Source organism: Brassica napus, chromosome C1 (genome assembly GCF_020379485.1).
Source record: "Brassica napus cultivar Da-Ae chromosome C1, Da-Ae, whole genome shotgun sequence".
Taxonomy (NCBI): domain Eukaryota; kingdom Viridiplantae; phylum Streptophyta; class Magnoliopsida; order Brassicales; family Brassicaceae; genus Brassica; species Brassica napus.
The window spans coordinates 35021606-35088051 of NC_063444.1; the positions used below are offsets into that span (position 1 = coordinate 35021606).

The 66446-nt window shown below is 31.8% G+C and overlaps 4 protein-coding genes and 4 long non-coding RNA genes across 12 annotated transcripts in view; 4 read left to right on the top strand and 4 right to left on the bottom strand.

The window, feature by feature from the left end:
* LOC106451505 (dihydroxy-acid dehydratase, chloroplastic) overlaps nt 1-307 on the top strand; it is a 3516-nt gene extending 3209 nt beyond the window's left edge. Inside the window, exon 13 of the mRNA XM_013893435.3 lies at nt 78-307. Coding sequence (XP_013748889.1) covers nt 78-128 — 51 coding nt within the window. The 3' untranslated portion in view covers nt 129-307. The remainder of the gene's footprint in view (nt 1-77) is intronic.
* A 3255-nt stretch (nt 308-3562) lies between these two features.
* On the bottom strand, nt 3563-5365 carry LOC125580453. Its single transcript, XR_007318171.1, has 2 exons — nt 5038-5365; nt 3563-4764 (listed from the first exon to the last, which is right to left on the bottom strand). It is a non-coding gene; the product is annotated as an uncharacterized LOC125580453 (long non-coding RNA).
* Nucleotides 5366-11227: 5862 nt separating this feature from the next.
* LOC106454926 (dirigent protein 16-like) lies at nt 11228-12568 on the top strand. Its single transcript, XM_013897003.3, has one exon. The coding sequence runs from the start codon at nt 11688-11690 to the stop codon at nt 12423-12425; it is 738 nt and encodes a 245-aa protein (XP_013752457.2). The 5' UTR covers nt 11228-11687; the 3' UTR covers nt 12426-12568.
* Nucleotides 12569-13265: 697 nt separating this feature from the next.
* BNAC01G30240D (beta-glucuronosyltransferase GlcAT14B) lies at nt 13266-16005 on the bottom strand. The gene is made up of 4 exons (XM_013893434.2): nt 15226-16005; nt 15075-15150; nt 14890-15005; nt 13266-13997 (listed from the first exon to the last, which is right to left on the bottom strand). The coding sequence occupies exons 1-4, from the start codon at nt 15773-15775 to the stop codon at nt 13477-13479; spliced, it is 1263 nt and encodes a 420-aa protein (XP_013748888.1). The 5' UTR covers nt 15776-16005; the 3' UTR covers nt 13266-13476.
* Nucleotides 16006-28365: 12360 nt separating this feature from the next.
* LOC106432428 (BOI-related E3 ubiquitin-protein ligase 1-like) lies at nt 28366-32462 on the bottom strand. Of its 4 annotated transcripts, XM_048745874.1 has the most exons (7): nt 32347-32462; nt 32117-32204; nt 31876-31961; nt 31665-31794; nt 31411-31561; nt 31296-31329; nt 28366-31199 (listed from the first exon to the last, which is right to left on the bottom strand). In XM_048745874.1, the coding sequence occupies exon 7, from the start codon at nt 29264-29266 to the stop codon at nt 28418-28420; it is 849 nt and encodes a 282-aa protein (XP_048601831.1). In that variant the 5' UTR covers nt 29267-31199; nt 31296-31329; nt 31411-31561; nt 31665-31794; nt 31876-31961; nt 32117-32204; nt 32347-32462; the 3' UTR covers nt 28366-28417. The 4 variants fall into 4 exon arrangements, with proteins under 4 accessions (XP_048601831.1, XP_048601829.1, XP_048601830.1 ...); XM_048745872.1 differs by having other exon boundaries at nt 28366-31329; nt 32347-32460; XM_048745873.1 differs by having other exon boundaries at nt 31285-31329; nt 32117-32416.
* Nucleotides 32463-34769: 2307 nt separating this feature from the next.
* LOC125580759 lies at nt 34770-39711 on the bottom strand. The gene is made up of 3 exons (XR_007318518.1): nt 37207-39711; nt 36521-37128; nt 34770-36424 (listed from the first exon to the last, which is right to left on the bottom strand). It is a non-coding gene; the product is annotated as an uncharacterized LOC125580759 (long non-coding RNA).
* A 7900-nt stretch (nt 39712-47611) lies between these two features.
* LOC125580904 lies at nt 47612-51143 on the top strand. Its single transcript, XR_007318632.1, has 2 exons — nt 47612-50527; nt 50627-51143. It is a non-coding gene; the product is annotated as an uncharacterized LOC125580904 (long non-coding RNA).
* Nucleotides 51144-57254: 6111 nt separating this feature from the next.
* On the top strand, nt 57255-59344 carry LOC106451501. Of its 2 annotated transcripts, none has more exons than XR_001289589.3 (8): nt 57255-57453; nt 57675-57857; nt 57944-58134; nt 58208-58401; nt 58478-58705; nt 58799-58882; nt 58959-59047; nt 59124-59344. It is a non-coding gene; the product is annotated as an uncharacterized LOC106451501 (long non-coding RNA). The 2 variants fall into 2 exon arrangements; XR_001289591.3 differs by having other exon boundaries at nt 57979-58134.
* The last annotated feature ends 7102 nt before the right edge of the window (nt 59345-66446 follow it).

Genomic DNA, 66446 nt, shown 5'->3' on the forward strand with positions numbered 1-66446 from the left:
ATTAGTGAAAACCACCACTTTGTATTGTATGTCTCTTTTATCATTTTGCTAACTGGATGATACTATTCTGAAAACAGTACATCAAGAACGTGCAATCGGCTTCAGCTGGATGCGTGACTGATGAGTAAGCGAGAAAGTAGTGTTTTGTTCTCGAGGGGAAAAACTCTCAAGGCTTGCTATTGCATTCTTTAGTATCATTGTTAGCTTTTGGATTTATCTCAAGACTGATCATCATTAGCTGTTTAGAGAGTTTTTTATTCTGTAAGTTTTGATTGCGGTGTTGCAAATAAAAGCAGATTTGCTGAGACGAAACAGACCAAATTTCTAGTACCGGTTCGATCTGTATCAAACCGAATGACTTATTAATTTCGGTTATGAATAATTGATCAAAGTTATAACCAATTTGAGTATGGGTGGTATAAGAAACATGGATTTTACTGAAGGTTACCTGAAATAGATTTTGAAATAGACGGTCCATAACCGGTTTAGCCATTATCCAAGAGATCTAAATATTTCATATTTATTTATGGCTTTCACTTTGTGTGGGTATGTTTTAACACTTCCATTTTAATATGTGAACCGCTACTAACATCATATGGGGAAATATACACCATTCTATTACATTGCATGTTTCTAACACACCTTGGCTATATAATAAATAAATTACAAAAAAAAATCAAGTAAATATACAACAAAAATGGCACTCTCTTCTGTTCAAACTTTCGTGTTGGAATTATTCTTTTCAAGGCGTCTGGTATCACTCACTATATGCTGTCTTCTTGATTTTGCTCAAGCCTAATCAAGCCCTCAATTTTCTTTTGGGATCAAATAGCCAAACGAATTCTTCCAAGATGAAAGGAGACGAAACCACAATAGCGGTTCATGGCTGTGTCAGGATAGCAAGAAGGGCAAGAAAGGGCAAGCTGAGCAAGTCGTGCGCATTAGAGAAGCTTGCTTGTCCTTCTGCAATTGGTTGTCTCTCTTGAACAACATGAGAATCCGGCTGCTTTGTGGGTGAATCATTGTCTATTGCCATATTCTGAGCTCTAACCGTTGTGCCTGCACTTCAAGTTTTCTCAATAACTCTTTGTTCAGCTCCTATGGTTAACGACTCAGAGTCAGAGCTACCAACAACATGCTCATAGTGGACCTCATAACCCGACCTGGATCCAGATGGCAACACGCCCGCACCAACAGTCATCCACTCCAACTTCTTTAACATCACTCTCCTCTCCTCGTTGGCGCTCCTCCTCACAGCAAACCCTAATTTCCTCCCGTTGCAAAACATAGTCCAAACCGGTACAGATCTCAAGAGGCAAGACTTTAAATCGGGTCTTAAATGTGTACCATATTTTGATTGAATGAAGAATGGATTGTAATTGAAAAGTCTTAGGAGTGTTATTCAATCATGTATGTTAATGGAACTAAAATCTAAACATAAACCACTGTTATTCAAATTATGATTCTAAATTCTATTTTGAGCAATTTTTGAGTAATTTTTGAGTAATTTCATTGAGTTTGAAAATATCTATACCTCCAAACTTTCATTGTTTTCAGCTATGATTTCATCTTCTATCGTGATTGTTAATATATGATATAGTTAAAAATTTATGTCTTTAGCAAGATTAAAACAATCGACAAGACATGTTGAAATAAAATACACACAATTAGAAACAATTGAATTAATTTTAAAATCATGAGAGAACTGAGTTGAGTAACGTAGCTTTGAAATCATAAAATGTTGTTGAGATTTGAACATAAAGAATAGAAGATACAATTACCACACAAATTGGTGAATACGAAGGAAGAAAAAATATGATACATAAAAATGGAGAAATCAAAAAATGCGAGTAAGAAGAAAAAGAAAAACTAAAAGAAGTAGAAGACCATAAGAAGCATTTTTTAAAACTTTGAATATTATTCAAAAAGGGAATAGAAGACTCTTCTGGTTGAATTTGTTAGTTTATATATAAAATATTGCAAATTATTAATATTTAACTTGGATAATTTAGTCATTTTACTTATATAAAAAGTGTAGTTTTTAAAATTTTAAAATATTTTTTTCTGAAAAAAAATCTTATATAGGAATATATCCAAATTTTCTCTTAAATAGCTCCATATCTTTTGTTTAATGAAAGCATAAACATAACTAGTCGTCCACAAAAAATATACAATAACAGTAGGTGTAATTTTTCGAGTAATTTAAAAACATTTAATAAGAAATGTGTGAAAATATGTGGTGTATAGACACCTCAACATAATAATCAAGTTATCATTTAATAAATGTTTCTCAATTAATAATTATAATCAGTGTTTTAAAAACTGGACCGGACAGGCCAGTCATACCGGTCCAGCCGTGACTCCAAAGTTGATTAGCTCACAGTTTTTGTTACTTTAAACTTAAAGACACCTCTCTTAATACATGTTTTACAGGCAAGTGGGCTCAATACGACGTTGATAACATGAGCCTTCAACGCAAAAAGGATATCACTAAACTTTGTCGAGGAGGTATTGGATAGAACCTCTTTTTTTTTTGATAAAATGTTAAATCTATATTAATGAAAAATGAAGGTTTATGTACAAAGAATCATAAGAATGAAGCTATGCTTCTAAGCCTATACCAATGAGCTAGTATTCTCTGAACCATCTTTGAAGCAGTCCTAGAAGCATGGGTTTCTCAAAGTACCAAGTTGATATAATCCTATTTCTAACAGTTTTCTCAATAAGGGTAGTCAACTGGAGACCAGTTTCAACTTCCCAGTATGCCTCCTATCATTTCTCTCATTCCAAAGATAGTATATAGAGGTTTGAAACACCAACCTCAGTAATATGAATGTCAGTTTATCATAATTGTGCTCCACCAGCCGGTTTAGTGTCATCTCCCAATCTGGATCAGCATTTACTCCCAGCAAGTCTACCACAACTGCCAACCATACAGTGAAGGTGTATGGACATGCAAAAAAGAGATGGTCTCTGGACTCATTTGGCTCTCCACAAAACACACAGCCTTGTACTACTCCCCACTGTGTCATTTTAACTCCAGTTGCAAGCATATCCCAAATTGCTAACCAAGTATTGAAGGCAAAACAAAGCACCCCTTGGATAGAACTTTTTACCGAGATAGTGCTTTTTCAACTCATATAACTGGATGTCTGGATCTAATATATATGATTTGGTGATCGGAATCTTTATAGATTGAATTTATAACGGAGTTTTGGAAAAATAAGTAATTTCTACTAGGCTTTTACCCTATATTTATGTTCATTAGGATTCTTATTAGTTGGAACTTCGAGATGCCATACATCAAATATTTAGATAGTTTAGGCTTTTATAATGGCGACCACCCTTCATGTTCCTCATTTTTCATTCTGGAAAATTTTCACATTATATCAGGTACAAAAAAAAAAAAGTTTTCACATTATTGGTTTTTATTTTATCATTTGATCATATGACTAACAAACACGTGTATCGTGAATCCACCAATAAATATCTTATATTAAGGGTTTGAATGTAATGCAGAATACAATGCATAATAAATGCAGTTAACTATAAATCCAGATTGTACTGCATTTATCTTTCCATTCACTTATTTATTTGCAGATCAAAAAACAATCATAGAATAATAAATGTGTTGCATGCAATAAACAACATACATTTTTTGATCTGCAATGAAGAGGAAAAAGGGAGGGGTCAACATACAGAACACCAATAAGGTAAGTGCTTTTAATTCTATTAATCTTTCTATATAAAAAAGAGTTTTTCCTCTCCTGGCGAAGCCACCTCAGCATCCAGGTCACAAATTAGAAGATTCTTGTGCTGACACGTGTCGGCTGCTTGAAAATCATTAACTCATCGATGAATGGGCTCATTTTGCTACGCGGGTTTTTGAAGTTTTCGGGCATACTCAATTAAAAATCGATTGCTTTTCTGTTTTGTTAATGGGCTTGCCCGAATATAAAATTATAGATACTGATAGTAACTTATTTCTGAGCCCAAATCCATACAAAAGAGAGGTCCATATCGGCATTATCTTCTTTCGACCTCACAATTTTAGGGTTCATCAGTTCTACGACTATCGGCTTCTGTCAACGGTGGTTCTAAGATTGCATGTGACCTGACGATTTGTCAACAATCTTCCCATCGGACTCATGACGTTTTAGACTTGATGCTTCACTTCCGAAACGTTACAAGTCGCATTGATTGGGCATCATTAACCCAAACTTAACTCTTCCTCACAACTACGACCACAATCTCTAATTCAATGAATATTATCTATCATCCAATCGGTGATTCTCACCTATAAAAAGGTTAGTATTCATCCCTTGAACATCGTTCTTCTATTTTCTAATATCGAGAGAAATCTTACTTTCAGTATTCGAGACCAGCAAATTTTTTCGCGACCGGCGATTTGAAATGAAAGGTGCAGCCATGGACCTCCGGGAATATATGGGCGCATGGGCAACAAGTCGTCCCAGATTGGCATTTCAACCCGTCTACGGCTGTTTTGTCGTCTGAGGGCACGTTCTTCGTCGTTTATCTCAATTCAGCGGATGTGAGGGGGGGGGGGAACTGCAGAGATAGAGGATTTCAAGGTGGATTTCACGCAAGTTTGTTTCTTGAGGCAGAGATGGCCGTGGCAGTTGGAGCAAATATTCTTGGTGGTGGGGCAGTCGAGGAAGCCGCAGATGATAGAACACGGACGGTGGCCTTCCGGCGTCTGACGTTGATGCTCTTCCGCCATAGATCTTGAGAGAAAGTTCGATGCTTTAAATCAAAATCAAGAAAAGACAATTGATTTAAAGAGATAATGAGTTTGCAGAATCTAAAAAAACATGACACGAACCAGAATCTGGTCACCAAGAGAAACACACATAAAAACAAACAGAATATCGGTAATAAAAGCAAAGAAAAATTTCCTCCCCTTTCTCAGCAATGAAACAGAGAAGAAAATAAAAAAATAAGATGGAAAGTTATAAAAAAGCGAGAAGTCAGAGATGAGATCAGAAATCAGGAACGGAGGAGAGATAATTTGTTTACCGGTTCTTGAGATAAGAAGAAGAGGACTTAGACACAGGCCTTAAAATGTCTACAAGCATTCAGTAGTTTAAATGGACTTTAAAAATATCTTTCGTGGAGGATATTTAAGAAATCAGAGTTAAGGAAAAGAAAATAGTAAAGGAGGTGAGCCCACCACGTAAGCATCGCCTTTGATTCCAAAACATCATGTAGTCCAAATATTTAAAATTTCAAGAATTCGTTCTTTTTTTTTACGGACATTAACCGCCCAAAACTTGGAAACACTTTTTACATAAAAAAATGAAGTCCACACCCACAACATTAAAACACGGATAGTTAAGTCAATATAACGATTAATAATGTAGAGAAACCCCAATAAAAGATACTTATTTGTTTCAAGTTTTTCAATTTCAATATTAATACCCTTCAGCACAAGTAGCCTGCGTACCTTAGCTTTTAAAAGCTTAAACATGCAAGCCTCATCAGATATACCTTATTAAATAGGTATTATAACTACTAGATGAGCTTATAAATCTATAGGTGGAAGACCCTACATACCGGAGAGCTGAGAAAATTTAAAGATATGGTGTCTATAATCTTATGTTCGGGCAACACGCGCTTTCACCTCTCTGGGTGCTCATATTTTTCTTTGACAAATCCATACAAAAAATACAAATAGTAGTTTTCCTCTTGCACATTTTTGTAAGCTCAGTAGAAATGGAGTATTTTTGTTGTTGGTATTTAATGAGTTTATTTTGTTGATGAGTAGATATGTGTATAATGTTCTTAAAGTTTTTCCAGAATCCAAATTAGATTTTTTTCCTGTTTATCGTGGAATCTGTAATTGCACTTTGCGCCAAAATCATAAAGGTTGGGTTTCAGGTGACTGACCCGTTCACCGAAAAGTGTGGTAGGATCATCTTATCTACCATAGTAAATTGGTCAGGATAGTCAAAAAAGAAAACAATCAAATTTTTCTGGACAGACTTGAATCTTGCATGAGAACAAAGTTTGTTTCTTTTTTCTCACTCATATTCTTATGATGCAGTCTGTTCATGCTTGGAGAAAAAAAATTTACGTGCTAAGGTTGGTTCAGTTCCATAATCCAAAGTTGTAGAAGAAGAGTGGTATATGATGCTATACGTAGAGTGGTCCAGTGAGACGATTCAGAGTGAAAAATGCATTCAAAAACGCTAAAATCGATGTATTGCGCAGAAATAAATAGAACTTCATATGACTTATGTTTTCCTGATCTTGGTGCCTACGTCAATGATGTTAATTGGTTCTGTGTTGAATTTCAACAGTAATTCTGAATAATTTTATTTTACTTATTATTATAACAGACAAAACCAGTATTGAAAAATGTGAAATCATTACATAATTAATTTTTTTCTTATTAGTTAGATTAACATATAATTATAAATACGTATAGTTAAAACAAATGGTGAACATATATTAAAATCACTTTCAATTAAGAATGATCTAAACATTATTTTAGTTTTATTTATCTTTTGCTTCTTCCTTCTAACTTCTTCGAATGAATTATTTGATATGAAATGGTACGTTAAAAGGTAAAAAATCTGCTATAAAAGTATATTATTTTATTAACTTATGGAATACTAATTAAAACAGTATTTTAAAATAGCAAGAGAAAAAATCATAACAATTAATTTTTTTATTAAACAAAGTTCAACAAAATCAATAATAAGTTACAAAAACATACCTAGTAAAACACTAAAATTTAATTATATTAAAATACAGATATAATATGATCTGAAATAAATATTTTCTAAAACATAGTTTCCTGTTTAGAAAATATAAATAATTATTTATATTATTATTTAAACTATATATATAGTATTCAAAAATTGAGATTTAATTATTTTATCAAATTCTGTTATATTTTAACTGATTTAGCTTGGTGGTAGACTAATTATTATCATGAAATAGTTTGTGTAAATGTTTTCTAAAACTTGAATCTTCATGAAATAAATATAGTATTATTTATTTAAACTTTATATTTTTTTATTATGTCAAATTGAAGTAAAAATAATAAGAGTATATATGTAATTACATTTTCTGAATTATTTTTCCTAATTTTTATAATATTCTAGAAAACAGAAAATAATGAATATTTCTATCATTTTAGTTAAAACTAAAAATATTTATTAAAGCTAACAGTATATATTTATTATTAATTGATTTATAATATCGTTTTCAATCTATAATGATTTTTAAATACTTCCTAAAATTAATATATATTTATATAAAATAGTTTTTATTGTAACTTCCCGCTCGTAAGGCGGGTCAGCCCTAGTTGCTTATAAACAATTTCATTTTACTGATTTCATTTACTTTTATACCAAACACAAAAGGTTTTCCAAAATATAATTTAATATTTCTCATTTCTGTGTAACAATTTATTTTAGATGAGTTTATAAATAATTATATGTAAAATAAACATTCCTTTTTAATATTATCTTCTATAAATACGCTTATAGAACATTATATATAGTTTATATATTTATCTATTTTATAATATTATTTCAGTATGTAGTTATAGATGTTATTTTTTGTATCCTATTAACATATATGGCCAGTAAAATTATGTATAATATTTTCAAAAAGTAATTAATATTTTTATTTAAATAATTTCAATGAATTCATGGACAATGAAAAATATTAAACATTTTTTTGTTCTGGCATATTCTCTTTGTTCCATAAAGATATATTTTTTAATAATTCACACATATCAAAAAACACATTAAATCAATATAATAAATATGATATATAAAATAATATATATTTAGTTTGTGTATTTATATTTTTTTATAATTTAGTTGCAGTCTGTTATACTTGTTATTTTGCATCATAGTAAAATATATGATCAATAAAAAGCATGTATTATATATTCAAAAAGTAATTAATTTTTTATATAAATTAGTTTAATAAATTTATGCATATACTTTCATATTTGATAATTCATATTTAACTGTATATAATTATAAATTTTATTTATAATTACTTAATATCAATGAAATAACATATTTTTTTTTACATATACATTTAAGCATTTTTATATTTTTGAAATTTTAAATGAACATTTTGTTGATACAATAACATATATAAAACCTAAGAAATGTCAGTTCTATAGTTGAACCAAATGGTAAGAAAAAAACAAAAAATTAAATAAAGATACAAAAAATAAGAACAAAATAAGAATACTCTTTATAATTTTAGTATGATGATTTTTCATATAATTTTAAATTTCACTATATTTATTAAAATGATGATATTTATTATTATTTTTTTCAACATGATATTTATTGCTTATATATAATAAGTTTTATTTTTATTTAGATATTTAATTTTCATGAAAAAATCAAATATTTAATTAAATACAATAATTTATTATATTAGATTGATCTGCATTTGTTCTACTTGATCTGCATGATCTGAATTTGTTCTGCTTGATCTTCGTTTCTGTTTGATCTGCGTTATCCATTTGAAGCCTAAGGGTCTGATCGTAGAGCAGGAGAGAATCAGGAGAAATGGAGAACAAATAAAAATGCAGGAAAGATTGCAATTAGTCCCAATTCATCAATTAAAAGTAGAACAAAAACAGAATTAATAAAATAAAGAAGTACTGCATGCACTTAATTAATGAGTTACTTTTTCGTCCAGCAGGTAAGAGGAGCAGGAGGGAGTGAGCGATACCCAGGTGGCCAATGGGTTTGTAGCTTTTTCTTTTTTGTCTTTTCCTTTTTAGTCAATTATCTATAAGTGATATACTAATTTATTTCTTTTGATTAAAATAAGTTAAATCTATATTTGGTAATACTAAGTAAAAAATTCACTTGTTCTCTAAAAATATATTATAAAATATGCATGTATTTTCATATTTTATTTAATTAATTTTATATTTTAATAAAAGCAGTATTTTTATATTATGTTTAATTAATTATTTTATATTTTTAATTGATTCATATATCTACATTAACTAAAAACAATTCAAAAAATTAAATTACGCTTTTAGTTAGTTTTTCAGCATGTTTTTAGTGAGGTTCTCAATGAATTGTAAAAAAAAAAATTAATTTAGACTTTATATTTAATAATACTTAGTAAATCGGATAATTTGGAAAAAATTTAATATTTTGGATAAAAACTCGAAATATTCTAGTAATTCGGTTCTTTTGGATAATTTAGGTAATTTAAAATACTTTAAATTAAAAAAATATTCGAGTATTTCGATTTTTTTATAGTTCGGTGTATAAGTAGTATGTTTAGAATATTTGATATTTCTAATACTAAATATAATTAATATTTTTAGATATAAATTGTATTTTGAATATTCGGGTACCATTTGGTTTTCGGTTCGGTTTCGTTTTTTGGCTAAACAAATATAGGAACCATTTGGTTATTTTTGAACTTTGGTTTCGAGTTCGGTTTTTTTGGTTTGATTCCGGTTCGGTTTTCTATTCTCGGTTTTTATGCCCATGCTTAATTAATTATATAGTTGAACCAAATAGTAAAAAAGAACTGAAAGTCAAATAAAAATACAAAAAATAAGAGCAAAACAAGAATACTCTTTATAATTTTTGTAATTGTGATAAATTTTCATATAATTTACAATTTTACTATATTTATTAGAATGATGATATTTATTGTTATTTTTGTCAATATTATATTTATCTTGTATTTTGTTGAGATATTTAATTTTTATTAAAAAATTTAACATGCATTTAATTATGATAATTTATTAAATTAATTTGATCTGCATTTGTTCTGCTTGATCTGCATGATTTGCATTTGTTCTGCTTGATCTGCGTTTTTTGATCTACGTTACCCATTCGAAGTAAGAATAAATTGATGAAATGATAGGGATGTCATTTCATCAAAAAAAAAAAAGATAGGGATGTCACATTTAGAACATTGGGATTATTAGCAGTTGTTATTATCAGTAGCAAACATTCAACTTATTTTTTTACGTCATTCAAATAAATATAAAACTAATGGTGTAAAAATTTACAATAATTCACTAGAAGTTTATATGCATCAAACTATTTATATAATTTCAAAATAGAAATCGTCTATAAATAAAATAACTTATAAATACAAAAGAACAGCAAAATGGTAATCAATTTGGAAAATACAATTTCATAAACGTGTTCGTTATATTTTAATAAATTTAAATTAATAGAAAGTTTACGCTAAAATGATTTCAGTTTACCTATTTTAAGCACAATCTATGTTATTAAAAGAGAAGTACAAAAATAAAATATATTTCAATTTTTCAACTTATTTACAATGGCATGTCATTGAAATTATTAATTAACTTACTTTTTATGATTCTTTGTTTTTTCCTGTTTAATTAATGTATTCCTAAAATCAAATTCTAACTAAAAATTCATGGCAAAAATAATTAAATAAACAAAGACTTTAGTATTATTTGTTTCTTTTTCCTATTTTATTATATATATGTGTGTTTGGAAATAATTAATAAACCTAGATTTAAATCTTTAATTAACAATATTGTTCTAAAAGCTATATAATTTCATTTTTATTATTTATTAGTAGTAAATAATTAAAATAAAAGTCACATACAAAGAATCATTTCTATAATATATAAATTAATATATAAATATATTATGTCACGTATACTTTCATATAAATAATAGTCCAGCGTATGGCACCATATATTTTAAATAGTATATACAACAATTTTATTATACATCATCATAAACTTTTGATCCATAAAAAATAAAAATACATTTGTGCAGATATACAAGTCATATTCTAAAAATATGGTTGATATAATTGATGGTTTACAAGATAAAATAAAATTATTCAATATAAACTATAAAATTATTGTGTTCGAAAATGTGATATTAAACAATTATTTAACGGATAAATTTAAAAATATATATCAGTACTTATATAAATAAATATTTGTTTATAAAAAGTAAAAACAAACATAAGCTCTAGTATTTATTATATCCAAACAAAATTTTCCAAACAAAATATTAAAATTGCAAACAGGAACCGCGGACAATGATATATGGTTAGTGTCTTATAACACTGTAGATTTTTAATTTATGTTACATATGTATATTGTATTTTCTTGGTAATAGTAACAGTTTGTTTTCAAATGTTAAGTAAAAATAAATAACAGCTAGCTTTGTTTGAGGTAAAATTGTTGGGTTAAAATATAGAATAGGTTCATTTTAGTTGAATTTTTATAACGTATTATAATAGTCAATTGTTAGAAGTTAATTAAGCAATTGTTGAATGTAAAATATATTTTATTTATGTATTTGATTATTTAATTATTATTTAATGTTTTTTTAAACAGAATATTATAGGACGATGTTTGATATTATTAGTCAGAGATCAATTTAGTAATGTTTGTTTCTCATTTTATTGCACTCAACGATGACTAAATATCCTAATCATTCAACCTAAACCACCAAAATTAAGCTACAACTAGCTTATGACGCTCGAGATATAACACAGCTATAAAGAAGCCAATTCAACAACTACACAAAGATCATAAACACAACAACTTCACAATCACCACCTCTCTATTTAAACACCATTGCCCACATCTCACATACTCATCAAACATAATTAAATCTGTTCAAAATCTTCTTCCAACACACCTGCAGCGCTCCATGATGATGATTAAGCAATCACCATTCTTGCTTTTAACAGCAATCTTCTTGTTCACAGTTTTTGTTTTCGCAGAAGCACTTGATCCTGCACCTGAAGACCCCGTTTTCGAACTCTACATGCACGACATACTTGGAGGAGGCAGCCCCACAGCGAGGCCCATCACGGGTTTGCTCGGCAACATATACAACGGTCAAGTTCCTTTCGCAAAGCAGATTGGTTTCACTCCTCCAGAAAACGGTATAGCCATACCCAATGCAAACGGTGCACTCCCAACGGTTAACGGTATCAACGGTGTACCTCTCGGGACAGGCTTGTCTGGTACAGCTTACTCTGGTCAGAACCTGAACGGGATCCAGACTCAGCTAGGTCCTGATGGTCTGAGTCTCGGGTTTGGTACCATAACCGTGATCGATGACATACTCACATCTGGTCCTGACTTGGGTTCTCAGCCGCTTGGTAAGGCCCAAGGAGTTTATGTTGCAAGCTCTGGAGATGGAAGCACACAGATGATGGCTTTCACAGCTATGCTTGAAGGTGGAGAGTACAATGACAACCTCAACTTCTACGGAATTTACAGGATAGGAAGCGCCATGTCGCATCTGTCAGTGACTGGAGGAACAGGTAGGTTCAAGAATGTTTGTGGGTTTGCAGAGGTCAGGCCATTGATTCCATCTGGTCAACATTTTGTGGACGGAGCAGAGTCTTTGCTGAGGATCATTGTCCATCTTAAGTACTAAACAAAACATTAAAGGAGCCTTACATAAAGACTTTAAGAAAATTGTGCATGTCTGTATGTGTCTGAATGTTCTTGTTTTGTTGTTGTACGTAAATCACAGAAATCTCTGAAATTTATAATATAAGAATTCCTGTTTGGCTTTAATTTAATACTTTCTCTTCGTTCCATTAAAATAGAAGTTTAAAAAAAAATTGTTTCACGTAGATAAATTTATGGGCAAATCTCCAAAATAGCGCATTTCTAAGTTTATATCACAAAAATAGCATTCAAAAACTAAAATGATCAAAATAGCACCTTTCTAAGTTTATCCTTTGAAAATTTTAATTTTTTTATTTTTCAAAATTTGAAATTTTATCCCCAAAACCTCATTTCTCAACTCTAAACCCTAAACCCTAAACCCTAAACCCTAAACCCTAAACCCTAAACTCTAAACCCTAAACCCTAAATCCTAAACCCCACCATTTAACTCTAAACCCTAAGTTTGTGACTTTTGATAAAATATTAAGTGCTATTTTTGTGACTTTTACCCTAAGTTTGTGACTTTTGATAAAACATTAAATGCTATTTTTGTGACTTTTGACCTTGAGTGCTAGTTTGAGAACAAAAACTTGATTTAGTGATATTTTTGTCTTTTTCTCTAAATTTATTGTGTTTTAAAAAAAAATTATAAACTTCAAAAAAATTAATTAATTTTATTAAATTACTATTATTTAAAAATTATTGAAAATATATAAGAAAATAAATTTATTATAGTAATTTAATATGTTTTTTTAGTACGTCCAAAAATACTAAAAAAATATCTTTGTGAAAAGGAAGCGGTAAAACCCAAGATTTTACACAGTTTAGGACTTAACCAAACACTCAATTGAACTGAGTCCTTACATTTCCCAGCTTAGATGACAGACAACAAAAAGGCTGAGAGAGGTTGAGATGTTCTCCGATGAATCAACAAACTCAGACTCAAAAGATTACATGTGAAAGATACATAAAACGCTAAACACCATTGTTTTCGTGGCCAACTATATACTCTATTAAAGGTATGGCAAAGATGATCACTCAGATATGCATTGGTGCAATCTGAACCAATCATTTGACAATAACTCAACAATCCGTCTCTCGAGCCTCTCCGAACCAGAACCGGGCCTAAGAATTCCTGAGTCGCCCCAGACAGAACACAAGCTCCTGTTGTCTTCAGAATCTCCCAAACACCAGCCACCAGGCACAACTTCACCATGTGCGCGTCCCAGAAGCTCATGATCTATGCGATCAAGGACAGCGTCGTCGTACGTTGACACTCTTGCAAATGCTGCTCCTGATTCAACCATTTCCGTGAACTCTTTGGGATCAAGCTGGTGGCGTCTTTCTTTGGAAGTGTCGTTAGACGCTTGGTAGAGTAAGTTGTTGTTGATGATGGTCTTTTTGAAGAGATTGGAGTTGCAGAGGATAGTTGGGAAGTAGTTGGAGAGGGAAGCAGGTGTGTTGGCCAAGTACATGAGTAGAGTCCGAGGGAAGTTGTCAGTGCCCAAGACACAGTGCTCGATGAAACTGCGGCTTAAGATGGAGAAAGATGGACCTGCCATAAAGAGATTATCGCAGTTGATTTAAATATCAAAGACTTAACGGTATCTCAGACTCCCTTTTTCAGCTATATCAATTCGTTCAACTAGTTGTAACTGCCCACACAAGTTTCTTGGTTCAAGCAATGACCTTTTACATGTCATCCAAAATTTGATTCACATTCATAAGTCTACAGATCAATGAGAACCATTTTAAGCGTTTCCTAGACGTTGGAAGTACTTCCCCCTTCTCTACTTAAGCAGCCAATAGTGTAGTCTCAGCGGTTAATTGTTGCAAAAGTTTCCACCTAAAGTTATCAACGGTTTACACCATTTTCTTTCACAAATCTACGAACAGGATTATCAAATGTTTCTAGAAAAGAGAAGGGATATAGCTCCTATTTTCGAGATTCATCTATGACTCTGATCTTTCAGATAGTCTTTCAGCTGGTCATAATAGCCATCAAAGAGATTACATACTAAAAGATAATAGTAATGAGGACAATTGCAGCAATTCCTAGACTTTGGCTTCCCAAACCTCACTTATCTGCTTTTAAGCACAGCTAATAGCACTACTAATAGAGACGTCTTGTAGTCTTTTATTTTTACCAATCAACAATAGTCTCATCTACTGTTACCCTTAACAAATAGTGAAATGTTGCGAACAAGCTGAGCCAGAGCAAAAAATTGCTAACCTTGAGAAAAAAGGGAATTAGTTCCTACTGGACAGAACAATCAGCAAAAAAACACTATTGCAGGACATAATTCAATTGAAGTTTGAGTTTCAGAAAAACATGTCAATATTGTGGAATTCAACTTATTGTACCAACGGAGACAAATTTGGAAGGAACAACAAGAAATGAAGAAAACAGAGAGTAAGAGACTGTGGCTTGGTAAAGATGAGCATACCTGAGAATAGCTTGAAAGCCTTGGGCAGCTCTCGTTTCTGCGAAGCAAAGAACATATCTGTTTTCTCCACGAGATAGAGCCCTGGGTCCACAATCACTGGCTTCAACCTCCTCGATCTACCACAAACCATCACAAAATTCTCACTTTACACACTATAGAAGCATATTTAAAAGCAAAAGTCTTACTCTTTCCAGCCAATGTAGCTTGTGTGGTTCACAAAGTTCAAGTCCTTAGGCAAATACGACAAAATGTGAAGAAGCTCTGCACAAACAAACTCACAATAATCAAACACAACAAAACCAAAAGAGACTGCAATAAGCAAACCAAAGATCTGACCATCTTGAGTAACGAGAGGGTACTCGTCCACACTGAGATCAACAAACCAATCCCAAGCCCCCGACAATCTAAGCAGAATCGAAGCGCCGTGAAGCGTCGACGCCATCGGAGACGACCCCCTCCGGTACGCGAAATCAGGCCTCCCCACAACATCAACGTTCCGTGCGGCTCGGAAGATAGGCACATCTCCCACCGTCAAGGCGAGCCGATCTCGCTCGGACTGCGTCGCCAAGCTGTCCAGATGGAGAAGGTACCGGTTCCTCGGGTGGTAAGCGGCGAAGAGGAGACGGAGGATCCGACGCGAGTCGCCGGAAGATCCGGAGATGAGGTAGGCGATGGAAGGGGGAGATGTGTCGGCGGCGATCTTGGAGGACGAGGGGAAGAGTCTCGGGTCGGGTCGGATGCCGTTGGATCCGGTGTAGGGAGGTGAGGAGTGGTAGGAGGATGAGAGAGAGAGGAGGAAGCAGAGTGAGAGGAAGGCTGTGGTGAGGATTATGTAAAGAGTGACTCTTGGTTGCTCCTTCGCAACTCCGTGTGCTCCGTTCTGCATTTTTTTTCCTCTCACGGCGGCGCGTTTGCCTGAATGTGTGGAGTAGAAGAAAGCTAACTAAAGCATGTAATGGTCACAGTAGCATCAGACACGATGGATAGTTTTTTTATTTATTTTGTTTTTACTTTTATTTATTACTAATTGTAGATATTGTTTAATCCTGAAAGCAAAGTCTATTGCTTAAAAGATGGAAAATTGGACTGTATAACTTTTAAACAAATTTTAATTCATTATATATCTAAATACTCTAATACACTAATACATCGTGCATTTTTTTGTAATAATACTAATCTTCCCTTTTACATAACTGGTAAAATCTGTAAACAAAAAAAAAACTAAATTAATAATACTTACCTAACACACGTATATCGTTGCATTTGGAGAATCATATATCTTGTAGAACATGAGTGGTTTCTTCTCCATTATTGATCTACTATGTAACCACCAAGACCATTTCTGGAGTAGCTTTGCCTAGGAGATGCTCATTTGTAACGGCTCGCTTGGCTACTGACGGGAAGCTTCGCGTATCTGAAATGCATCTGAAATCTATGGAGCCGATAACGTAAACGGCGCCGCCGCCAGGTTCGTCAACCCTTCTTTCAATCGCCTTGATCTCTTCAGTTTACTAGGCGGTTACATGTACCATTCCCACAGATGTCGCCAGTTACACTTATCTTTGTCGCTGTGAATGACCTAGAATTGATCGAAGAAGATGAACAATTCTTATAACATTGTGTTCTATTCTATTATATTCGTATGGAATAGAAATGTAAAACAACATGTATTATGAATATTATATTCATGTTATGTAATAAAAATAGTATGTTATTATACTCTTTTATCATGTATTGTTCCATTTGACTATCGATAAAAAATGTATTATTTTGTTCACTAATATGTACTATACTATATACTTTGTTTCATTCTATTTGAGTTTATGGTTTATACTTGAGTTTAGGGTTTAGTGATTAAGATTTAGGGTTTAGTATTTAGAAAGTGGGAGTTGAGGTTTGGGTTTAATGACCCTATCATGTATCGTTCCATTTGACGATTAATAAAAAATGTTCTCTTTTTCATTAATATGTACTATACTATGTATTTTATTTCATTCTATTTAAGTTTAGGGTTTATACTTAGATTTAGGATTTAGTTATTAAGATTTAGTATTTAGAAGGTGGAGGTTGAGGTTTGGGTTTAGTGATAGCACTTAAGGGTTTAATATTCAAAAGTTAGGTCTGGGTTTAGCATTTAGGAGTTGTGTATTGGGTTACAGCCATATACTATTCAAAAGTTAGGTCTGAGTTTAGTTTAATATTACATAATATTATATACTATCTTCAGATTTTGATAATTGGGCTTATGGTTTATATTTGAGTTTAGGGTTCGGTAATTAGAATTTAGGGTTTAATATCTAGATGTAAGGGTAGCGTTTAAAGTTTAGGGTTTAGTATTTAGGGGGTGATGTTTGGAGTAAAGTTTATTATTTACGAGATGTGAGTGGATTTGGAGTCCTATTCTATTTCAATGATATGATCTAGAAAAATCTGATGCATATTTATGTGGTAAACAAATGTGTGGTGTTGGTGGCATTACGTTGTGTGATAATTAATTGTGGAGTGTCAAGTTGTCCATGTCATCAATTTTCTCTCTCTATTACTCGCAACTTGAACAATAAAAAGGTAGTACCGAATAAAACTTGACATAATTATTATGAATTGAATTATGTAAAATCAATGCTCTACACTTAATTTATTTTCCAAACTTGGTCATTTGGCAAATTCTCTCTTAACGGATTCCTTTTTAGTCTCTACAATACGATTATAAGTGGAAAGAAAAAATGAACAAATTTCTGTGTCGGCACCCGTGGTTTTTGGTTTATATTGGACTATTTGTTTCACCATATGTCATTTTTTAGGAATGTGATATTGGATTTCTAGCCAGTCCAGCCCTATAAAATATAAACTCAACCCTATTTTAACCATAATCTTACTTCAGCCTTAATAATATATATGCCTTAAGGGTTGGATCAGGATTAGTCCATTCTGTAATCTATACTATTAAAAGGAAAACGGTCTTAAAAATCTACTTATAAAAGGTTGTTGGACCTTTTCATTAGAATGCTATATTTTATATCACCTTAATTAATCAACTCCACATAATACGTTTAATATTTGTGACAAACTAAAAGATTTTGTGACCAGATTTTGTGCTTATTAACAGAAAATAATTATAGTAGCATTTATTTTCAAATACCAGAAAGATAGTGTTTAGATATAGTTTCTATTGTCAGCTATGATGATTATTTATCCGACCCACGTAAAGGCTGATTTACAACATTTATTAACATATTATATAAACCAAATTTTTTTATACACAGAATGTAAAACTTTTATGTAAAACATAATGTATAGAACAGGACAATACTTTAAATTTTTTTAATTATATTCAAAATTTTATGCGTATACACGAAATATGTTTCTAAAATCTAACATTTTATTTGAAATCTGAAACATTAACCAAAAACCGAACCTGAAACACAAAAGAATAATCGTGATACCGAAAACATATTCGAAACAGAAAAATATATTTAATATACACAAAACATTTTAGATACTTAGAGCACCGGTTCAGATCTCTGTAGAATCCAAACCTAAACCAACACTGCGGGTCTGAAATATACCCGATAGATACTTTGCCGTATACTTGGATCTGAACCGAACATGTATATTCGGATCAGTTTTTATTCCAACCAGACAAAATGTTTGGACCTAAGAGAGAGTTACATAACAATATACATACAAAATTTCAAATAAATTAATTCATAAATCATATAATTTTATAAAATTATATGCTTTGATATAATTCAATATTGTAACATAATAACATACAACAATCATTAACATTATTAAACTTTTTATTGTAAAAAAACTCGCGCTTTTGAAGTGCGGATCAAGATCTAGTCTAATTTATTAAAACTCAAATACACTTGGAAAATAACCTTTATTTTATTTCAATATCTACCAACATGTGTCACTGGAACTAACGATAAACCTAAGGTCTTAATTCATTAAGGTTGTTTTAGTCTTTTGCTTACATTAACCTAATATTTTCTTATTTGATTGATTTAACTTAACCTTCTTCCGGCTGACAAAAAAAAACTTAACCTTTAAAATTTAAAATATGTACCCTTTAAAATATAAATTAAATGAAAATTTACATGCTTTTCAAATGATTTTAATTCTTCACGGTTTGCATGTGAATGTGAATATTTCATTTTCATGCCACTGCTTTAATTTTGCCCCGGTATCTTAATTTCACGCCTTATTATATTCCTTGTTTTAACACATATTTTACAAGTTTTTTATCTTATAATTCTATTTTAGCGGGAGACGCTAAAATATTCAAAATACCAGAGCCGGGCTTGACATATGCAGGTCTAGAAGTAACTACTATTTTGGCTCTGCAATAACTCTTGTTAAAAAAATTAAATAGATCGTTGCAAACATACTACACCGTAGACTTCGAACTCGCCATCCTACCATCCAAACTATATCACCTGAACTAACTGATCTTTACAACACCTGAACTACTCATTGCCATCGCTCAATGGTGAATGGTGAATAATTTTTTATGGGGTATTTCATGTTTATGTAAATGGAAACTCTTTCCATTTAGTTGATACAAAAAAAGGAAAACTGAAAAAATCATTTTTTTTTCTACACGGAATTAAATCATCGATGCTGCCTATTTACTTATTTATTAATTTGAGAAGAATGATAAAATAGTGGAAATTTAACATATAATGTGTATATATATATTTGAACAAATATTTCCAGCTCTGCCATACATATATATATATATCTCTATAATATTATTTGAGAAGTCAGTTTTCTATGTGTCGTTTTCACATTAACTCTCACGATGGTTGATTACATTGATACCTTTAATGAATTAAAAATATTAAATACTATTATTTTTTTTTATTTAGCATCCTTTTAAAAAATTTCCAAAATATAATAAAAAGGAAATTTTTAATAAAGTTAAAAAAAAATGAATTGAAAAACGAAAATATATTTACATATAATATGATTTTATAAAAAAGGAAAGTTCACAAAACAGTAATATTACATTTAAAAAATATTTTTAAATGAAATAAAATATACTTTTGAAGCAATAAAATACTTTCTTTATATCTATATTTTCTTAGATAAAAAATATAAATTTGTATATAATGTGATTTCATTAAAAATAATTTACACAGATAATCTTGATATTAGAAAAAGAAATAATATTTATTTTAAAACATAATTTTAAACAATACAAAAAAAAATTCAAAGTAATAGAAATACTTTTATATATCTATCTATTTTCTTAGATAATTACATAAAATAATTAAGAAACATAAACTGATATTGTTTAATTGACTAAAAATAGTTTATAATTAGTATTATTGAAGTGTTTTATTTATTTTTCATATATTTAGTTGACTATAATATCTTCCAATTACAGCAAACAAAATATCGATAAATTATATTTTACTTATATAATATTATTTTCAAATGCAATCAAAATTTGTTTACTACTTATTTTTAAGAGATATTAAAAACTAAAAAAAAAATTTAAAAATAAAAATTGTTTGAGCAAGTAGTTACAAAATAGTTTAATAATGTAGATATATTATATTTTATCATTATTAATGTTATTTGTTTTCTTAATATTAAATTTTCTTTTAAATTTTATGTTTTTATGTTTGTGGAACTTAATATAACCATAATCAAAATACCAAAGCAAATCTGAATTCTCATTTTTAAAGGTATTTAAAATAAATTTCAGTTTCCATTCAATAAATCAAAGGCATAAAGTTATTTAGAATTTATAAAATATTTTAATTATTGTAAATATTAATATATGTTCATGAGCTTCCAAAAATGTATCACCTACTTATGTATGTAACTTCCTATTGAGCATCATTTTATTTTATAATTTTTTTTAAAAAACATCAACATATAATTTGATAAATATTATGAAAATACATTCACATTTAAACGATAAATAAAATTGATTTTATTTGACTTAATTATAATAAAAATAATTATACTTCATTTTGAATTTGAAAGAATATATGTAATTCAATATACTCACATTATGAGTTACTCGACTAATCCAACTTATATCTAAAATCATATATTTAACTACGATAAAAATATATAATTTTATAAGAATAGTAATATATTTTACAAATATAAATCATAGGACAACTCAAAACATATTAAAATAAAAATAAAATATTAACCAACTGTTACAATTTAGTTCATTTCTAAACTTTATATATATGCATGAGACTTCAAAATATTATCGTTATATTAATGGGGAATTTGCCAAATATGACTTACAACTTGATTTTAAATACAAACATATACCCAAACTTGAATCAAATGCAAAACTAACCTAAAAGGCTTGTGAAAATACAGCCACCCTTGTGACCAAATAAAAAAACAGAAGTCATTTTTACGAATATAGCTCCAGTAAGTCGTTTGAGTCGTATGAGATGCTAGAAGTCTTCTAGACGACTTCCAAGTAAGTCTTCTGGTGTAGCTGATCTTAAAAATATTTTATAAAAAATTTAAAAAATATTTTGATAAGCGAAAAATTAAAATCATGTAATTATAAACAGTTTTAAGTGATATAAATTAAAATATAACAAAACTGAATTGTTTTCAACATAGATAAGTGTAGGTAGTGAATCATGGGATTCTTTGGTTTAGGGTTTGGCAACATATTTTGTAGTACTGTATGTATTCTTAGGGTTAGATTTTGGAAAGCTTGAATGTTTTTTTTTTAAATTAAATTTTTACCTGTAAGTGTTTATTTTTGTGTATAGTAAACACTTTTGAAGTTTAATTTGATTTTATGAAGTGTTTAGTTAGTTAATTAAGTTTAGAGGTTATGTTTAGGGTCTAGACGACTTCCATGGAAGTCGTCAGGTGAATAATTTTAGCTGGACGACTACATGTAAGTCGTCCAAATATTCCCGCCTAAAATTTTTAAAAAAATTATTTTCCCACTTAAATAATTTAAACTAGACGACTTACTTGTAAGTCGTCTAGGAAGTCTTCTATTTTAGTTTCCCGCTAAAAATATTTTAATTTCCGGCTAAAAATATTAAATTCTTCTAGGCGACTTACAAGTAAGTCGTCTAGGAAGTCGTCTGAATCAAAAATATTTTAACCTAATTGGATTTTTTGTCTCCCTATATAAAAAAAATTTACACATTCTCTCTCCTCATCTCAAATGGCTGCAACAAAAATGTAATGTTCATCATTCTAAAACTCTTCAACCTCTCTCAAATCTCTTTGAACTTATAAACACTAAGCTTTATATCAATTTATTGTTTTTGTCTCATGTCTTTCTCACTAATTTTTCTTGTTTTTGCAGGTTTTTCATCACATGTTCTCATCTTCCACTCATTTAAAGGTAGATCTATCAATTTTAGATATGTATTTTTGTGTGTTCTATAAAGGTAGGTTTATCTAATCTTCCACTCATTTTCTCTGTTTTTAAGTCATTTGAACATTTTTGGATATGCAGATTTTTTAGATATGGATTTGGATATACAGGTTTTTCAGATCTGAAAGACTTCTGGGACGACTTACTTGTTAATCGTCTAAAATATAATGCGCTAGACGACTTCCAGGAAGTCTTCCAGACGACTTCCAGGAAGTCTTCCAGACGACTTCCAGGAAGTCTTCTGACGAAATCTGTCTTTCATAACAGATCTCAGCGTTTTGGTAAATTTTTATGTCTGATTTTTTTTCATTTGGTAGCTTCCTGTTGTATAAAGGTCTTACTTTTTTCCCAAACTAAAACTCTCCAAACCCACTCTAACCTCTTTGACTTCAAAACACCAAACTTTATATGAATTTTTCAGTTTTGTATCATGTCTTTCTCAATAATCTATCTTTTTTTTGCAGGTTTTTAATCAGATGGTTCTCATCTTCCCCTCATTTAAAGGTAGATCTATTAATTTTATATATGTATTTTTGTGTATTCTATAAAGGTAGATTTATCTAATCTTCCACTCATTTTCTCTGTTTTTAAGCCATTTGAACGTTTTTTGATATGCAGGTTTTTCAGATCTGGATTTGATATGCAGGTTTTTCAGATCTGGATTTGATATGCAGGTTTTTCAGATCTGGAAGACTTCTGGGACGACTTACCTGTTAGTCGTCTAAAATATAATGCGCTAGACAACTTCCAGGAAATCTTCTAACGAAGTCTTCTTCTATATCAAGTGGAGTCCATGCTTGTCTTTGTAGAGGAATGATCTATAATAGTTTTGTTTGTGGTCTGTTTTGTGATTTGCATGTCTACTCTTTTAGTTGTGAATTTTTTGTAAAATCAGTAATAATGTTTCCCAAGATGTAATACATGTGCTAACAATGTGTTTACACATTTACAAATCAATGAAATAATAGACTTCAATAGCCTTTCTCTTATCTTTGGATCTCTCATATGCAATAATAAACTCCAATGGCTTTCTTTTCATCTTAATAAACAAGAATGTTGGTAGCTTCATATTGATACAACATTTTAAGAAGCATTTTAACCCTTCTTCCAACTCATAACAATAATTATCATTAGTGTCTATAACAATAATACTTAAGAGATGAAAACAAACAAGGAGAATTTGCCAAATATGACTCACAACTTGATTTTAACAAACAATAGTAACTAGTCAAAGCATATAACAATTCGAGACTACTTCCATGTAAGTCTCTGCATTGCCAGAAGACTTCCATGTAAGGCGTCTACAGCCAGACGTACTTCATGCGTTTTAGTTTTCTCGAGAAAGTTCTGAACTTGTCTATCACTTGTAACATGAATAGGAGGAAGGTCTGGAACCATCTGTTGTAATGAGTAGGTTAACTCCACAAACTCTGTGTTCATGTCCAGGTTATAATCTTCTTGAGCCATTGCAACAAGATCAGCGTGTGTCGAACCTTCACTCAAAAATAACATTCTCGCTTCTTTGAAATGATCAACCACAAAATTCCAACATCCATCTTTCAACAACCATTCTCCATACACTGCATGTAATTGACGCATCATCTGAAAAAGTCAAAATAAAACAAAGTAGCAAACATAGAACAAAGAAAACGAAAGTTTATTAAAGATCGACGCGGACGACTTCAATCTAAGTCTTCCAGACGACTAAAATATAAGTCGTCTGGTCAACGCAGAGGTTATTTTTACAATTGACTTTGAAATCTGTGATCTGAGATGACTGAAAAATAAGTCGTCTACTTTTGTTTGGTTAAAAAAACTCCAAAAAAGCTAGACGACTTACATTTCAGTCGTCATAGGTTAGTTTTGCATTTGACTGGATTATTTCAGAAGTTTGACTTTCCTGAACGACTTACATTTCAGTCGTCTGGTGAAGAATTGAAATATCAATATTTTATTAAAACTCGACGACTTACAATTAAGTCGTCATAAGTTAGTTTTGCAATTGAAAAATAAAACTTCAATATTTAATTATATATAGACGACTTACAATTCAGTCGTCCGACGACATACATGTAAGTCGTCCAGGATTTACGAGGTTTGACCAGAATCTCGGAATAAAATCCTGGACGACTTACATGTAAGTCGTCGGGCGGACGACTGAATTGTAAGTTGTCTGGGTATAATTAAATATTGAAGTTTTTTTTTCACTGGCAAAACTAACATACGACGACTTACATGTAAAATATTGATATTTTAATTTTTCACCAGACGACTGAAAAATAAGTCGTCCAGGAAAGTCAAAATTCTGACAAAATCCAGTCAAATGCAAAACTAACCTATGACGACTTTGGAGATTTTTCTGTAACTAAACAAAGGCAGACGACTTATATTTCAGTCGTCTCAGAAAACATATTTCAAAATCAATTGCAAAAATAACCTCTGCATTGACCAGACGACTTCCAGATAAGTCGTCTACAGCCAGACAACTTACCTGGGAAGTCGTCTGGACGAACAGATCTGGAAAAAAACTCGATTTCATACCTTAAATTGGTGAGATAAATTTCTTAGCACACATAAGGCTTCTCCAAGCACACAGAATCTCAAACGAAAGTGACCCACCTAGAATCGTTAGCTTCTATGACTCTATGAACTATAAAAAAATGTAGAATCAAAATCTTGGGTTTTTTTAGCTGAATGTGGAGAGAAAGTGAGAGAGATGGAAAAAGAAGAAGGGTAAATCAATTTTAGGAGCATTAAGAGCTTCAAATTAGTTGTTCATGGTGGTTGGGGTATTGATGACAATTGCAATCTTGTAATTATTTGAAGATGATGAGGGTGAGAGAGTAAAAATATCATTTTCGAAAAAAATAAAAAAAATTTGATGGTATTTTCGTGAATTATATGAACTTGTGGGGTGAATAGGGCAAAACTAATTTCCAAAAAAAAGGAGGTTAGTTTTGTGTTTAACATTGAGTTTTAGGTCAATTTTGCCAAAGCCCTATATTAATTTAGGTAATTTGGAATGAGACACTTTAATTTATTTTTTTATTTTATTCTAAGCACAATATTTCTTAAGTTATACATAATCTTCATAAAATATATTTACATATCTAAGACAACAACCACCTAAATGCAAATAAAAAATTAATCAAAATTTTAATATATTTAGAATAATTTCATTATAGTTGAATTTAGAGATGCAATCCAAATTACTCAAATGATAACTAAATCGACTATAAAAACAACAAAACCAATTAAATATATATAACAAATTATAAATTAATTTAAAATTAAAAATAGATATCAATCAATTATTATAATATATTTACTTTAGAAATATTTATATATGTGCATGAACACGGAAAAATCGTAGTATATATATATATATATTTGTTATTTTGCCATTTTTCTATTTGGACGAAAGCTCGTATATTGATCGGTTTGTCTTGTTTTCATACATCTAATATAAAAATTCATTTCTGTCTCGAGAAAACTTTGCCACTTAAAAAATCCTTCCAAGGAGTGATGAGAGAATCAGGTGCGGGGATGGATCTATTAAGCCAAGTCTTACAAACCATTGAAGGGAAGGGATCGTGAACATTTGATCGCCGACTCTTCGCACTCGAGAAACATCATTCTATCTAAAACCAACCAAACTTTATACTTATATACTAGGTAGTAATCCCCGCTGTGCGCAGAGTGAAATAGATTATTAGATTATTTATTATATGTTTTACAAAAAAATTTGTTGTGTAGTTTTTTAAAGGGATGTACATTCATATATCCGTTTGGATTTAGTTGATCTATTCAAATTTTGTTTTTAGAATTAAAATTTAAATAGTATTCGGATATTTACAAATTTTGGTTTGGATTTGGTTTGAATAATTGTGGGTTCGGTTCGGATTCGCCTTCGACTTTGGGTACCCATTTTAATAATGTATGTTTTTAACAAAAATCCAAATATACTTTGATCTTTAAAATCCAAAAATAAAATAATATATAACATAAAATTTGAATAATGTAAGACTAAATATTTAAATTTACATAAAATTAGTTCAATTTAAATATTTGGATGGAAAATAAATAAATATTTTCAATATTTTGAATATTTTCTATTATTATTAGATATTTACCTGTGACTACGTTGATAACTTTTGAATATGTTCATATTTTTAAATATCTAATATCTATAAAATTTAAAATAATTAACATATTTAAGTATATACTTGTGATTTAGATATTTGTAGTATCCAAAATATTTTAGTTTGGATCAGATTCAGATATAGTTATCTAGATATTAAACTTTAGATCCATCTGAGTACTTAATCAGTTTTAGTTTGTGTTTTGTATTACTTTGAAATCTAGTTCGATTCGGTTTTTTGGATCCAAATATTTTACCCATACTTATTTTCTTCTAATAATATAAAGCAAATAAAATAAATGTAAAACAAATATTCTAAGCTTATTTAACATATATAATTATTGGACCATATTTTAAGAATACCAATAAAAATGGTTGGTCGTCGTTTCAATATTGTTGGGCATGTTACAAAACTGACGTAGTCTATAATCAATAACATATATCTTCTTATAAAAAAAATCTTGGCAAATAAAATAAAAACACGATAAAATCGAGAGAAAAGTGTTAGAGTTGCGTGAAAAATAATGTGATATCTTTAGTCGGCACTTGAATTATGTTTTCCAATCGATTTCATAAACTTTTTTCTTTTAAAGCTTTTCTGATTTCTGATTTTTTCTAACAATCTAATTATGTTTTTAATTCTTGGCCTGATATGAAAATTGCGTAAAGAAAATCAATATTTTGCTAAACTAATTAAAGATCTGACTCCGTGTGTGATGTTCTTTACTTCAATTTCTTTAATTCATAACCAATCACAATTATTTATTGCATCCGTGTACAAAACTTCAATCATGGCTAAGTTCGTCAAGATACAAAACTTTCAATTTCTAAAAATATTTGCATTCCAACATTTTATTTGATGCGAATCTTAGTCGATCGTAAATGAGAACACTGATTGCGAAAAAAAAAAGACTATTTTGTAATTTTTTTTTCTTTTAAGATGATATTATTCGGTAGTTACACATAGAAAATTTTAGTTTACTAATATAAAGGTTAAAAATGCAGGAACTAAAATGAACTTGTTAAAAACAAATAGTGGGAACACAATAAATTGTATGCGGCAAGAGTTAAAAAAATTAGTGTGTGAATGCTTTAATTGTTAAATGATTGTGAGGCCGACACGTCATCATACTCAAATTTAAATCGATGTGAGGCTGCCACGTGTCTAATATAGTATAAAAACATTAAATGACAATGCTTCTCTTTTAAAATATAAGAGATAGTACATAAATTTACACAAACGCTTTAATATGACCGTGTACGACAGTACGAGAATGGTAGACATGCAACTATGTAATCAACGGAAAACGATTTTCAAATATCAGAAACAATATATGACATGTATTTTTTGTCAACTGTCACAGAGATAGATCACACAATATCGAAACAAAGTTTGCATTTGAAACCATATAACATAACTCCATAAATACTAAAAAGATATAAATTATGAGTTGCTTGAAAATTAAAGCGAGAATGAGTAGCTGAGCGATGGAAAAGGAGATCAAAGGTCTCAACTTCTGTTAGAGTCAATGTTGATTTATGCACGTTTAAAAAGTTTAGGTAGTTTTTCTTAAATTATAATTAAGTTGAGGTTGGTTTTGGTACTGGCCATTTGTTCGGGTCCTATTTGGCACGACTGAGAGTGTTGGGGTCGAAATTGATATTTTTTTCTCGTATATCAAAACGACGTCGTTTTATCTTGACTAACTTTTGTTAGAGTTAATGTAGATTTAAGCACGTTTTAAGAAATTTGGATAGTTTTTTTGAATTATAATTGAGTTGAGGTCGTAGATCAATTGTTCGGGTTGTATTTGGCACGACCTAAATTGTTAGGGTCGAAATTGGCATTTTTCTTTTAATAAACAAATGAATCGATTTGATAATTAAATATCCCAAAAACAAAGAAAAAAAAAGTCATAGTATTTCTTGTACTTCTATCAAATTCTTCGCAAAAAACGAAATAATTTTTTTTTTTTTAATATGGGTCAAGAGTCTCATGACATGTTATTGTTAACATGGACACTAGCATGCATGACCGTATTGCATACAGGGCACGCCTGTAACAGAGCCGATCCACAAACTGTACACAAACACAAGTGACGGCAAGGCAGCACCAATACACTAGCCGTTCTTTCACCGCACCGTTTGCATCCTCTTGTGACTGCCGTGACATCACCACCATCAGCACCGTCGCAGCTTCCGCAGCTGGATACCGTATCCTCTTCGACCGGAGGATGAAAAACATCTCCGCCGGTTGCTGCGGTCGCCGGGAACTCGTCGACCTGAGCGAGAACATGTTCAAGATTTGACCGGAGAGTGTTAGCTGTAGCTTCATTGTTCTTAGCGAGGTCACGCAAGATCTGATTCTCGACGTAGAGACTCTTCACGCGTGCTTGCAAAACATAGTTTAGTTTCCCCATTCGGACGATCTCGTCATCTCTCTGTTTAAGCTTTTTGACAAACGCGGACTGAACCGCTGACGCTAAGGATAACGTTTGCGTTCTCTGCCTCGCTTCTAACTCCAATCTGAGCGTTTGCGTTTGCTGTGTGACGAACAGATCGATATCTGTTTGTTGCTGCTGGATTTGAGAAACGAGTTGTGCCTCAATTAGAGACTGTGGCGGGGCAAACGCAACGGACCTACGTTTCTGAGCTGTCATTAGAGCGTTGGAGTCAAGCGCATAATCTCTCTGTCGTTTTAATATCGCTGGAGATTGGTTGAAATGGTATTTGTTGAAGCTTGGTGCGGTTTGAATTGGATCTGCGGCGCGAGACTGCATGTGCTGTAACTGTCGGTCTCCGAATATCACCGGAAAACCGTCGGCGATGATTTGATTGCTCATGTTAAGAGATGAAGTTTAAAGAGGAGAGAGGAGTAGTTGCGGCAACGAAAACAAAGAATGTGGCTTTTATATAAGGTCAAAATATTTAAATTAAGAGATTTGTTCATATTTGATTAAAAAAAAAGAGATTTGTTCATATCATTTTATTTTTAGATACAGAATAATTTATCGTTTCCAACTTTACAATGAAATTATTTATTAGTATAAACTGAACAAACACCAGCACATGCACATGTATATATATCTTTTCGATTGACTTGACTTGTAGTGTTATGGACTTTTCGTATGTGCACAAAATATGTAGTGTATATTTTCTTTGTAAATAATGTTCAAACAAATAAAGTCTTACCATACTCATTAAGAAATATTTTTCTTTTCTTTAGTCATATTTCCATGAAATTTGATGTGTTCCCCGTGTGTAGTATCTTTTGCATAAATGTAATTTTCAATCTTGTTATTTTCCAGGGCATAACATAAGGAAATAAAATCTGTCTAAACTTGAAGATTTTTTTTTTTGAAAATTTGAAGATTTTTTTTCAGTTTTGATTTGACTACACGAAATTAGGAGTCGTTAAACTAAAATAGTTAAAAGAAAAAAAATATAACGCATCTTGCAGAAAATAGGAATGATTTACTAACCAAATATTTGAACGATGATATGATATGATTCGTCAATGTCCATCATTTCAGAATCTTAAGTGGTATTTGAGCATTTCCTTAAAGTATCTTTGTTTCCTTTTTAATTTACTCGTGAATGAAGCAGAAGACAAAAGAAAATAAGGTCAGTGGCTGGCACGTCTCAAATGCTACACGTGTTAATTCCTCTCCACGCTTGTCACGTCATGCATTACTGAGAAGACTGAACTTTATATATTTTGTTCTTTATATTTATTTTCTTTCTTGTCAACACTCAATTTTTATTTTCGTTCTTTTTATTTATTTTTATTTTCGTTCTTTTTATTTATTTTTATTTTCTTGTCAGTCACATAGGTTTGAATTCATACATATCGAAAACATTTATAAAAAGTCAAAGCGATTGAACGCTAACTCATGGTTTATTCGATTCTAGAATTTTAAAAGCAATATTTATATTTTTTAAAAAATTGGATAGTTTTAAATAACAGTGATACAATAAGAGCATCATTAACCTAAAGATACAATAAATGGGTCTTTTATTTTTTTATTTAATGGTTATTGTGAGTTAAAAGACTCCGCTAAGAGACAGTGACATTTATGTGCTGCAATGCAAATCTTTTAATTAAGGGTTCTTAAAAAAAATTATTAAACATATTTTTTTTAAAGCATATTTTTTTAAAGTATTTATTAAATAAAACATAGTAAAAGATAACATTTTAAACATTAATTTTTAAATAAAAACATAAAAACAAATACTAGTAAAATAAACGAGAATAATTTGAAAGAATCATCCGACTGGTGTGATAGCATCCTACATAGCCACAAGAATTTGACATAATCTCTCGTTGGTGTTCAGATAATGAGCAATGGGATATACAAGAATTTGACATAATCTCAATCTCACTTCATACCTCATAATATTCTCAAAAGTAGCAACGTAACACAATGCAGCCAGCCTCACAGTTCAAAAAAAAAGAAACTGTATTATTCTCTTTAGTGATCTAGTAATGAAAGAAACAAATTCATTTGTGAAAAACCAAGAACAAGACTTGAAATATCATCAGATCAAAGTAGCTTCGATTGGTCTTCGACCCTGTTGATAGTATTCAAAGTAGAACTCAACATACTTCTTAACTGTCTTATACAATCTTGGTCTTGTCTCAGTCACAAGCGCCTCTACAGGTTGAATCTCTTGGTCCCCACCAGGAACACAAAACATTGCCACAGATATCCTTTCCTTTTCCATGTTAGTCACCACTCTATGAACCAGACTCTTGTATATCCCATTGCTCATTATCTGAACACCAACTAGAGATTATGTCAAATTCTACACCAAGAACTAGAAACAGAGTGGGAATCATTAAAAGAGGTGTGATGCGAACTCAGTCTTAACCAAATCAAGGCTCGGAAAGAGGTGTGATAGCATCCTACATAGCCAGAAGACAAAAAATAAGTAACTGAAGTGATTCATCATGTACTTAAACTGATTAAAAAGGCCAAGCACAGACAAACAAATCTGGGCAGGAAGCAAAAACGGGCTAGGACTCTTGAGCTGATTGTCAAGGAAGGGCATAATGAGAGTGGAACCAGAGCCTTGAGCACTATATCCAACCTTCTCATATGAACCCACTGTGTCATAAGTAAAGACGCAGCCTTTTCCTGAAAACAATTTCAAAGAAAGAAGAAGACACAACTTAACACAACTCCTATACTCAATCATAATAGCAAAACCCAAAGAGAAAAGAGAATGTTTTTTTTTTACCTTCCTCATCAAGACCTCCAAGAAAATTAAAGGCATAGTAATGGAAAAAGCGCTTGAAGTAAAGAGTGTTGGAGAGAAGTTGAGCCATTGCAGGGCAGCTCATCTGCTTGTTATGCTGATGCTGACAAACCTGCAGGACACACAAAAGAGAAGACTTTAGTAAGCAAAGTCTTCATCTTTACAAAGAAATGCGAAAGGGGAAGAAGCTCACTCCCCAAGTGCCTTGAGTTGAGAACTTTCTGAAGCGCTTTCACATCATCTTGAAAGCCAGAGGAAGATAGCACAGCCTTGTCTGCTCTGGAGACATTAAAAAGACAGTAATGTTGATACTCAATGAACAACATCATCGATTGTAAAAAAACCAAAATTGATCTACTGAAACCCTAATAATCCAACTGAGCCTAGCACTGGATTATTTCTCCTCCCAAAGGATCAAAGGATCGAGTACTTACATTTTATGGATCTTAGAGTAATCGCGAGTTAGAATACTGTAACCGGTAGATGACGCAGTAATCGGATCCAGCGATGGCCACACATGTTCTGCAAAACAGAACCGATCAATACAGTTAACGTCGACGAAGAGAGGAAGAGAGGAAGAGAAGAGACGAAAGACTTCAGATCGGTTTCATAATCGGTCGATCAATTTCGAGACAAAGAGAAAAAAGAATCGAAGCAGAGAAACCTCGAAATCGTCTTCACCTCTCCTCTCTCCTCTCTTTTCTTAACATGTGGCGCTAAGCAACGTATCTTGATGACCCTAATTAAGATACGTCTCTTAAGGTTAATTTATTTTTTGATTTTGTTTTAATTGAAAAAAGGCTTAAGAGACCCACTATTGATTACCGATAATGATGCTCTAAGTAGTAGGTTTGGCAAGTCTCGTCAATTATGTATACAATAAACCATTCTTCAAATAAAACATTATTTAAACAGTATAAAATAATTTAAGTTTCTCAAAATTTCTGAAAAGACAAATTAACTTTTATCATTTTTGCTTCGACATTGATTGTTCGTTGATTAGATTGTCCTACCAGAATTGATTGTTCTAAGCATCGCATAGCCGGTTTTTTAGTTATGACAGCACAACTTTTTCTTTGGTGACGTTATTGGCTCATTGTTCTAAAAAGATTGTACATTTTTCCGGTAAAGACAGCTGATTTTTATCTAAATCTTTAATTATTTATTTAAATTTATTTTTTTATTTAGCGTGATCCTGGTTCTTACCACTTAAGGCGTCTATGAAAGACCAAAAGGAATCGAACCCATGATGGAAGCTCCAGCTGAAACTTCTTTACCACTAGGTCAAAACCATTTGGTTATTGTTTGTTTAATTTAATTTATTTAATATATAATTAAGCTAAATTAAAGTGTATTTATATATATATATATATATATATATTTTATGTTATTATAACAAAAATTCTTAAACTAACTAAAAATACTACTTAATCATATTGTTTTCCTATAACTGTTATGCAACTTTTGGTAAAAGACGATTCCACGTTTTGGGAGGAACCTCTATTTACAGAAAAAAACTTTTGTTTAATGCTTTGCTGGAAAAAGATTAGTCGTCCCCATCGCTTTTTAAAAAAAAAAAACAGAAATCAATCAAAGTAATTGTTAATAAATATTGAAAATAATGCGATAATGTTTCAACACAGTAGGGAAAATAAATTTTAAATTAGATGTTGGGATAAATAGGTGGACCACGAGAGGAAGGTGTATTTTACGTCTTTAGATTCACTAGAGATTTTACCGCGCTATGCGCGGTTTATCTATCTATAAACATTATATAAAATTAATGTTAAATATAACATAAAGGGCAAATCTCCAAAATAGCACATTTCTAAATTTATATCACAAAAATAGCACTCAAAAACTAAAATGACCAAAATAACAATTTTATCTTTTGAAAATTTTAATTTTTTTATTTTTCAAAATTTGAAATCTTATCCACAAAACCTCATTTCTCAACTCTAAACCCTAAACCCTAAACTCTAAACCCTAAACCCTAAACTCTAAACCCTAAACCCTAAACCCTAAACCCTAAACTCTAAACTCTAAACCCTAAACCCTAAACCCTAAACTCTAAACCCTAAACCCTAAACCCTAAATCCTAAACCCCACCCTTTAACTCTAAACCCTAAGTTTGTGACTTTTGATAAAACATTAAGTGCTATTTTTGTGACTTTTGACCTTGAGTGCTAGTTTGAGAACAAAAACTTGATTTAGTGCTATTTTTGTCTTTTTGTCTAACATAAACCCTAGATTTTTTAACAATTAAGTTTGTTTTTTAAATATTATATCATTTATTTGTTTAAAATATCATTAATTTATGCTAACATATTAAATGTTTCTATTAATTTTTTAGTAATCATGTTTAAATCTTTCTTAAAATTTAAAATACTATACATTTAATAAAATAAAAATGTTTTCTATTATCTTATGTATATTATATATTTTCTTATAGATTCTCTGATTTATTTTAAATTATTTTATGAAGTATGGGTAAATAACCTTTATTTCTTCTTAATATATAATTTTATAAATGTGTAATAATTTTGAATACTTAAATCTGTAAATTTTGATGACCAATAAAATGATTCATTAATTCTTTAAGTTTTGAAGCCATAATTTATTATCAATATTAACCTTTTTGATATTTATTATTTTGTAAATAATTATTTGTTATAAAAATGTGAATATGTAGTAGATTTCAATATAAACGATTCCATGTTTGGTTACTACATAAAAGTAATTTGGATAGATTGCATTACGCATATGCAGATATATTAGTCATTGGTAAATTTTAATAAAAAACTAACCTTGGAATATTGTTTGTATGTTACATTAGAAACGTATTTCCTGTATTCTTAAGCTTAAGAAGGTGTTGGAATAGCGAGAAGTAATTTATATTTTTTTTTTAATTTGTAAAAATTCTCAATGCATTAATTGGTGATGTTCTAACCTAAATTGATCTTTACACAAATTCATTTAATATAACCTTATAAATAAACGATGGAAAAATCTAACGGTATATTGATAGATAGGTAACAATTAAAAAAAATGTAATGCGATTTACCGAGAGTAATCAAAAGCAGCTCTAAACAACTTATTAAATTCATAAATTTTTATCTTATAATTTTGTGATTAAAATATATTTAAGCTTACTTCTATTTTATATTGACATATATGAACTTCAAGAATTTCAACAATTTTAAAATTTAATTTGTTTCTTCATGTAGTTAAATTTTATTATATTTAACTAAAATATAATATGTTACTTTTCAAAAAATTAACCTAGATATTTAGTTAATTTCTTCTAGATACTTTTTAGTCATTTTAAACAGATTTTAACCATTTTTGGTTTTGAGAAACTGATTTTAACTTTATTTTGACATAATTATTTTTTGAAACTTCGATGTTTAGTTTCCAAAAAAATAGTCTAAATATAAAAATATAAATTTAAGTTTAGTTTTATGTTGATTTTCATTTTGTTCAGAAGATATGGAAACTCTAATGTTTTTAAAATGCAATTACAATGCTGACTAAACATAACCAATTGTTTTTTAAAAAAAAATTGTGTGGTTAACTTTGAATGTATTAGGACATTTTTCTAGAATCAAAGAACATGTAATATGAACGAAAATATATAGTGTTTAGGACGTTGCTCTGATAAACAAATGAATTAAACTATATTTTCTAGAATATCATAAACCAAATACCAAAACAGTCCCAGTGTTTTCTTGGCCAAACATGTCATAATAAGTGACCATTGGAGCAAATACATATGTAGCATTTATGCATGAACACGTCCCTTAAAAGTTGTGACAATCGAACATTGTAAAATGAGGGGAAGGGTGTCAAACCAAGTGGAATTTCTGGATTATCATGAAAATATAGAGAGCTTACATGGATTTAAACATCAAAGACCAAACTGATATACTAAAACAAAAAAGAAAAGAAAATATTACATTTCAATTTACAATTTGGCGTCTCTGCAGATCCTTGATTTGAGCTCTGCAGTTCTTGGCCTAGTTCTCGTGAATAGAAGCACAAGAAATATGATTCAAAACACAATCCCTGGTAGACTTTAGATAAAAAAAAGAAATGTGAGACTTAATTCCAGAATATTTTGAAAACCATTGTAGGTTTAGAACAGCAGGAATAACCGCTTTAAGCCAAGATTTCCAAGTATCATCCTCCCCGGTAAAGAGAGACTGGAGTATCTACATTAACAACTTAGAAAAGTATTTTATATGCAATCATTCATCCGAAAAGAAATTTACAATTTTTGACACATAAATGATAACTCGCACACATTCCTGGAACCTGCAAATCAACATGAGATGCAAGAAACCCATAGGGTTGAAACCTTCTTCTGCGCCAGACGTGGCAGAAAAAAGTCCAAACAAAATTCAAGTCAGTTTTCTTATCATCAATTGTATACATGTGTAAGACTTTCAAAATTTCTCAACAACAAAAAAAAAAGAGAGAGAAGAGAGCCAAAAAAAGGCATAGATTCAGCTTATATATGAAACTTAAAACCAAAAACTCAAACGGTAAAAAGCATCAGGTAGAAAAAAATCTTATAGTTTAAATCGTACATACTCCAGTAGAAGATATCTAACCTTGTTATGATATGGAAGCTCCAAGTGTTCTGTAACAGTTTTTGGACTCTAAGCACATGCCGATTATTTCCATTCCAGTATATAAGAAACAATGCCTACTCACCAAGTCCACCAACAGTATTATGGTTCCTTGGTCAAAAACATAAGCTGGATATAAGGACTCTGAAGGTTCAACATGTTATCATTTAAATGAAAATTCTAAAACACCGGAAAGAAGGATGGTACCTCATTTAGCCACCCTTAACAGGTACACCAACTCTCTCCTCTTCAACTTCATATAGAGTAGATGACACAAAAGTTTCTAAATGAGTATCAATTAACTGTTTATTCAATTTATTTTTAGGAACAACTTGTGGTAGAGAGCCTTGGCTGCAATCTGCATACTCTTTCCACCAGAGTGACGAAATATCATCTTCTCTATATAGCACAAACTTCCCAGGTAACATTAGTTCATAATTTACATATACATGCACACATAAAAAAATGTTAGTAACTGAAACCGTCTCTTGTAAACAAACTAAATGAATCATATAGATCCCAAGTTTAAGGACATATCTTAACTCGCGTTTGATGCAGTGGATATATGCAATGAGTTTATGTTCTATGGATTCGTGTATATTGCAGTGTTATAGAGAAACTATAAAACACAAACAATTATAATGAGAAAGCTAACAATAGATAATTATCCAAGATAATATAGGAGGAATCCTAACAGATGACCAAGTACTATCTTTCTACCAACATCGCTTATGTGTACCTTGTGAGAACCGTTAGCTTCAGGGGGTTGGTGGCCTTGGCTTGCATAAGCAATAAGCATCATCTGAGTTTTCAACCTGCAACGAATCCAGGGCCTTACATCAACAGGTTCACAAAGTTATAAATTAGTTTTGCAAGTAAGGTCTAAACTAAACCTTGAGATTGCTTGGGTTTTGAGCTGCCTCAACAGCTGCAATTGCTGCCCTAGCTTTGATCTCCACGCCAGATAATTCTTCTTGGAGTTCACAGTTTGACGATGTAAGTGATCGGTGGTCTTCTCCATACCGCGTTCATGGTCGCTCATGTCTTCTCTCAAGCTCAAGAGAAGCCATGTTTCAAAACCAAACCCAAGAATCTCATTATTCGTCCAAAATTGTCAACTCCACAACAAAGTTATATTCAGTTTTCACCTTCCTTTGCTAACTTCTTCTCGAAGAGTCCGCCTTAATCTCCATGGCTCAGTCCGATTTAGCTGTAGCCTTGGCTATCTCGCCGTTAAGAACAGTTGTGGTCGCCGATGGCTTCTGTCTATCTTCAGCTAGCTTCTAGACATCCGGCCTTATCTGATCAAGCTCAGCTCCGGTTCCATTGACCACACGAGCTTCTGCCTCTGTCCTCAGCAAATTCTGGTAAACCTCATGTGCCTTAGCTTCTCTCTTGGGGGGTGGTTTCAGCAGAAGTAGACAACGACTGTAGATTTGTAGGTGGAGAGCTGAAATTTTCCGGTGGTATTTCATGGCCATGGATGTATCTTCTTCAGAGAAGGTTTTTTTTATTTAGGATGAATTTAGGTTATGAGATATAGCTTTATATAGAAGAAATATCGAGGGAAGGTGAAACAAAACATTCAAGAATAGCTTTAAGATCATTATTGATTGAGAAAGTAACTGAGGAAAAAAATCAGACACTGGAGAAGATGAGATGGAATAGTCGGGGGAAAGAGACCCTCGCCAGATGGAAATTTGAAGAAACCCCACGCAGAAGTCCAGTTTAACTCAACAACAGTGACACGACGATTTCAAGCTCTCTGATTGGATGATTTTCCAAGCCGACGTGTATAGCTTCAAAACCGATGGTGATGTGGAGAGATGAAGCTCTATCATTGGCTGGAATTAATAATCGTGGACACTTTAGATTTTGAGCTTATTGTGCTTTTAGTATTGTATCATATATGTCATAATTGCCACTATAGACGTTTGCATATAGTTAAAAACTTTTTAAAAAAACTTGGAGCCGTCGGTGTGTAAAAGTCTGGAAATATTTAAATTTCGCATTTATTTTTTTATTTTTTGGTAAAATGTTAAAATTTATTACTAATTTCGAAATTTTTGACAGAAGAACAGAGAAAACAAGAAGCATAGCAATTGAAAAAAAAAACTAAACAGAAACTCAAACCTAACTATGCAGGGACTGACTACTAGTACAACAGCTAATAAGCTAGGCATACATCTAAATCGGAACACTTGCTTGCCGCAAAATTGAACCCGCAGTGATAACGAAAACTGAACCAGATAGAAATTGGCTTGCCCAATGAACAGTTTTTAAAGATCGGGCTTGTCAAGAACACAACTTGCGAGGGCCTCCTAATTTGCAGCCTTCGCGGACAGATAGCTGCACATGAGACCAAGCACTCCCGCCCAACCTAAGCCGAGCTTTATTGGAGAAGAACCGGTTGATTTGGAGCTGTTGAGACAATGATGAAAGATACCTGCAAGGAAAAGAGAGGACTCATCCTCAAGAGGACACAATCAAATGACTACTCCTTGACCCTGGGATGGATGAGGACCAAGACACGCTACCACCGGGAACACATGACAGCCGGTGACTCAACGCCATCGAAGAACTCCCAGATGCAACACAGCCATGAAGAACAAGCACCTTGAACTCTAAAACCTAGAGAACTCATCAAAGACCAAACCGCAGGCTTCGAGAGGACAAAGATCAGAGCAGATACCAACGCGCACCTAAAGAGACAGAAGACCCTCTAGTCTGTCTTTGAGAACAGAGGAAGAATCCACCTGCGATGACAAGCAGAGGAGACTGAGCGCAGAAACAAATCGGGAGCGTCCAACCTAAGCACCACGCGCCGCCAGATCTGATGGAGACCAAGCCAAAAAGAAGATCTGAAAAACCCTTGAATAGTCGCCACCACCGTAAAATCCGACCCTGACCACTACCCGCCTCACAGACCTCGCCTTGACACCAGCACAAACTGACTTCACTAAGTCCCATCACCGGGGCCCCAGATCTGAAGAGCTAGGATCCATCGAAGAAGCTAGGATTTTGACATATCGGAGAGGAGGCTAAGAGGAGTAGAAAAGGCAAAGAGAAAAACAAGGAAGGGGGAAGAGAGAAGCGCGCCGGCGTCGGCGAGAAGGCAACCACACGCTGGAGGAAACGAGGCTAAAGTCGGGAGAGGGTCGGGAGAGAATCGGGAAAGTTTGTTTTTTTTTCCTGAGATTCCACATTTTGCATTTCGAGCCCTATAAATAGATACTTCTTGGTCGAAAGGTTAAGTGTGTTAAGATGCCATATTTAGATTTTATGGTTAGGGGATTAAAATTCGATTTTGGAAGTAAGATATAATGTTGACTAAGAAAAAAGTAAGATATAGTTAATGTCCGGGACTAGAATTTAGGATTTACTTACAAACTATTTTGTTTATATATTAATATATAGAATATTATTTAAATTTGACAAAAAAACATAACCGTCAAGAGAAAAAGAAAAATATTTTTTTTATAGTTTCAAGCTGATGGCCAAAGGCTTTTATAGCTCCAACAAGTTTTGCCTAACCATCACACATGGCGAAGTTTGTATTAGCATAAAACAAAAACAAACGTTTTTGGTTTGACAGAAGTGGTCTAAAGATACTTTATACTAGCAATTAGGATTACATACTAGACAAACGAGATGACTTAAGTCTCCAACCAAAATATGAAGTAGGATAATAACTGTCGTAAACAACCTTGCTGTTGTTGCCGCCAGAACGTTAGGATCCAATCAAATAAGATTGCAAGCCTCATTTAAAGAAGTAGAGTAACTCCAGTAAGAGATTTATCCTTTTTATATACAAGTCTCATTGTAAAAGAATTTGATCTTGGTCTTGTCTCCTCCACGTCTCCATCTTTCGGATCCATTACGATGGCTTTTGATGGCACGGCTGCTTCCTCCGGTAGTGGTGTCTGGTGACAAAAATGGTGTCTCCTCCTTTAACCGCATCAAATCCTAGAGATGAAGAGAGGGAAGGAGAGAGCTATGATCACAATAGGATAAAAATGGCAACTTGCGACCGTTCACGATCAAATAATAGTTGGCATTCAAGGAAATGTATAATATAAAGATATAGGTTACAACGTTTAGGTTAGAGAAAATAAGTGTGTCTAGGATTGATAATTAAAAAAATAAATGAAACAAAACCTAATGGTTTCAAGTGGGACTATGGATTTTTTATTGCCATGAGGAGAAGAGAAAGAAAGAAAGAAGAAGACATTATATGCGTGTAAGATTATATGCTTATTCTATAATATATCAAAATAACAACAAACAAAAATACTTTGATACTTTACTATCGAGAGAGAGATGTGTGAGGTTGTATATGCATATTGAGGAATTATGGGTCTATTTGTTTTTTCTTTTGCAATCGTAATGTCAAGTTGAAAATTGTAGATGCATATTTTATTTTTTGTAATGAATTTTGAAACACTTGAATTAAAGAAAATGCCTGGTCTTCAAAAATACTTGTTCCTACAGTTTTGTTACAAATTATGGATGGAGTCGATTTAACAATAAATCATTTTCCATGTATGATGGTAAAGAAGATGAGAAATTTACGTTACCCAAATTTTATAATGAGCAAGGTGAAAATTGTTTTGTGAATTTATTATTTATGTTTATTAAATAAAACAAACTCAAACCCTTTTTTTTGTAGGACTACCTTAAAAATAAATTTATATATAGTAGCAAACTTTTTTTCTTGGCTAATTATGTCATCCTTTTTTATAGGAAAAAATTACATCAAACGGTTCAGTTTATTCCAGTTTTATAGTCTAACATGCAAGATTTTGTTTTCTTTATAAGACACTAGAAATTCTCACCGCGCTACGCGCGGTTTATGTATTTTCAAAGTTACATTTTACATTATATTTAATTAAAAAAATAGTATAACTAATATGATTTTTTGTTATTTTCGATGCGGCTTAGATCTTCTTAGTTGAAAAATATAAATATATCATAAATAAATGAATAGAAAGAAACTATTTCTCCAATATTACACTTAAAATATCATTATAGATTATATCATTAATGTGAAATCAATTTTTGAATACCGAAATAGATATGAAACCATTTTTAATATATTTTTAACATGAAACGAATTAGAAGTATGTAAAATAGATATGATATTAACATAATATTTGATTCATTTTTTACATTTCTTTGTTTTTTCTTTATTTTTTTGAAATGTTAACTTATGACTGGCTAATTTCTTGGTAGAGGTATCATCGTATTTCATATAATATGACATGTTTCTTAGGATAAAACATTGATTGTTTGATTAACTCTTGTTTCTTCTTTTAAAGGTATATTAACTACTTGGAGATATATACCGTTCTATGTGGGCTGCACTTTCTCTTGCAAATTAGTCTAGTCCATTTCATATGTCAGAGATATCCTTAGGTTAATCAAGAAAAAAATATAATAACTACTTCTACTTCTGGATATATTCTTCCTCAACTGTTATGTTATCATTTTTAGTGTTCTCGTTGAATGTAGTACTCATTATTCATGTTTATTTTGGTTTAAATTTCCATTTTTATCTTTGCTAGTGTTTTGTTACATTTAATCTAATTAATAATAGAGTTTGATTTGAAACATAAGTCTTTTTTTTAATGTTTTGTGGTTCATATATTTAATCTAATTGATAGTAGTGTTTTGTTATATCTCTTGCTATTTTAGATGCTTGATTTATAAGAATAGCTGAGTGGACCATATTCAATTTTTCATTCCTCTCTTGCTTCAGTGCCTAGTTTCTTCTATACAAATAAGCCCCCAAAACTATGGAAGCTATTAAACTACAGTTGACTTGTTTTTATTGATAGGATCAGGATGGGGAACATCGGGAAGCTTTTAGATGTCATCTTCTGCAGCGACGACATGCTTTTGCTAAAACTCCACCCAAGTACGTAATCTCAATAATGAAACTCTCTTATGTTATATGAATTAAATAATAGTCAGTAATGTAGTATTCAAAAAAACAATATAAATTAACTTCGATAGCCTATTAACCTTCTGTTCTCATCGTATTCAGACAATTTTTATCTATATTCTATTTAAGTTGAAGTCGTTGTAGAGTTTTTAGGTGTATTTATTATTGGGCAATTATCTGAAATAGTCAAAAAAATTTATAATAAAAATATCTCTAAAAAAATAAAATGACCAAAATAACCCTTTTTATTTTGAAAATTTTAATATTTTTAATTTTTAAAAATTTGAACTCATCGCCAAAACCCAATCACTTAACTCTAAACCATAAGTTTTAGATTAGTTAACCGTAAGAGTATAAATGTATATTTACCGTTTAATAAAACCTCATTTGATCATTTTCTTCATTGGATATCTATTTTTGTAAAAATAAACTAAAGAAGGCTATGTAAGAGGATTTCTCTTTATTATTTGTACATGTATTATTAGAAAATGTTAAGTATGTTAAGAAAGAAATACCTTAGTATAGGAGTGTATATAGAATGTTATGGTTTTTAAAAGAATTTAGTTTTGAAGCGCATTTCAATGTTACAGTTGCAACTTTTATGCTTGGGTAAAAATGATAGAAATACGTCGTTAGTTTAATATTATAATAGTTTCAAGTAAACAAAAGAGATCAAATGAAAAAAATGGTACTATAGATACATGAGTACGACTGACAGGTGATAAGTGAGACGGTGGAACATGAAAATGAATTTAGTAAAATAGTTTCATATCCACCACTGTTTTATACAAATAATTATTTAGAAACAACTACTTAAACAAACATTTTTAGTATCATAGTTATGTTTCAAAAAATGAAAACGTAGAAAGACAAACACAATCATACTTTTTGCTAAATACAACTATGGAAGACTAACAGGAGCCATGATCCTTTAAGGTGATCAATTTGTTTGTGGCACAGCTGCTAATTACAACCAGACAACAAAAATACCAGCTTAGGAAATAAGATAGCAAGCTAAAGATTAATCAAAACATCATGGGAAGAGTTAAATTAGACCACATACCATTTCCTAGGAGTGTATAGCTCAATTACGACTTCTTTTTGCATGATTCTAGCTTTGAAAATTGATATGATCCGTAAGTGCTAAAATATTCCGACTCTCAGTCTCACGCTCATTTTCTCCGCTGGTATTGGCACACTTGAGAATTCGGCCGGTAGAGGGACCGTCTCCCTCCTGATCTATTTCTCTCTTCTATGTTCAAATGCAGCTGGTGAAAACATCCTCCACCATTCTCCTCCCGCCAGTGGATCTGTACAATGGTGTTCCTGTTGATCATCTGTGTTCTACCTCCCAAGCATGTAGTGTCAGTGTACATAGGAGAAGGTGCCATGAATGAGTTGCAAAATAAGTTAGATTTTTTGGTGAAATTTGTATATGGTTGAAGATTTTAAAAACAGAGAAACACAGAATGACTTACTATTTTGGCTTTGGGTTCTTGGCTTCTGATCCAAACGTTCTTGTATCTGTAGAAAACATTTTTCATGTAAGAGAGCTTATTGATTTCCAAAAGTAAAAGTTAATGTGAGACTCACCATCGATTATCTCCCCTAAACATTTTCATGAATATAGTGCCACAACTTCTTGACGGAAGTCATTCTCTTTTGGATCCTGCTGGTAGGTAGAAACATTAAGTATCTTACTTCATCAACTGTTTGGATCTTCTCATAGTTCTCACCATGAATTTTTTGTAAGAATCATTCAACTTTTCCATAAACTTTGCCTTTCTGCACAAAGTTTAACACTATCAAATCATGCCATGTGACAAAAGCTGACTGTGAAACTACGATGAGGACCATGATGAAGAACATTACCTAGATATTCTGAGACCGAAGATCTCAGTGGCGTTTTTCACCTTAGACTTAAACTCCATGTGCAAACCATAAGCTATATAGTACGAAGCATGGGTCTTTCCAATGTCATGAACCTCCAAAAACTTGTAAATCATCTATGCATCAGCGCAGTGCTGCGCCTTTGAAAATTCACAGAAGTTACCATCAAACCTACTGAGTACATAGATAGCTACTTCTTTCATCATGTGTTTGAAAGTGCTGAGACAATGCACAATTACAGAGAGGAAACGATTTATAGAACAATTTAAGCAAACAAACTAAAATAGTTCAGAACAAAAAAAAACACATAGCATGAACCAAACCACTGATTAGTTGGAATTTTTGGTTTCATATTCAATACTAAAAAACTATAATTATAAACAAAGGAAAGGCAGCTAAAGTGCGCTTCTTCTTTTCAGCTTTATCGCAGATGATAAAAAATCACAAAATTGATATCAAAACTTATGACAAACCAATGCAAGAGAAGCTATTTACGGAATAATACTATAGAGAAACAATAATCATTCAAAGAAATTCAATCCAGTTAAAGCATAGTCTGCGAAGAGGAAGAGGGTCGAAACATGCAAAAAAACTAAATGTTGCAAAAACATTAGCAGTGAGTTAGCTATCTAAAGAGAGGAATTATTAGACGTTTTGTGTTAACAGTCGTTACCAAAGGCACGGTGGGAGTATTTTCGTAGGATATGAATTTCTTGCAGAAATCTATTGCACTCTGGTCCCAAAACTATAGCTTCATAACAGGTCCCCAGCAAAAGATTATAATTACCAGGGTTAGGTTCAATACAACTGATTGTGTAGATATGATTCAGATTTTGAACAGTTTCTTATCTCCTAATCATTAGAATTCAGTATTTCTAAATACATATATTATATACTGATGTTGGGAGAGTCAATAGAACACATACATTCATTCACCATAAGACGCCGTGTTTTTTTTCCACTTCGTCAAAGATAGGACAGTCGATGAGAGACTGTCCATTCACCACCTTCACCTGGCCAACAACATCTACAGCATTTTTTAACAAAGAGTATAAGTTTAACTTGGGTAAAATAGTGATAATTAAAACGCAGATGAACAATAGAACTCAATGATAATATAAATGAATAGACAGCTAACCATAGAGATCACCTTTCAGTCCACAGTGCTTCGAAATCTGGATGTGAATGGAACAGGAATTGGGAGACAGAACAGAGTCCTATGTGAAATAAACGGTAAAGGCTGTAAATCTTTCCTGGTTTGATGCAAGTATTTGAACGATGCTTGATGGTACGAACCCTTGCATCACTGCGCTCTTTTGCTCTGTCGGGAGATAAATAATTCAGGGTTTATAATACTGATTAGGGGACGAAAATTTTTGGTTAAAATCACAAACCTGTTCGTCAATAATGAGCATCTCCAGTCCAATAAAGGTCCCTCCTTTTGCTGCGTTTTTCTGACTCCCATAGAAATGTATGATTCGGAATTGTAATTCGGATCGAGATGGACGTGGTGGGATGTGAAATACAAAGCGACATGAGAATTTCCGGTTAAAACAGGTGACTTTCAGTTGGGTTTCATCGCCATGGCTTAAGTTTACTGAGAGGAGGTTTCGAGTTTAGATTTGTAGTAAGCTAAGAAGAAAGAGTTTATAAAGAATGAAGAGAGGGAGGTGAAAGGAAACGATTAATTTCAGATGAGGATGGGTAACGGAGATGGAAGAAGATGAAACTTAGAAGACGATTGAATGGAATGAGTTAGTAGGCCGATGTTTTAGAGGATTAGGGTTTGTCAAGTGTTTTTCACCTCGGCCGTATATGAGGCACAGAGAATTGATTTCCGGAGATCCAAGATCCCAAAATCACGAGGCCCGATTTCTTTTAAGAATTGGCTAAGCATAGATGACGTGACAGAAATGATTTCTCTTATTGGTCGATTTATTGAATAGACGTGGCATGCCTCCCCATTGAGTATATTATGCTTTTAGTATTGTTAGATGACATCATCAAAATATTTTAACAAAGAACATGTCTTTATCCAATGCATTATTTAAATGCATCTGCTAATTTCTGAACAATGCACCTCTTCACTCATCTCTTTTAATTTTTGAATGAACCACTCTTTCATATGTCTCATTAATTCTCTGAAGAATACACCTTTTCACATACCTTTTTAATTTATGAATGATATACTCTTTTTAATTGACTAATAAATTGAAGTGTTTAACTAAAATCATATGGTTAAGTTTGTTTTGGTTATGCAAACTAACTGATCTAATTTATTAGATCGATAAAAGTATGAGTTCATCAAATTACTAATGCAAAATATGTCTTTTGGTTTCTTTTGTGAACCACACTTCTCTAAATAAACACATTTTTGGAAAGTATCTAGAGTGTGACACATCTATTAAATTCTATAATCAAACAAAATAACAAAGAGTTGCTAAGATCTCTTCTATAAAGTTATTGATTGCTTTAACAAATATTAATAACCTTATGATATTACGAAGAGGTACAAACGTGTTGTCACCGAAGAGGTACGAACATGTTGTGACCAAAAATGTGTGAGTATCGTCACCCAATAGGTGCAAACGTGTTGTAACCAAAAAGTGTGAACATATCGTGACCAAATAAATGCGAACAGACATCACCAAAGGGTGTGAACGGATCATCACCAAAGGGGTGCGAACAAGTCATCACCTAAAGGGAGCAAACGGGTTGTCACCAAATATGTGCAAATGAGTCGTCACCCAAAGGGTGAGAATAAATCATTACCTAAGGGGTGCGAACATGTCGTAACCGAAGAGGTGCGAATGGATCGTCACCCAAGGGATGCAAACGTTTCGTGTCTGAAGAGGTATGAACGTATTGCGTCCGAAGAGGTGCAAACGTATTATCACCAAAGATGTGCAAATGTATCGTTACCGATGGGGGTGCAAACGTGTTGTCACCGAAGTTGTGCAAACTGTTATCACTAAAGGTGTGAGAATGCATCATCATCGAAGAGATGCAAACATAATTTCACCGAAATGATGCAGATGTAACATTACCGAGAGTGTGTAAATGTAAAGTTAACAAAAGGGTGTGAACGTAATGTTACAAAATGGGTGCAAACGTAATGTCACTGAAAGGGTATAAGTTGACAAGTTCAATATATGGGCTAAAGCAAGGACCTAAGAAGTGGAATCAAATATTTGATGAGGTTGTCTTATCAAGTAGTTTTAAGTTAAACCAGACTGATATGTATTTATAGAAAATTGACGAGTCTATTTATAGAATATCATTTGCTTGTATTTTGCTGACATGTTGACCTTTGGCACTGGCCATGTTGATCTTTGGCACTGGCCTCAGACAAGTAGAGCTTACAAAAGTATATTATTGTCATCATGTTCTGTAATGAAAGGCACAAAGGAGGTGGATGTGATTCTTAAAATTTAGATCACACATGGAAGTAAAAGCATAGTCGCTACACCTTAGCATTAAATATAGCGCAACATGTGAGCTTGTCACTCACATGGTGATTAACATAAAGTTTGTTCGGTTTGAATGAAAAATAGTAGATCATTTGACGAAATGATTAGCTAGAAACTTGGTAACTAAGTCTGTTAAAAGGATGAGTTTAAGGCCCATTTGAAATTTTTAATTAAGGAATACTCTATTCTTCTTTAATACAACGTTTGTGGTTGAATTCAATGTGGAAAGCCAATACTTAAATATTGAAGCACATGTAAGAAAAGTTCATAACCGTTATTTGGCGATTTTTACTGCGACTGATACACAACTTTTGATTCTCGATTTTTGGCCGTCGAATTCGGCGTCGATTGTTTCCATTTAATTTCCTTTTGTTTCTCTTTAATCCTTTTTATTTCTACACAATTAGATTTCTAAATTATTGCCATTGAAACCAGAGAAAGAAGAAATAAGTCGTTGAAAGGACAATAATGGTTACGATTATGGTCTTATTGGACAATGGTTTCAACATGGTTTTCTACTTTTCCTTCTCGGCGGTGTTGGAGTTGTGCAGTGGTTCGTAATTCTGGGTCCCTTCCAAACATCATCAACAGCAAATCAGACACATCAAATGTCCGTAGAAGGTTTTATCTCCAACAGTTTTGTTGGAATTATCTTTCCGACATCATGCGTCGATTATTTGCCAAATCTAACAATTATTGTTAGTTTTGTTATATTCTCCGGTGGTTATCATGAACACTTGGTGACTTTCCGATGGTTGACACAAATCTTAACGGATTTGCTATGGAAATATCGTCAGCCAAGGAAACCACCATGGACTCATTATTTGGAGATGAAGGAGGAATCGCTGAAACGCCACGGTAATGAAGATATGTTAAATGTTTGGCTTTACCGATTTCAAACCAAAAGAATATCAACGCCATGGACAGGTATAATTAACCATGTTGTCTCCTACAGCAGGAGTGTTTGGGACGGATTGAGATGTAACAGATGGATCAAATCCAATGATCTTCTTAGAAAAAGGCATTTACTCACAAGAACTGAGAGCCACAAGAAAGCTCTTACAAGACCAAGAGTGAAGTGGAGAAAAGCTAGCGAATCAGCATATCCTACGAATGTGTTAGAAAGCATCGTGTTACTGCTGTCTCTGTTAAATGTTATTCTTAACTACATGTTTTGGTGTATTTTATGTTTCATGTAATATGTTACATTGATTTGAAATTAATAAAGTTCAGATGTTATAAAAAAGATTGAAGATTGTAACATGTTTATATCATCCCAAGGTATGTGTTTGTATATGCAAGAAACAGATAGGTTAAATTATTATTCTTAATAAATACTTTGGAAAATAGCATTTGCAGGAGCATGATTGAAAATATTTACCTATATGAGTGTGAAGTGATGGTGCTTCAAAAAGCTGGGACTTGCCATTGTATACATTCATGAATGGATATCACACGTAGCTTATAATAGTGTTGAGTAAACACTTAAATAGTGTAGAAAAACATGTGTGTATTATTTTCATGTGCCTAAAATGGAATGATGGATTCAATCCATATGACATTTTGATTTTCGTTCACTAAGATGAACAATTGCAGTTGTTTGTGATTGTAACTATCTATTAAGGAGTGCTTTCTTTTTTCTTGGCTGCCACGTCAACGCCAGGTCAGAAAGTCGAAGATCCTGGTATCGATACGTGTCCTGAAAACACAAAACGCAACATTTCGTCGAGTCTTCATTACGCAGCGCACCGTTTCATTTATTCTACTCTTTCTGTTTGTTGGGCTTATTCATTTGCCATTATTCATTTGCATGTGTATCTTCGAGTGTTTTTTACGTAATAGGCTTGGTGGCCCATTATCGAGCGTCAACCCTAACTGTTTCACAGGAGGAATCTAGGTTCAGGTTTCGTCGCTCCTCTTCGTTACGCGGCGCACCTGTTCTGCTTCCATGGTCTTTGAAACTACCCGATTAATGGCTTATGAGTTTAATTCCATTTACTCTATCGGCCACGATGAAGTCTCTTGAATGCTCTCTTCTTCAAATCATCTTTTTCTCCCATCTCTTTTAGTATACTATTCATGGTGATATGGCTAACTCGAAGGTGTTGTTCTCCGGCTTGAAGTTCGGTAAGTGTTCCTCCGTTGTCGAGGCTAGGTTGATGCGATTCTGGGAGGGCCAGAAATGTCAAATGTGGTGGGGAACTCATGTGGGTTGATCTGCTCATGGTGAATGTAAGTTAATTTCCAGATCTTGATAATTGTGCTTTCAAGTTATTCCGGCGATCTATTATATGTTTGTTGATACTGATATTTCTGAACATGTATGTCTCAGTCGACCATAATACATGCCACCATTAGAGCTAACCGGCTTCCAACATTCCGCCGTAGACTCACCGCCGGTGCGATGTATTCAATCTCAGATTATGGGAAACCAGAAATGTTAAAGGTGGTGGCGAGTTGATGGGTGTGATATGCTCCTCCTTAACGCTAAGGTTGTTCTATTCTTCAAAACTCATGATCATTTTATTTTAAAACACATTCAAGCGTAAAATCTAAAAAAAATATTCTTTTTCAGTCAAAATATATATTTCACTCTTTAGGAGATAGTTTCAATTCTGTTTGTTGATTTCAGAAAAAAAATCATCTTATTTGTATGACATGGATAGCGATGATGAGCAGTGCCTTGTGAGAATTCATGAGCGTTCTTATGCTGAGAATAGTGTTTCTTATGAGATCACTGAGGACATGTTTGAGAAGGCTTCGTATGTAAAGCAACTTGATCACTTTACCTTAATCTAAATTCAAGAAATGATGGCCGGAGTTAGATCCTTGGAAGCAATGGAAACAATATATGAGCTTTGAAGAACCAAGAGGCAGATCAAGGGAATGCCACTAATCAGGCATCTTCAGGTATGATTTCTAATGCCTTTCCATCTTTTTAATTATATTTGATTTGTCTTTTTCACATGTTTGTCTTAATATTTCAAAAGTCAAAACCTACATTGCTAGGTGCTATTTAGATCGGTATGTACTTGGGTTGACCATTAAATACTCACTATCTCTCAGCATCCTGAGCGAAGGTGACCTCTGTCACTACCGAACTTTTTTGCCACTGTTAGTTTATTTTACATTTCATTATGTTTTCTATGTTGTATGAGATAACTATATGGGTTTCGGTTTCAACAAGAGGCCAGTGATGATAATGGAGATGCATGTGAACATCTCAGGGCCTACTAAGGTTGACGTTGGTGGTAATGATTCGTGAGGAATCACCAACTATAGGAACAGCAGTACCATCATCTTCCAAGGTTGTCAAGAAGGCCCGAATCGCATAGGTGAAGATCATGGAAGTATATGGATGCAGTATTTGCTATTTGAATAATGCCAAGGCATCAATTTTTTTCTCTTGTGCGGGTTGCTATGTTTTTCAGACAGTCTTCAAAAGTTCTGCTTAAGTTTGAACTAATATAAAGATATTTAGCACATGTACTTTGCTCTCCAAGTTTCAGTTTATATTCTCTGCATACCTTTATATATCTAATATAAAAAAAGATCACCCAGATAATAACTAGCACAAACTAACACGAATCTAGAAGTAGTATTTGCTATTTGAATAGTGCTTATGCATCAATGAGGTTTTTTGGTTTTATTTAAAACCCTTCTCGAGTTTGCAGTTTTTTTCTCAAGACAATTCTCAGCAATATTTCCTATAGTTAGATTAATAATAGATCATCCAAATACTAAATATATTCTAAACTAAGACGTGTACAAATAATATATAGAGCATATTGCTATCATCTCTTTAGAAGATGTGTTATGTATAAACTATCTATTTCCAAGCAGTGGACCTCTCAAGAATTAACATATATATCATCCCTGATCAACAGACGTACATTAATTTACGATTTGATCATGGGTCTTTCTCTCTATATAGACAGATTTCAAGCCAAATTAGACATAGATGTGCTACTATGAAACTGAATGAGCGTATCTAAATGTCCATACATTAGTACTTTCAACAATTAGTCCAGTTTGGTAATGGTGGAAACAGAGTTGCAACATTAATCTAATCAACTCTACATATACATGCTGTCCAAACCCATTTCCGACATTCTCAACATCAATTTCATGTGCTAAGTGTTTAAAATATATAAAATTAGCTTACAACTTATACTATATTCAAGTATTACAAATAAAGACACCAATTTCATGTGCTAAGTGTTTCCATATTCTGATTTTAGCAAGTCATCTTTGTCACATATTATTGCACTTTTAATAAGCATAATAGCCCATTCCAATTGCATAAAAACATAAAACACAAAATAAATAAATAAACCTAAAATATGACATAAATACCGGAAAAACAATAACAATTGTTAAAAACAGATATAATACTTAAATTTTCATGCACACCATTCTCCCTATATTAAATACCCTCCCTATTTTTTTTCTCTGAAATTGCATTAGAAAATGATAGTTATCAACCAAAACAAAACGTTCACACCAAACCCAAAACACAGAGCCTCAAGCTCTGAGAAAAAAACGAGAGAACCAGAAAAACTATTAAAAACAAAATCTCATACACATTTAATCGATCCCACTTGGTTTAACTTCTAATGCTCAAGTTTAAAATGTATTGAAGATTTATGAGTATTATAACAATATACAATTTTGCAACAATACTGAGAATACCCTCATATTATTTTAGGATGTTTATTTGGGATGTGGCATTGACAAAACTAATCATTCCACGTACTTGTACTCCCAACCAGCTGAACAGAAAAGCAAATTTACAAAAATTATATTTTTTATACAATCGGAACACCAAATCTTAGCGTAGCACAGACTCGCCCTAGTTAGATATAAACCGTTGCAACGTTTGGTAATACACCATTGTAACATTGATGATTAAAGCCATTGGTGATTTATCATTGTAACTTTTGGCTAACCGTTGCAACTGTTGATATTAACAATTGTAACTCTTGGTGTTAATAGTTATAACTCTTGGTTAATCATTGTAATAGTACTCTATATAAAGAGTTGGGGGCCTTGGCAAATCATAACTCTAATGACAACAAGAAATAAGAAACTAATTGTTAGAAAAAGAGAATGATTCATTGTTCAAAGTTCTTCAAATATCTTTTGAAGAAACACATAAACACTAAAAACTTTGTTTGTTATTCTTGTATATTAGCGTAGAATAAGAATGAGACTTTAATTTTCTTACCGTACAAATGGATGCGTGTAACCTAATGCTTGAAGTAGAATCAAAATATTTTTTTAAGGAAGTAATCCCGGTATGATTCAATCATTATCAATTTATGAATCACACCCATTTGGATTACCACTTATATATAATTAGTATTTTTAAATTGCATTAAAAATTAGTGTCGTTTTCCCCACGAACCACAGGTGTCCACATCCTAGTCAATATAAACCCATTAGAAGAAATCAAATACCTATAAATAGCTAAGATCACTTTCACTGAGGGTATATATATCTCAAAGTATAAAAGTACATTTATTAAATGTGTATATATCATATATGTGTATGTAAATGCCGAGTTCTAAATTTTACCAAACATGTAGTCCAAGTAAACTAGATACCTTCGTTGTATTTGCTTCGGTGCCTGTGTTGCGCATGTCCTAACAAGGCGAAGAGGTTGGATATCTATTGACAAAATGATTATTATATTCAAGTGAATGGACAGGAAATCAGGTTTTAAATTGATAAAATTATAACCAAGAAAAATCTTTGGTCCAATAAACCTCGTCACTACTAAAATAAAATCCATCTTCTCTAACGGACCAAGAACATTGCTTTGTAATTCCACATCTATTGCTGTCTCTAGAAACCTTAAACGCCTCGAACCTCTTCCTCTTCAGCTCCCACTTTATTGTACACGTGTACTCTGCCCTCCACGACCACAGCTCGATCCTGGCCGTCCATCGGAAGTCATCTCCCTCTTGAAGCGCGCGACCACCGAGATCACCTTGTGGCGAGGTGCACCAGATCACTAGAGGTAGAGAGGAGTTGTCTCTGAAGCTGTTGATAACACGCACGTCGAATTCCTCACCCAGTGACAAAGTATGTGGCTGAAGCATAGACGTCAAGGTGATGATTGATGAGATGATGATAAGTGAAAGAAGGATCTTTTTCATAGTTCTCATTTTTATATTTTCTTCTAAATGATGCAAAGGTTTAATTTTTGTGTGTGTTTCTTCTTTCTTCTTAGGGAGAGCTATTTAGAAGAGGATTGTGTTTGATCAAAAAAAAAAAAAAAAAAGAAGAGGATTGTGTATCTAATTAGAAGAGATTTAAGGGATTGTGTATCACACATAGATATACTTCTATTCTGAATCTCATGGTAATTTACCTTTTTTATTAAAAAATGTATCTCACAGTAATTAAGTAGATTTTTATGTGCACTGAATTAATAAGATTTCACAGGTTAAATAGAAATAAATTATAATGTCAATTTTTTGGTTAAAAAAAATGGAAACAGTACTATAATTTTTAAAATAGGGCAGAAACATATATGAAAATATTAATTTAATATAGAAAAGAAGGCATGATAATTAGAGGAAACTCATTTCAAAGATCAACTGGAAATCACTATATAGATATATCTATATAGGAATATTTCATGATAAACTGAGGAATGCATGCTGTCATGTTGATATTTGTTTTGTACACAAATTATATTATAAACGTTCATGCTGATATAAGATCAGTGATTTTGGGACCAATTCTTAAACTAACTTAAAAAAACAGACATATTTAAGACTAGCTGATAAGAGATATAATTAAAATAAATAAGTATTCACTAAAATATAATATAAATTAAAAATTTATTTTTCTACAAAATGTAAACTCTAATTGAAGTTTTTTTTTAAAAAGTGAAAGAGTAAAACAAATTCAAAAGAAACAATACTACAAAAAATACATTTCTCTTTTTATTTTTCCAAAGTGAAAAAGTTAAAATATAAAAATAATAATGTGTAAATTTTTTAATGAAAAATTATATTTAAAATTATTATTTATGTGCATGGTGCATAAATATTATATTATTAGAACTTATATTATATATATATGTATGTGTGTGTGTGTATGTGTAAATATATACATATTTAAAACGAAATTATAAACATAATTAAGTAATTTAATAAACTAATAAACTAACTTTTTGACTGAATAAACTAATGTTTTTATAATTACTTAAAGCAAATCTAAGTTATTATATATACACAAAAATAGATCCTTGTATTTAACATACTTTAAAAATATTTGGTAAAAATTAACATGGTAGTTTAAGTATTGAAGTCAGATTAACTCAAATTTAGATTAATATTTACTAATCTTAACTTAATTTGTAAAGTTGAAGTTATAAAACTTAGATGAATATAGTTTTAGTTTTACAGAAAAAATTATAAGAAGTTGTACAAAACTGTGTTAATAAATCATATAGTGGTTTTGGAGTTGAGCTGTTTTCATTCCCCAAAATGTTCTGAACTCTATTAGGAATCTGATTTCTTCAATCCTCTGTAATAGATGTCTTGATAAGCCGTGTGGAGCAAAAATGGCTTGGGATTCTTCTATATATTATCCTAAGCCGAAAGTGGTTTGGAGTAAGGAAATTTTTGTCTTGGAGTATGGTTTTGGTTTAAAGTTGAAATAGATGTTGTATTTTCGTGGCTGTCTTATTGATTACTTTGGTCCTTCGGGACCATCTGATTTGGGCGTTCCTTTGAGCGCTTTAGTTGCGGATACCATCTCGGGAGTCACTGGAATCTTCCTTCTCCTCGTTCTGAGAAACAGTTAACTTCCAAGCTTTTTTCTCTACAATGACGCTTTAGCCAGGCTGTGACTATCCTGTTTGGAGTGTCGGAGGGAAGACTAGACCCAGGCTCTGTTCTAAGTAGATTTGGTTATCCAAACCTGTGGTCTCATGGTCCAGTTTAATTTGGAACACTACAATCATTCCAAAATATAAGTTAACATCTTGGTTATTCGTTCTGAATCGTAATCCGATGCTGGATAGGATCAGAAACTGGGGATGGGATGGCGAGGACACTTGTCGGTTGTGTGGTGTTCTCCCTGAATCCAAGAATCATCTCTTCTTCTCTTGTACTTTCTCATCCATTATTTGGATTTCCTTAGAGAACATCCAACAATGGTTTCAGGAGGCAACTTAAAGATTTTAATAAAAAGAAAAGAAAATAAAATTAGGAAAGAGCTAATTAGCTCAATATATTTATAAGAGTGAGATACCATACAAATGGGGGAAAATGATAGTGATGGGGGGAAGAAAAATGGAGGGATTTAGGGTATGGATTGCAAATAGGGTATCTTTTGGGTGTAGGGAGTACAATTGCTTATTAGGAAATAGAGTGTGCAAGAGCAGCATTAGAAAAGAAAATAAAATTAGGAAATAGAGTGTGTAAGAGCAGTAAATCGCTGGCTCTTAATTAAACAGGTTTGTTAACCTAATTAGAATTAGAAAAAAATAAAAAATAGAAATAAACCCAAGACACACGTCTCTAGCACTTTATGATCTAATCCATAGAGACCAATGATTACACTTTATTTCTATATGATCAATATCAAGCTAAAACAATATGGGGGTTTTGAGATAAGGGTATCATAACAGAAAATAACAGACTAGTTTAAGGGTTTTCAGATGATTAAAAGAGCTAGGTTCAGGGTGATTCATCGGGATACTTAGGATCATGAGCTACACAACTATTCAGGAAGGCAATAAGAGTCAATCTAAAACTTGAACAACAAGAATAGATAAACCCACTGTCGTGGTGTCTACCAATTTATCAAGCAATCCTAATGCCTAAACTGTCGTTTGGATCAAAGAATGATGACAAGCATTAAGTTCAGATTCAATTGGTTCACGGTTTGCCTTAGCATCAGCTTTCGTTGGCTAAGGACAAATCGCTTATCTATGCTTTTTCTAGCAGTCTAAAACACTTTTGATGATTAGATTAAACCTATGATCAGATGATAAATGGCCAGTTTAACATAAGCAGTAAGGATAACAATAGATAGAGATATCAAAGGAATAACAATCTTATTTGTGTCTAGCTCATTGATCCATGATCCCTAACACCCTAAACCTAACAAGCGACTACTCAGCTATGAACAGAGAAATCACAGAGACAATATATGAAGAAAACATGCTGAATCAATATATAAATAAGATAGAGTTCAAGAATCTTCTCAAGGTGAGAGAGATGAAGCCTTCTCCCTTTCAAGGTAGCAAATCTTCAAGTACAAAAGTCTCTAATGGTTTCTTGTGTAAAAACTAGCATCCAATAATAATAGAAAATAAGAAAAGATATATATGCAGGTCTATGGCGGCCTAGGAGTAAAATGGGGAAGCCCTAGGTAAAATCCCAAAATATTTGGAAACTTCTTTAAAAATCTATGCCGCTGGAACATGCACTCGGGTTGCTCCGCTCGACTGTTCTGCGTGAAAATCACTAAATTGCACTGTTTCTCTCCTCTTTTCCTCCAACTGGTCTATCTCCCATAAATGCAACTCTAGACCTGTAATGACTCGAAAAGGACTAGGAAGACTCGATAAAAACTTGAAAACCAATTTAAAAGCATATATACAAGAGGTCTAAAACACCATATATCATCTCTTAATTAAGAGAAGGAAGAAACGTATCTTATGCGACAGGTGTCAAAATATTAGTGGATATAAGAGAGGTATCGAGTTTCTTTCGTTCTTTGTTCTTCGTCGTCGTCGTCCTCCATCTGCCCTGTCATATCTCGCTCTCTCTCCCTCAGATTTTCTTATCTTGTCGATTACTTTCCCTGAGGTAAGGTTCTTAGATTTTTTATCTTAGATCAATTGTGATTTAGAATCCTTCTGGTGAAATCGTATTGAATCGTAAAGGTTCTTAATTTAGCCTTTTTGATGAAAATCTTAAAGCTTTAATATTTACAGAAAGACTTTTTGATTAAAAGCTTAATTCTGTCTACCAGAATAAGGCAGATGATTTTTATTAATTAAGGAATTTGATTATGACTTTGTTTACAGGAAATTTTTCTTTAGTGTTTGCGATTTCCACGAGGGAGAGTGGGTCAAAGACGACTCGTATCCGCTTTACAAACCCGGTTCTTGTTATCTGATCGACGAGCAGTTTACTTGTATAACCAACGGAAGCCCCGACGTTGAGTTTCAGAAATTGAAGTGGAAGCCAAAGCAATGCACTTTACCAAGGTAAAAGGATAAAACTTTTAATTTTGACTTTAAAGTCTAGTACTTTGTCTTATATGGTTGGTGTTGCATGTATTTATATATAAAAGGTTGAATGGTGGCAAATTGATGGAGATGATTACAGGAAAAAGGCTTGCGTTTGTTGGAGATTCGCTGAAGGAATATGTGGGAATCTTTGGTTTGTATTCTTAAAGGATCAGTGAAAGTTAAGAGTCAAGTCTTTGAAGATCATGGACGACATCAGTTCCGTTGCGAGGCTGAGTACTCTTTCGTCTTCAAAGTAAGTTTCTTTCAGCAATCAACAATTTGTTTCATTACTTGTTGATAGGATTATACTTGTGTGTGGTTAATAGGATTATAATTGCACTGTGGAGTTCTTTGCTTCACCTTTCTTGGTTCAAGAATGGGAACTTACGGACAAGAAGGGGACTAAGAAGGACACTTTGCGGTTAGATGTGGTCAGGAAGTCTTCTGAGCAGTACAAAGGAGCTGATGTTCTTGTATTTAATACTGGACACTGGTGGACTCATGACAAAACTTCCAACGGGTAGACTTCGGTCAGCTACTTTGATCCTTGATTTGAGGGATCTGTCTCATTTGTTATGTTTGGATGCTTTCATTAGGGAGGATTACTATCAAGAAGGAAGCAATGTTTCCACTACTTTCCTCCTCATCTGCTTCTGGTGACGATTGTGATCGGCGGCGTCAACTCCGAGTACATAGAGTACAACACAGCACCGAGAATCGTCCCTGAGAAAATCCGTGTTCACTTGGTTCCTCACTCCCACGACGACGTTGGTTGGCTCAAGACCGTTGACCAGTACTACGTCGGTGCCAATAACTCCATTTGGGTACTCTTCTTCACTCCCTTATATATGGATGTAGAAGAAGAATTCGATTCTGTGAATTTAGGGTTTGGTTTTGTTGTCAATTTGATTGAACAGGGAGCTTGTGTTGAGAATGTAATCGAATCTGTCATTGCTTCGTTGCTGGACGATCAAAATATAAAGTTTATCTATGTTGAGATGGTGAGATTCTCAGATATACAGAGACTTTCTGTCTTCGTTTGCTGATGAAATTAACTATGGTTGACTGTTGTGTTAGGCGTTCTTTCAAAGATGGTGGAGGCAACAAAGCAATGCCAAGAAGGTTAAGGTGAAGAAGCTTGTGGACTCCGGTCAACTTGAGTTCATGTGCGTTTTATTTGATCTCACTTTTTTTGTTTTATTTTTAGTGTCCTGTATGATTCTTGATATGTGGTTATTGCAGAAATGGTGGAATGTGTATGCACGATGAGGCGACTCCACATTATATTGACATGATTGATCAGACAACACTAGGCCATCATTTTATCATATCGGACAAAAATCTCATACGGAAGAAATGGCCAAAAAATAATCTTTCACCACCAAAATTATTCTATGTGGACAAGTATGTGTAAATGACGTTTTTACCATTAATGATGGGTCAATATGAACTCTTTGATCAAATCATTTCTGTTTTAATGAGAGCCATTGAATCATGAGAAGAAAGAATGGATGAAATATTACAAGATTGCCATTAATGAAACTTAATCATGAGCTGTCAGATCTTCTTATCATGTTTTAATTTTGGCCATCGATTTCACTCATCTCTCCTTCACTCTCATTCTATTTCCTTATCTCAACCACGTGATCAACTCACAGCCACACAATTTTCGTTATTCATCCGTATTCGACTGGGTACAACCAGTATAACTCTTACAACTAAACATGTTAAAAAATTGGATAACTAGTATATAAATGTTATAATTTATGTATTATATGTAGTTACTATAATCAACACGACTAATAAATCATGGTTTACATATGAAATAAACAAGAAAATATCGTAATTGGTATCTGAAGACAAAATTTCATCTATTTTATTTGAGACTTTTTATATTTTTGTTAACTTATTATATTACACTATTAATTTTACATTATATATTTTTTACTTTTAAGGTTTGTTAACTATATTAGCTATATTATTATGATAAACAAATATCAAACATATTTTTACAATGTTATGATGTGAAAATATTGGTAAAACCCTAAAAATAGACATATAAACAATTGATATATATCTTTATTATATATTAGACGAGTATTACTAGTACAACTAGTACAACTTTGACATTTTAGAAATTAATAAAACCAATTTGGTATTCCATATGAGAAAACAATCAAATATCACAATTAGTATTACTCAAAAAGTTTCTCTTCATTTATTTGTAGTTTTGGAATTATTTTTTTGAAAATTATTGCACAATTCCATAAGTTTACATGATCTACCTTATACTTTTAAGGTTTGTTAACTTGTTTGTCCACATAATTTTTGGAAAACATACATGAAATATATTTTTACAAAATTGTTTATTTCATTGTTACCGGGCACAGACATGTAAACATAAATAAGTGCTACAACTGAAGTAACTTTATTTATTATGTGGTACAACTAATATTTTTCAATTTCACAGCTAATGTACAACTATGCACAAACGGGTATAACTGAAAAACTAGTACAACTATGTTATAGCCGGTATAACTAACAAACTGGTACAACTACTTGGTATTTTATTCAGTATTGTTTTAAATGTGCATCACATTTTAAATGTGTATCATGTTTTAAGCATTGTGGTTTTACACTAGTGTCGAGTATTGACTAAAATACCTGTAAATTTAAACTAAAAAAATTCATAAGAAAGAGGATCTTCGGGTTAATTTGGTGATTTATAGGGCTCACTACCGGGCTGAGATGGTGCATCCGTTGACGGTTTCGGGAAAAGACCACCTTGAGAGTCCGGTTGAGATGCTATTTCTCTTTCGCAATTCCAAGCTCGCTTGGTTGGATTTGACAAGGACACACCATTCTTCTTCTTTTTTTGTTCGTCGCCGGTGAGTCGTTCTTATTCGTAGTCAGCGCTCTCACCTTCTTCTTTCCGGTGAATTGCATTATAGAGCCATAGTTGAAGAATTTTCTGGCTCCGCATCTAGTTTTGTGGTCTCGAGAGAAAAATATGAAGATGATTTTTCCCGAAAAATAGTACAACTAGTATAACTAGTACAACTTGTAAACGTATCAATATCCAAATCAAATATTATTAAAAATATGCTATTCATATATTTGACACATGCAGCCGGAGGAGATTAGACCAATATCTCTTATTGGTTCTACATCATCTTCTTTTATAGCATTTTCATATGCTGAAAACAATAAATAAAAGAAATTATTATGCCATTTCATAATTTCTCAAAGCCGTGTCATCTTTTTTTTGGTGATAATGAACATGGTGATGACGCATAAGAAAATCACTTCTCAAATAACGTCTAGGTTATACTTAATATATTATACTAGTTACACTCGTTTTAGTTGTACTAGTTGGAGTTGTACTAGTTGTACTAGTAATACTCTGCGTTCTTCTTTATCTTGAAGCTCGTATGTAAAAGATGAAATTTGATTTTGGATAATATATAATTGACTAAATCTTTCTATGGGTTGATCGATTTGAGATAAGAAAGTGAAAATTAGTGGATGGTTGAAGAAGATTTTTGATTTTGTTTTATGGTGAAAGAACTAATAATGGAGAAGAAAAGGGGAAGAAGAAGAAACTTTAGGTTAAAGTTGGGTTGAATTTCGGGTCTGAAACCAGGTCGGATTCTGGGTAGGATAGTAATGGCATAGGTTAGTAAATATGTTTAAGTCCTTAGGCTTTTTAGTTATTTTAGTTAGATTTCTATTTAAATTTAAATGTAAAAAAAAAGAAAAAAAGGATGGGTCTAATTCAGATTTTTTGGAACCCAATGGTCCATACTAGCATTTGTTTCCTATCAAAAGTGAGTTTGGTCAGGTTCCTAGAGTCGGTTGGCAAATCGATCATTTTGGACATTATGCAGCACAAGCTTACTTACTTGTGTAGTCTAGTGACTTTTGTACTCTGGTTTGTAATCAAGTGTAGTCACGGGACTGTGGAGTATCAAGAAGCTTGTAACCTTGTGTATCAAAATGTGTAATCACGGGATTTATGTTGTCATTTGTTTACTAGTGGGTGTTCTCTATATAAAGTATCTACTGTCAAAACATGTTGAGCATAACAAGTTCACCTTCTCTCGTTCTCTCCAAACAAAAGAAGCAAACACATTTTGATCAAATGTTTGTCTCATGTTCTATCCATCTCACCAAACAAAACGACCAAACACATTCTGATATAAACAAGTTCATGTTCTCTCCTTCTCTTGATCACAAATTTTAATCACAAAACCATCAAAAACAATTTCTATATGGCTTCTTCTTCGCAAAACACTTTAGATGGATCAATTGATGATACATTTGATCAATATTTTGATCAACACTTTGATCAAACCTTTGAAAATTTTACCATTCTACAGATATCCCTACTAATCTTTGTTTTCATGTTTTTATTTAAAAATCTATGTTTAAAATGTTATCTTTTACTATGTTTTATTTAATAAAAAAAGTTTTAAGTTTAATAAAAAATTATTTAATAATTTTTTTAAAAAAACTTTAAATAAAAAACTTGCAATTGAGGACATAAATGTTCGGGTCTCTTAACGAAGTCTCTTAACACACTTTATTGATTAAAAGTATTAAAGAATAACTAAGAATCTCTAAAATGGGTATATGGGATAATGATAACTAAGAGCATCATTATCGGCAGATATGGTGAGAAGTTCCGAAAGAAAAAAATAAATTAATATTTTAAGTATCACAACTCTTGAAACATTAATAAAGTGACATCTGTTGTTTTAATGTTGCAACAGATTCTAAACTCTTCTACTTTAAGAACTTTTGCTCTTTTTCTTTAATTTATTTATAATTTTTTCTTTTTCTTTTTAAGTTAGAAACTTTTTCTAAAACCAGCGTTGGAGCTGCTTTAAAAGTCCTAACTTATAGGTTTTAAGAAACTATTAGTATACACAAAAGACACTTGTCAATTTATTAGGAAGGATAAATGATTTAATTAGTTTTAAAAAAAAAAAAAAAAAATAATTATAATATTATTTTTTTTTTTTTTTTAGAAACTTACATAGTTTTTTACCGATGGGGAGGTTGTCTTAGTCGCAAAAATGGGGTTCTCTAAGGATTCTTGTCACTAGAATGATATTTTGTTATGGATCCCTACGTTAAAGCTATGGATAATGTTGGTTCTGAGTTGGGCACTCGTTTGATGGATCTCTGGTCCTTTATTTAGCTTTCTTTACTCTGTCTACCGTGATTTATCATAAGCAATGTTCTAAAAATCGCTAGGCGGTAACTAGGCGCTTTATAGAGGACTAGCGACTAGGCGGATTATTCGGGGCCTAGGCGGATTATTCGGGGCCTAGGCGAGGCCTAGACGTTAGCAAATTGTTGATTTATTTTATATATTTTATACATTTATATAACATATTTTAATTTTTAAGTTTAATTATAAAATTATTGTGATGAATTATCAAAATTAGATATACAAAACAGAAGAAAGTAGACAAATTTGTAGATTTGTAATAATATTATTGTTTTATTTAACATATATAGACAATTTTAGATCGATTTTAACCGATTTAGAACAGTTTAAACCAATTTGAATCATATAAATCGGTATAAATCGGATTTTAAGAAAATCGTTTCGGATAGGACCGAGTTGCTGCATAGGCGCCGCCTAGACCGATTTTTAGAACCCAAAGCGTCCCCAATCTCTTCATTTAGTTTCTAAAAGTTTGCATGTTCGGATGTTTTCGTGACTTCTAAGAGCATCAGCAATGGTTGCTGACTGACGGTTAAATCTCTCAAAAAGTAATAAAATAACAATAATTAAATTTTCAATTATTTTTATTTCTGTTTAGATCACTACACCAATAATTAAAGGACATGAGCAAAAACGTTTATCACCTTTTGTTTATGGGTACCTTTATAACGAAACGATTCTGGTCAAATTTGTTTCACTTTCTTGCTTTATCCATTTTTTATATTTGTTTAATAGAAAGAAATTCTTTGAGGTATTGCCACTGCAGATGTTCTGAGTTCCTTGTTGTAAGTTTTTGTTTATTTAATATAAAAAACAGTTAAAAAATATTTTGATAATATAACATATTAGCTTATTTTAATTATAAAATGTTTAGGTAAACCTTACAAATGCGAAACAAATAAAAAATATATTAACCCAGATTAATTATTAAACATCAAAAATTTAATACACAATGGATTTGAACTTAAAATTATGATTTCGTGTTTTAGTAGAACTTATTAGATTCTTGAATAAATCACAATTTGAAAAAATCTTACTTTTCATATAACTAGACATCAAATGTATTTGATATCCAAATTAAATCTTTTTTTATTCATAGATTTTAGATAAAAATCTAAACCTTCATAAAAATAAAAAAATAAAATTAAAATTAAAATTCCATTCTGATATATTATTTTCATATATAATTTTTATAAAAAACAATTGCGCAAAGCATGAAAAAAAGTTTAGTTATAATTATTGTGAAACAATTTTCCGCATATATGAAATCCTCACAGTGAAGATTATCATGAATCGTAAGCTAACTGAGTTTGTATTGGTGACTATAGGGTTGATGAGTATTGGTTGTATTTGTTTGTAGTACTATATAATAACTGAACTAGACCTATAGATTTTTTTTTGAGAAAAGACCTATATATCTGATATGTTGATCAAATTAGGGGTGGCACATACCAAGTACTTGGTATTTTCGTTATATTTGGTATTCAACTTGGTTTGTACGAGAAGTAGAATTTTAGATTTATATTTGGTTTATTGAGAACGAGTGTACTTGTTGTTTCAAGTACTTGTTAAAAATTGACGGACTTGCAAGTTACTTGTCATATTTTATTACTTGCTAATTATCGTTAAGTTATTTGATAATTCATTATAATTCAAAAAAATATAACTTTATTATTTATAAAGAATATCTTATTATTTGTCTTATGTTTCAATCAATTTAGGAAATATATATATATACAAATAGGAAACTCCAATATGCTTATATAAATATATCACTTATGATTGATTCACTTACGGAAATAAAAATATAAATGAGTTATTTTATTGTGATTTAAGAAAATATTTTTTTTTCATGAATAAAAATGAGTAACAAACCAAACAACGTCAAGTAATTACTGTTATTTTAATACATGATACTTGTTTTATACTTGCAAGTAATTAAAATAGATTACTTGATACTCGATTTAGTCAAACCAAGCATCCGATTGTATGAGTCAAGTTCCAACCAAGTAGCGAGTACGAGACGGGTAACTAGTAGTTGTCTCCACCCCAATATCAAATACATATAATCTCATTTACAAATGGGTTTAATCATGTTGTATAGGTCTGATGTAGGGCGTGTTCAGTCCGGATTTCGGTCCGGTTTCGATTCGGGTTTTTCGGGTTTTTGGTATTTCAGTTTATAAAAATTAGCTATTATATTGGAACCATATCTAATTTGGTTTGGTTCGGTTTCTATACTAGCGGTTTTCAGTTTATTCAGATTTTACACCAAAAACCCATAACTATATTTATCTTTTATAAAAATAAATAAATTATATGATTAGAAATCAGATTTATTAAACATAAATATATATTCCTTATTCTAACTTTTAAATATAATATTTTCTGTTTTATTTAAAGAGTAAAATAAAATTAAAAATAGTAATACCATAATATTATTATATAACTATAATTTAGTAAAAATAATTACAAATAAATTGTTTTTAAAATATTTAATTTGATGAAAATTAGAAAACAATTTTTTTAACTTAAAAAAAAATAAGAAACTACTAAAATCAAAGGTTTAATTATAAATATCTTAGTGATAAAATAAATTATGTATGTATTATTAACTTTATTATAAAATTTATATATAAATATACTAATATATTTTAATTAATCGATTTCTTCGGTTTGATCGGTTTATATACCAAACCATATCTATATATTACGGTTTCTTAAAATAACATTCATTAGGTTTATTCGGTCCTACCAATTCCAAAGTTCGGTTCGTTTTTAATTGGTTCGATTTTATCGGATTGAACATCCCTAGTCTGTTGTTTCTGAATCCAACTATAGTTTAGACTTTGGAAAATAATATTATATAAATCAATAGATATGATTAGTTAATAATTTTTTGATTTGAAATTAAACTAGTCAGTATGACACAACCTAACAAAATAATAATATATAAATTTCAGAAAAGAAATTTGCTAATGACTACATTAATATCATTAAATCATAATACGCCATCGGCCACTGGCATCCACTTAAGTTTCTTGAAGACGATGAACATTGATGAAATGTCTCGGAACCGTTGTTTCGTGTTGTCAGATACGTTTCTAGTAAATGTGTTCTCTAGAGCAACTGCAACGCTAGAATCTAAAGAGTTTCTAAGAATTAAAGAAAAAGAAAAAAATTAAAGAAATAATTGAAAGAGAATGAATCATCCTTAACTTACATCTTTTAAAGAACCTCTTATAAATTTCAACCTCCACATGTCATTCTCTAAACGTGTTTCTATCCAAATAAATCAATTGTTTTATTTAAATATAAATTTAATTATT

What these genes read in the sequence shown, in the direction of transcription:
- LOC106454926 (XM_013897003.3), top strand. Translation starts at nt 11,688, where the DNA reads ATGATGATGATTAAGCAATCACCATTCTTGCTTTTAACAGCAATCTTC.
- LOC106432428 (XM_048745874.1), bottom strand. Translation starts at nt 29,266, where the DNA reads ATGAGCAATCAAATCATCGCCGACGGTTTTCCGGTGATATTCGGAGAC.
- BNAC01G30240D (XM_013893434.2), bottom strand. Translation starts at nt 15,775, where the DNA reads ATGCAGAACGGAGCACACGGAGTTGCGAAGGAGCAACCAAGAGTCACT. An exon ending in CCCTCTCGTTACTCAAGATG is followed by an intron (nt 15,151 to 15,225) that starts GTCAGATCTTTG and finishes TTGTTTGTGCAG; the next exon opens with AGCTTCTTCACATTTTGTCG. An exon ending in GGCTTTCAAGCTATTCTCAG is followed by an intron (nt 13,998 to 14,889) that starts GTATGCTCATCT and finishes TCTTTATGGCAG; the next exon opens with GTCCATCTTTCTCCATCTTA.